At 32.4% G+C, this 72,089-nt stretch overlaps 4 protein-coding genes and 2 pseudogenes across 5 annotated transcripts in view; 3 read left to right on the forward strand and 3 right to left on the reverse strand.

Annotated features, from left to right (window-relative positions):
* The first annotated feature begins 3,855 nt into the window (after positions 1 to 3,855).
* Positions 3,856 to 5,251, forward strand: LOC131169195 (amino-acid permease BAT1 homolog; annotated as a pseudogene).
* A 19,234-nt stretch (positions 5,252 to 24,485) lies between these two features.
* On the reverse strand, positions 24,486 to 25,082 carry LOC110667367 (small nuclear ribonucleoprotein SmD3b-like; annotated as a pseudogene).
* A 4,098-nt stretch (positions 25,083 to 29,180) lies between these two features.
* On the reverse strand, positions 29,181 to 42,751 carry LOC110667380 (protein translocase subunit SECA2, chloroplastic). Its single transcript, XM_058138728.1, is given in 31 exon segments — positions 29,181 to 29,465; positions 29,542 to 29,616; positions 30,241 to 30,364; positions 30,463 to 30,652; positions 30,799 to 30,868; positions 30,947 to 31,001; positions 31,739 to 31,818; positions 32,291 to 32,371; positions 32,502 to 32,619; positions 33,949 to 34,004; positions 34,447 to 34,736; positions 34,848 to 34,911; positions 34,983 to 35,078; positions 35,271 to 35,384; positions 35,490 to 35,568; positions 37,638 to 37,723; positions 37,798 to 37,893; positions 37,986 to 38,078; positions 38,186 to 38,269; positions 38,383 to 38,473; positions 38,767 to 38,882; positions 39,000 to 39,065; positions 39,234 to 39,321; positions 39,410 to 39,474; positions 39,666 to 39,731; positions 39,836 to 39,927; positions 40,771 to 40,891; positions 41,788 to 41,852; positions 41,951 to 42,020; positions 42,121 to 42,255; positions 42,342 to 42,751. Coding segments are annotated over 31 exon segments (3,279 nt in total). The 5' UTR covers positions 42,630 to 42,751; the 3' UTR covers positions 29,181 to 29,300.
* A 1,987-nt stretch (positions 42,752 to 44,738) lies between these two features.
* Positions 44,739 to 48,534, forward strand: LOC110668665 (uncharacterized). The gene is made up of 5 exons (XM_021829980.2): positions 44,739 to 44,887; positions 45,411 to 45,569; positions 46,258 to 46,309; positions 47,360 to 47,426; positions 48,167 to 48,534. Exons 2-5 carry the CDS (start codon positions 45,414 to 45,416, stop codon positions 48,255 to 48,257), a joined length of 366 nt encoding a protein of 121 aa, XP_021685672.2. The 5' UTR covers positions 44,739 to 44,887; positions 45,411 to 45,413; the 3' UTR covers positions 48,258 to 48,534.
* Positions 48,535 to 49,649: 1,115 nt separating this feature from the next.
* Positions 49,650 to 52,112, reverse strand: LOC110668667 (probable receptor-like protein kinase At1g11050). Its single transcript, XM_021829983.2, has one exon. It carries the CDS (start codon positions 51,784 to 51,786, stop codon positions 49,924 to 49,926), a length of 1,863 nt encoding a protein of 620 aa, XP_021685675.2. The 5' UTR covers positions 51,787 to 52,112; the 3' UTR covers positions 49,650 to 49,923.
* An 18,358-nt stretch (positions 52,113 to 70,470) lies between these two features.
* The window catches only part of LOC110668668 (auxilin-related protein 1), a 6,752-nt gene continuing 5,133 nt past the window's right edge, over positions 70,471 to 72,089 (forward strand). Inside the window, exon 1 of one of the 2 annotated variants that reach the window (XM_021829986.2) lies at positions 70,471 to 71,524. In XM_021829986.2, the coding sequence (XP_021685678.2) occupies positions 70,923 to 71,524 (602 nt within the window). In that variant the 5' untranslated portion in view covers positions 70,471 to 70,922. The remainder of the gene's footprint in view (positions 71,525 to 72,089) is intronic. The other variant, XM_021829984.2, reaches the window with a different exon arrangement.

The raw sequence follows: 72,089 nt of genomic DNA on the forward strand, positions 1-72,089 counted from the left end.
TTAACCATTTTTTGCATATAAAAAACTGAAAATAAAAGGTTGTGAAGAGGAAAGAAAACTTTGAAATAAAAAAATCAATATCTTTTACTTGGACATGGATTTAAGTGAGAGAAAGAAAAGTGAAATTATAAAATTGGAAAAATGAAGAGAGAGAAATAGGATGAAAATGGAAGAAAATTACTTATTTGTTCATGCATAAAAATAATAAAATTTTCTTTTTAATTTTACATTAATAAAATAATATTTTATTCCTTCCATCTTCCATTTTCCTACAAAGAGGAGAAAAATTAGTGAAAGATAAATTTCATCTCCTTTCATTAGTTTCAGTAGGATAAAGGGGTCATGAATTGTAGTGTGATCTCATTATAGTAAATAATTTAGAAAAAAAATTTTCATCTCACTTTATTTGTTATTTTAAAAATTAAAAAAAATATTAATTATTTTTTCTAACCTTATTATTATCTTTTATTATTTTCAATATATTTATTTTCTTTCAACACCTTTCTATATTTCAATGATATTATCAATATATTTTTTTATAGAGTTGATACTATCAAATTATTTCTCTAATTATTATAAAAAATCTTAAAAAACTATTGAAATAAGATAAAAAAAATAAAGTTAAAAAGATAAAATTAAAAAAAAGTAGTATTATTAATTCCTTTTAAATGTGATAAATAATTTATAAAAAAAATAAAATATGATAAATAAAATGCACTGATTAAATGAAGGGATGTAGTAAATTTTAATAAAACATTATCCTTTATCTTCAAACAAGCTAAACCGTGAAATCAAGATTTTTCATTCATAATACGAGGTGGTTATCAGTACATAAGTCTAGTATTGACTTTATAATTTACAAGTACAAAGGAAATAAAAAATAAGTGAATTTATTTTCCATTAGGTTAAAATTATTATTAAATTTTAATTTAATTTTATTATTAATTAGCAAATAATAAAGGGATCAAAATGCATGATTAATTTTTTGTTATGCTTGCGTACTTTTTCCATTCTAGCTTACCTTTTGTCTGTTCATATATCCACGTATGCTGCTAATAAGTATTGCGTGTTTTTCATGTTATGTCTGCTTGAATGTTATGTGCGGGAGCAGTATGTGCATGCACAGTCTAGGGCTTTCGAAGGTGCATATTTTTGGCCAGATATTGTTCTTGCTGTTGAAATTCTCATAATTTCATTTGTTTGGTTATGAGATTTCTTCTCTAATTTTTTTTTTTTGTCATTCCTACTTTTTCCTTGTTTGTTTTTCTTTCTTTAAAAAAAAAAGGCAATACCGTAAATTCTCTTTCTTCCCTGTTTGGCTCAATCCTACATGGTTTTCTGTTTTCTTGAAACTTCAGTAGTGAGCTTGCTTTTAGGTCTTAAAAATGACATTATTTTGCTTCCTTGTTCAATTTATTTATTTTACTTTTTTTAATTTGGGAATGCATTTCTGATCAGACAAATGTTTGTCAATCCCAGCAAATATCAGTCGTGTTCTTATTTCAGTATTTTAGTACTCTATATTCTATGATACCCCATCACAAACCAACAAGTTGAGTTCGGCTTATGAATTGATCATTTGTAAATGTTACTTTCACAATAAAAATTGCACATGATTATACGTTTACCGGGTTACTTTTAGTAGTTCATTGGGAATCTCCAAGAAACATGTGGGATGAAGACTGGGTGGGGTACAGGTATGGCATTTTTTCTACATAATTTTTTCCTTACCTTCTTTTTTAGTTACCTGTTTTTGGTTAATGGAGTTGCTATTGATCAAGTACCACAGAATAATTTTAAAAGGTACCTTAAACAATGCGGAACACATTTCTACGTCTTTTGTGCAATCCAGAACACTTTTATGCAACTGGCGTTAGTCAAGTAATGATCTTTTGCCTGTATGCTTACCCGCAGATCCTGGATTATTAAATATTAACTAGCATCAGGAAGTTCACTATTTGATCCAATTATACCCATCTAACACTTGTACTGTGCATTTTATGGGCCATTGTCAGTAAAACTTGCTTGTATCTATGTCCCGAACCCAACCTCTTTCACCATGTTCACACTTAGGATTCTAATGCCAGGTCCTTGCCCGTCTAATTGTCATCAGTACCGTGCATTAGTTGACCTTTTTCCCCTTATTTGTCAAAGCCTTTGAACTCAACTTTGCTAAGCTTAAATCACAGGTAGCTATAAATTTCAAAGTAACACAATTAATGGAGCACAAAATTATCAGTTGGTAGTGCACAGATTTTGTTCAATTTTGACCTGACTCAAAGGAAAAGGAAAAGATGGCTAATCGGGGAAAAAATATTTTTTTGATACATGAGTAAAGGAGCTGGAAGTCCAATATTGTCAGCTACCTTTTCCATCTCGTTAGCAAACTAATCTCTATTCCTTAATGCATGGTGACATTCAAATATAATTATTTGGAGGGAACAAGGGTGGGGTTGGAAACCACAGGCCAGGTCATCAGTTGTTCCCTCCCCAACCCCCTTTCTATTTTCTTGGGGTATTTTTCATTGCCTTTTTTAATTTATTCAACATTAACTATGGGTAGCTGGCTGAAGAGAAGAATAAAATGGCATCAGATATCTAACTTTCTCTTAATTAGGGCTGTCATGCACAAGCATTATAGGGACACACCTGTTTTTAAGTTGCAGCATCTGTTGAACCACTTTTTTTTTTCTATATTTTCTTTACTTTTTCTCCTTTCCTTTTGCAGTTGTATTGGCAGAAGCTGTTGCTCTGATTGCAGCTGGCACTGTTCATCGAGTTTGCATCACAGCATGGTAATATTAAAATCTTATAAATTGTTTTATGTTTCACTGTATATTCTTGTCAATTGATGCTTGGCAGAAAATACTTAATCCCTTAGTCTTGGGTTTGGTGGTCTTGCTACCCATTGCAGTACAAGGGTGGTAGACATCCACCAAACTTGGAGGTTTACTGGACTCAAACCCTTAAATAGTGGAAAAAAAATTTTTTAAGTTTGCTAGTTAAACAATGTGTCCTAGCGTGTTCAACATTGAGCATTTATAGGAATAATCTGTTTTGATTCACTAAATAATTTTGCATCAAAAGATCAGTGTTGTGCATCTTGGTGTTGTGCATGGCTCAAGACCATTGGCGTAATTTCTGGAAATGGTGCTCAGGTATATATACATCGACTTGTCTATCAATCTATCTATCATGATGACGAGATGGACAAAAATGAAACAAAGAATAGATGCGAGTGGAAAATTTATGTTTATTCTTGCAGGCATATTCAGGATCACAGGCGTTACAGATTATAATTCTCCTTTCCACTGGAACAAACAAGGGGGGAGGCTATTTTGCTTCAAGGAGTTATTCTTGTGTGTGTGTAGGCAGTTCTGAACACTTTCGCTTTGGAAGTCATTGCATTCCTTGACATTATCTCCATATGGTGGCAGGTTTTCTCTATAATTTATATTTTTCTACTCAATTTTCTTCCTTTATTGACCTATCTCATGAAACATCCCAAACTTGTGAATTCTGGAGAGATTCGATTTGCAAAGTCTTATCCCTGCTTTGCATTGTCTAGCCTCCCCTATTGCTTGCCTTTATATACATTGAACCCAATTTGCTTATTAGCTATATTATGTTTTCCAAGGAACAAATCACAATAATTTGCCTCATATAGCAAAGCAGCTCTCCTTTATCTGGAATTTCAAAGCAGTGTCATTGATCTTGCGGGTGATTGGGGGTTTAGTTGTGATAATAATGCTTCCTTTGGTAGCAAGACCCACACAGCCAGCTTCTTATGTGTTCACTCATTTTGAAACATCACCCTAGTCAACTGGAATTAGCAGTAAACATTATGCAGTAATTATGTCTTTTCTCCTCAGCAACTACTGCCTGTACGGCTACGACGCTGCAGCTCATTTAACTGAGGAAACAAAAGGTGCTGACAGGACTGGACCTATTGCCATTCTTTCTAGCATTGGCATCATCTCAGTTTTTGGATGGACTTATAATTTAGCTCTTACTTTTAGTATCTATGCATGCTTTTCTTGCAGGACTCTGGAGTGTATAGAGATTGAAATTTTGCCCTGCCTTGACAGGGAACATGAATTTTGTTTTGAATTCAATTAGGAATCTTCCCATTGCCATGAAAATTTGATTTCATTTCAGGATCCTAGCTATTTATACAATGGGAACAATGAAACTGGTGGTGCACTGGTACCAGCACAGGTCATTGATGATGCATTTCTTGGGAGGTATCATAATTCTGCCGGAGCTGTAGTTTTCCTCAGTATCATCTGGGAATCTTTCTTCGTTTGTGGACTTTCAGTGACCAATAGTGCTGGCAGAGTTGTAAGAGAAATTAATCCATATAATTTGCTTCTTCTTCATTTAATCTCTCTCCAAGACCGGGTCTAAGACGTTCCTGGATATTTTTTTCATTGATAAAGTTGTCTTGCTTAAAAAAAAAAAAAAAAAGAAAGAAAAAAAAGAGCAATGACTTGCTTTTCCTTAATTTGAAGGTTTATGCTTTACCAAGAGACAATGGAATCCCATTTTCACCTGTGTGGAGAAAAATACACCCCAAATACAAGGTTCCCAGAAATGCGGTGTGGCTCTGTACAGCCATCGGCATTATTCTTGGACTACCATCTTGAAGCTTGATGTAATTTTCACAGCCATCATATCAATAAGTACAATTGGATGGGTTGGAGGGTATGCTGTACCAATACTGGCAAGGCTATTGATGGATGAGAAGAACTTCAAACCTGGACCCTTATATTTGGGTAGAGCTAGGAGGCCAATTTGCTTGGTAGCCTTCCTGTGGATATGCTATACCTTTTCAGCTTTCTTATTGCCAACAATCTACCCTATCCGATGGAAAACTTTCAACTATGCACCAGTTGCCCTTGGGGTATGTTTGAGCCTGATAATGCTTTGGTGGGTCTTGGATGCAAGGAAATGGTTCAAGGGTCTTGTAAGAAATATTGATGGGCAGCATGGAGATACTTGACCTTTTTGTTCACTGCTAAAAGAATTAACGAATTGGTGGCTAGGCTACTAAATGTTCAGCTAAAATTGGGATTAGGATTAATCCCAAATTTCAGTTTCAGCATCAACTGCAACACCTAGACTGGATACACCCAATACGTGTAGCCTTTTTGTGCATTTCTATTTTCAGTTTGAGAGAATTTGGTCTCTTTAGTATATCGCCCTAAATCTCTCCCTTCTTCTCTCTCCTTCCTCTCTCTCACAGCCTAAATCTCTCCATGTTCTCTCTCTCCCCCCCTTTCATCTTGCTGAAAATTCAAAATTTCAACCAAAATAACAAGAGCAATAGCTTTAACCCCTTACTTGGATGGTGGTTTATAATGATTTAGTAGCCATCATTTTACCATTGGTTTTTAAATCACTAAAGTGGTAGTTTGAGATTTGAGATGGTATTGAATTTTTATATTTTTATTTTATATAATAATTATTTATATATTTAAAATAATAATAAAGATATTTTAATAATTTTTATATTTATTTTATTATATTTAATCAAACAATAAAAAGTTATTGAAACATCTTATATCATCTTATACAATATCATTTTTTCAAACAATTAACAATAAAAATCATATTATACAATACAATATGATACAATATATTAATAAGACTTAATTTATTTTCGTATTTATCGAGAATTTTTAATTTAATTTATTTTTAATTTTTTATTTAATTTAGTCTAAATTTTTTAATTTATATCCAATTTAACCCATAATTAATGAATGTGTAACTGGTTCACCAAGGTGAGTTTTTTTTAATATATTTTTTAAATATTTTTAATGTTAATTATTTAATTAATTATTTTTAATATTAAATCAATAATTATGACTGGTTAATTTTTTTATATTTTACTTTTTATTATTAATTAATAATATGGAAATATAAAAATAATATTTTATATTTTTAATTTTATTTAATTATAATTCTCTAATTTTAATTAAAAATATGAAAAATAATATTTCTTTGATTTAAATAATGAAAATTAATTATAATCATGAATTTTATTTTTAATTAATTATATGAAAATATAAAATAATATTTTTATATTTTCATTTTAATTAATAATATTAAATAAAAAATAACATTTTTAAATTTTAATTTAATTAATTATAAAATATAAAAATAACATTTTAAAATTAAAAAAATAAAAAATAATTAATTAATATTTAGAAAATGACGTGTGTAATAGAAATGAGGGAGATTGAGTTAAATTAAATATAAATTAAAACTTTAAAATTAAATTGGACCAAAAATTAAAAATAAACTAAATTGAAATAAAAACAAGTCAAGCTTTATACGGAATAAAAAATCACAAGATATGACCCATAAATCATAAACCAAATCCACAATTACAAATTAAAAAGAAAAAAAAAAGGACACTACTTCAGATAAATTCACATACTTGCTTTGTATAAGACATTTAATATAATTTCATCGCAATCTCTCAGAAAGTATTTCGATGGAGTTAACAATTACTCATCATCGGTAAAATTAATTATATATTCACTTCACAAATAAAGAAAGTAATTCGCAATAAGTGAAATGCATGAAAATGAATATTGGAAGGTTTAGTTATCCAAATAAAAAATGTTACCAAGAAAAGGACTTTTACAAAATTGCCTTTTTTTTTTTTTTTCTGCTTCTCCTCTTTCTCCTTCATCATCTCTGCTGCCAAATGTGTGGGTTTCTCAAAGCTTATTCCTCGCAGCGATCTCAATGATTCATCAAAGGCATTCATACTTGATAATACTGTGATTGTTGAAGTCCAAATTCCTTTGATGACATTGGGATTTAATTAGATCGAAGACCCGAAGACCAGATACATGGATGGGGAAGGAGTAAGACAAGGGAGGAGGGTTGGAGATAGCAGAGAGAGGTAAAAAATTTCATTTAGGGTAAATTGGTCTTCTTGTAGTAAATTAACAGTAAAAATATTAAAATTTTGACAGAAAGACTTTTTAATAAACTAATTTTTACCACGTTGATTTACTTAGTTATACAAACTTTTGATTTAAATTTATTTGTATACTTTTTTTAATTTTTTTCATATGATATAATATTATTAGTATATTATTTTTAATAAATAATTAAATTTAATTATTCATTTTTACTTCTAATTAAAATTAATTTAAAAAATTATATGATAATAAAATTAATAAATTAAATTACTTTAATCAATTAAAATATTTTAATTTTATAAATTCAAATTTATTACTTATTAAAAGTTATTTTTAAAATATTTTTAATTTTTTCAATAAAATTATTATAGTCCATTAAGAATAGAGATTATAAGTTTGCTTGTTTAACTATATCCTAATGAAATAAGAATTTTAAAACTAATAATTTTTTATAATTACGTTTTAAATTGGTATTTTCATAAATAACAAAAATAATGAAAAATATTTTTTGAACTCCTAATTTTCCCCCTTCACACTTTTTAAATGTTTTTCCAACTATAGCTAACTCTTTAATTTTTAAAAATTTTAACTTAATTTTAAATATTTTTTATTTTTAGTGAGTAGTTAAAATTAAAATAAATTAATGGCCGAAATTATAATATGTTAATTGACTATAAAAGAAATCAACAATCAAAATTACATCACGTTTACTAATTTAAGTCAATTTTTGACTATACATTAAAAAACTTATAAAATCATGGTAAAATTATAAAAAAAATAGTTATAATTATAAAATTTTTTTAAAAAATTAGTATTAAGCTGTCAAACCACATATTATTAGTGTTATTATAAATCAAATTTCAAAAAATGCTTATTTATTGTAAATTAAAAATTATAAAAATAATTTAATCAGTTCATATATATATATATGGGGATAAATATATTGATGAAAATTTAAATTATATAATTTAAAAATATATTATTATAATTTTATATTATATATTAATTTTATTCTTTAATGCAGCTTTAAATATTCATATATTTACATAAAAATAAGGTTAAGTGGCATAAAAAAATTAAAATTTTTATGTCAATTATAAATTTTATTTGAAACTTTAATTTTATCAATTTGATGATAAACCTTTTCAATTGTTTTCAATTTTAGTAATAAATGAACTCATCAAATGACAAAAATTAATAAAAATTTTCATTTTTTATTAATTTTAGCTACTCCTTTTAATTTTATCAATCCATTCAATAATTTTAGTATTTTTATTAATTTTAAAAATTTTTTTGTTAAAAAATAATAAATGAATAATATATCTAATACTATTATCTTAAATTTTAATTTGTTTTCTCTATTTTTTTTTACTTATACTTTTAATTTATATCTTTTTATCACTTTATTTCAAATCTAAAGAAAAAAAAATCAAATATTTAAATATAAAATATGAATAAATAACATAATCAAATTAAAATAAATATAATTATAATTTTCAAAATGATAGATAAATTAATTAAAGAAATATTTTTATCTATTTGAGAGTAATTTTTAATATTGATATGAAAATAAAAAGATTAGCTAATATTAATAATATAAGCTAGTATTTGAATTATTTTTGTCAATTAAGTAATCCAATTAGGGTAGTTGCTAAAATTGAAATTATTATGAAAGTTTGAGATTAAATTGATAAAATTAAAAGGTTTAGTTAAAATTGAAAAATTGTATAAAGATTTTCATTTTTTTAGTTATTTAACTATTAAATAACAATATAAAAATTTTTTAAATATATAAAAATTTGAAATGAATGAGTATTTGAATTTGATATTATAATTTTTTATTATATTTTAATACAAAATCACAATTTATTTTTTATTTCAAATGATTAATTATCTAAATAAAGTATAAATAATTTTTATTAATAGAATTTTTTAAAAAATTTGTAATAAATTTATAAATTATAATGTTTTATTGTCATAAAACATAAAATTTATTTGAAATATGATTAATTAATAAAAAAAATCCATTTATTTAAAATTTTAATTAATTTTATTAAACTTGAAAAATTAGTGTTAGTTTTATAGTGAAAATTCAAATGCAATTATAATAATTTTATTAAAGTTTTCAATAAAAATTATTTTTTTATTTTTTATATTAAAAAATAATTTGAGAATATAAAAATATTTTATTTTTATTTTTATTTTTAATGAAAATAAAATAAAATAAATTTTATTTATGTATGAAAATAAATTCTAAATTTGGTTATAACTATATTTTTATCAATTTTAATTTTTTTTAAGAAAAAGCTATAAATTTGTGACTATTAAAGTGGTTATTCTACTTGAATTGGATTAAAAATTTAAATTTTTAATTTTAATGTTTAGTTAAAACTTATCCGTTACTAGTATTTATATTTATTGGTATAAATGTAAATTTGATTTAATTAATATTTAATATATATATATATATATATATATATAATTTTTTAGTATTAAATTTTGAATTAAAATAAAATTTAATACTATAAATTTGTAAATATTTTAAAATAAATAAAAAATAAATTAGTAAAAATAATATTCAGCGTTTATTTTTTTATTAATTTTATTAAAATAAATTAAATAATTTTTAATAAATTACTAGTACATATAGGATTAAAATTATAGAATTACTATATTAAGAATAATAATAATATATTTTTCTAGTATAAATAGAATTATTATTAAAATAATATTAAATTTTAATTTTTTTAATTATTATAATATTAGAAGTGAAAATTATTAGGTATTTAATGACATAAATCGCTAAAATGACAATATAGTATAGGTAAGAATTGTTATTATGAAGAATATGACGATACTAAAAATAATGAAGAGTATTTTAAAAATCTCAATGTCCCCCACACATATATGTTATTTGCATTTTTTATTATTCACTTATTAAGTTTTTATTTAAATTAATTACTTCTAATAAAATTTTATATTTAATTAAAGTTATAATATAAGTAGAATTAAAATTTTTAAATTAATTTAAATAATAAAAGTATAATTATAATTAATTGGAAAAATGAATGACATTTTTTATAAGCCAATATTTCTGTTCCCATATAAATATAATTAAAATTTAGTAACTTTTTAATTTAAATATCAAAATAAAGGGACGAATTGGAGAATAATGGCAAACCTTATTGCTCTCTCCCAATCCCTCTTTGGTTGATAGAGAGAGAAGTTTCTCTCTGGGTTAGGTTTAGTATCTGAGGCAGAAGGTATCTTTCTCTTTTAGTATTTGCGGTCGTCTCCTACCCATACTTGGGTTTTCCTTCTCCTCCTCCAGGTGGGGCTGTATATATATGGTTTGGGTTTTGTTGTTGCTTGTAGGTGGTGTTGCTTATGGTAAAGGAAATGTTGCAGCCTGCAAAAGCTCTCTTTTGGTGTTCAAGGGTGTTTCTCTTTTCTTCTGTGACTTCGAGCATCCAGCATCTTAGAGTCCTTTCCCACCTTATAATGGTCGAATCTAAACGGTCTGTATATGCATCGTCTCCTTTCTTTGCATGTCCTTGGCAGCCCTATGGCTTTGTTTGCATCTCTTTGGTTGGTTGGATCCTAGATCGACCCACCTATAGTTTCAGCTCTAAGGATGGTTATTCTTGGTGTTTGTGTGTTGGTCTTAACCTTGCATGACCCTTTCGATTCTCATTGTTGATGATACATTCTCTAGTTGATTGGCTTCTTAACTATAGTGGCAATGGTGCTCTCTTGCTTAGGGATAGCAATAGGTCGGGTTTGTATAGGTATCTAATTCGATCGAACCTTGATAGGACATGTTTGAATAATATATAATTGGGTTTGGGATAGGTCGAGATTTGAAACTTAATACACAGATTCAAGTTTTACATGTTAAGTATCAATTACCTGAACCTGTTTATATAAATATTTAATTAAATATAAAATATATATTTTTTATAATAATATTTATAAATTTTTATATATTTATTTTATATAAAATAAAATTAAAATATTTTATGGAATTATTAAAATTTTAAAATATAAATTATTAATAAAAATTAAATTTTTATATAGATTATTAATTTAAATATAAAATGTTTTTTATAATAATATTTATAAATTTTTATATATTTTATTTTATATAAAATAAAATTAAAATATTTTATAGAATTATTAAATTTTTAAAATATAAATTATTAATAAAAATTATTTTTTACATAGATTGTTAACTTAAATATATAAAATTAAATAAATTTTAATATTTATTAAATAATAATAATTGAGTTTAAAATAAATTTAAATTTTAAAAATATTAATCAAGTTGAAATTCATTGCTATGATTTTCGTAAATACCGATAAGTTACCATCCCTATTCTTGCTATTGTCTCTATAGCTGTGCCTAGTTAGGGTTGCTTTTGGGTGGGCCTTTCTAGGATGGGCAGTTAATTTCTTTGCATTGAACCCTGGATTGGGAAAGTATTGTGGACTTCCTTGTTTCCTTGGCTTGTTGGTCAACTATCATTGCAACCTATTATTTTTGGGCGTTGGCCCATGTACTGGTTCTTGCATATTAATGAATTAATATCTTTCGAAAGAAAAAAAATAATAATAACAAATCTTAAGGACCTTAAAATAATTCACCCAAACTAAAAATAGTGAGTAATTAGTGCAATCAAAAGACTTACTGAGAAGTGCTTACTTCATGACTTTCAAAAAACAAGAGAACAATAGCTCGACGCAAGAGGTTTAAATATTTGTAAATGCCTTTATAAACGCCAATAGAATTTGTCATTGGTTATTGATGTAAGAGCGTGATAAGGTGAATTGAATATATGAATCTCCCAAGCCCTTCTCTCTTATTTTTCACATTCGAGCATATTCAGTAATAAGTCTCATTTTGACTATTCTCTCATTCTATTTCTCATCTACCTTCCTTTTTTTAATTTTATTAATTTTGTCTTATCTCTTTTGTCAAGGGATCCTCATCATCTAATTCCTTTCGGGTGAATTAATGCTCCTCGTTGGATAGTCCAATTTATGGCCTACTTCTGCTCATTTATTTTCTTAAAATTAGGCTACCTTATTGGGCTTTATGAATGAATTAGAAATAATTAGACTTACTAAAAGTTTTGAAGGCTTTATACTGATCCAAGTCCTAATGTCAGTCTAGCCCAAAAATCAGGTCGTGACATAAGTAATAAATAATATCAAAATAATATATTTTGACACTAAGATAATCTATAAAGTAATAAATAATATATATAATATCAAATATAATAGCATTATGAATTAGTGTGAAAGTAATGTTAAAAATTTCAAGTTACGGAGTTTATGTACATCATTAGGTATTTGCTAATAATTCTTATTAATAATATATTTAAAATTTTTTAATAGCATATAAGGCATGGTCTTAAAATTTATATTTATTGTAGCGTATATATGAAATTTTATGATAATTTCAACATGATCTCAAGGCTACGTTTAGTAATTTTTGCTAGGATTTGTGATTTTGGGATAAACATATTGAAAAATATATATGAAGAAAATTAACAAGAGGAATGGCATTTAATTAATATTTAAGGTGATGGGCTCCTTTATGCTATGATTTTTGTTAATTTTGGGATAAGCTTTTTTGCAAGGAAGAAAATGAGAGGAATGAAGAAGCTTGGGAACGGTAATAGGGAGGGTGATATTGAGAATCTAAGCCCGGCTTATTTGTGAAAAATAGTTTTTTTTTTAATTAATTTTTTTTTTGAATAATAAGATAAAACATAAAAAAAAACGTGATAACATGTCAATAATAGAAAATGTAAATGAACTTTTTTTTTTTTAAATTACATTTGTAATAACTATTTAATCCAACAAAATACCGCTAATAATTGAATTATATTAAAATTTTCTAGCCAGCTCGCCGACTAGACTTTGTGGTAAGGCTAGAATAATCGAAAAAATATAGTTCAATGAATGAGATTAGGTGATGAGTGGGGTAAGAGAACATTATAAAGAGAAAGTATCTCATCTTTATTGAAAAAAAAGAAAAAAAAAAAGAAAAAAGAGAGAGAAAGTATCTCACCGTTTCAACCCTAATGAAAGGCAGCAGCAATATGGATGAATGAGCACGTGGAGGTCAACGTCAGGAATTTGCGAAACGCACGTGGAGGTCGACGTCAGGAATTTGCGAAACACACGAGTTAGGCAACGTCAGGGATGTGGTAAGCAAAAATTCCAACTATCATTGTGATTTTAGAAGCGACCCGTGACTAATAGAAGAAATAGCCAATTCAATATATAAAATTTATATATTTAATAAATAAATTTTATTATATATTTTATATATTTAAGGTACATAAAGAAAAATCCTCGACAATGAATCTATCAACATCTGAATCCCATCCCACAAGTGATTTTTAGATTGGATTTGGAGGAATCTTTTTGGTGATGCTGAAGTGATTCACTAATACTTCTTAGATCCTTTTTACCGTCTCTATTATTAAAATTCGTACTTAAAAAAGTATTATTTAAAAAATTATATTTTTTAATCCTAAATCTAAATGCTAAATGAATAAAAATATCAACGCTAAGGTTGCTAAATTGGAAAATGTCATTTGGCTAAGCCAAACGAAAAGTACGATTAACTCATTAATTAATTTCAAATTAATTTGCAATTGTGCCCGCAGCTCAAATCACAACGTTTCCTATGCGATCAATTGTGTCTGTATTGGAAGCAAGCATAACACATTATTTTAGGCCAGGAAAATCCAAAAAGACTGAATCCGTTTATCTTACAAATTTCTTTTTTAATATCCTAATTACAATTCCAAACAAAGTCAGATTGCCAAGATAATTTTTTTTTTTTTAAAGAAAAAAAACTCCAAAATCCATTTTTCCTGGCCACAATATTTTCCCCTAATTGGAGAAAATCAGCCCGAATTTTGACATGCTTATGTAGCAAAAGACTTCATATTACTTGATCTTGGTATCTCCATGGATACACCTCATATAGTTTACAGTGTTGGGATCTTGATTAGCAATTTTGTTTGTTTAATTAATAGAAGATGATGCTACTTCATATTCAATGTTTTCTTTATAAGATTTTTGTTTAATTGGTCATATCTGGAGGCTTTCAGGGGGTCGGTGATTAGGGACTTCTCTTTTTATTCAGGGATTTACCTTTGTTTTTTTAAGGTCTTTCTCTTATTTTCTTGTTTAATTTGACCCTTATATTAATATTTAATGCGGAAGTTAATTTTAGCCAATTTTTAATATTTTATCTAAATTAATTTAGAAATTTCAATTTACATTTTAGTTAGTTTAAAAATTAAAAAAATTAAAAAATTAAATTTCTTAATTTTTGAGTTATCAAAAAATCAAAAACTTTAACCTTAAATAGCAAGTTTTAAATTTCTTAATTTTTTTATTTAAATAAAAAAATAAAAAATTTAACTCATAAATTTTTATTTTTTTATTATGTTAACTAATAATATCCATATAATTACATAGTTGACTTACCATAATCAACCATTGTCTATATCCTATATAAAGTGATTAAATCATCATAATCAACCATTATCTATATCATATATAAAGAGATTAAATCATCTATGGATGCATGTTTTTTCTCTTTAATTAATTTAATATACTATTTTCTCATACTAGCTCTAACTTGAGTATTGAAGAGTTCTCATCGGGTCCACACCTAGTAATCTGTGACCCATTTATTTTTTATTTTACAGGACGATACTCATAAGAAATTTCTATGGACCACAATACTTTGTAATAAAAAAAATTATAATTCTAAATTTAATAAAATAGCACTCATAATATGCAACAATATCGTATCATATCTATAACAGCGTATCATATCTATCCATCTATATAAAATAGATAAGTTTTTTAAGTTGATGCCACATATTTATGAAGAGATTATAAGATTATGAATATATGCTAAGCATGTATTAAAATTCTTCTCCCTCTCTTTTATTTTAAATAAATTGCTACATAGAATTATTTTAATAATTACTCTCTTAATATTATTTTCTTTTCTCTCTCTTTTATTTTAAATAAATTGCTACATAGAATTATTTTGATAATTACTCTCTTAATATTATAATAGTTAGTCATTATTATTGAGTATGTTACAATATATTAACATTTATTTATTCTATATACATATAATTTTATATATTACATGCATATAATTTTTTTCCCTTTTGCATTACCCATTTGCTTTTTAGATTATTAATATTGTTTTTAGAACACTATTAAATAAATATGATATTTAAATATATTATATTTCTTATATATATTAAAAGAATGCAAAAAAAAATTTGATATTTAAAAATAATTAATTTAAATATGATTTAATCAATTTAAAATATCAATATTTCTGTTATATTGGTATTAATTTTTATTATTTTTATATGAAATCTTCATTAAAAAAGTGAAAAGAAAAATGTTTAATTTACATAAAAAGTAATAAAATAAAATATAGAGTAATAGACAATTATTAAATTTAAAACATTATTTTATTTACATATATTAAAATTATTATTGGCTCCGTGTACAGGTAATTCCATATATATATATATATATATATATATATATAGTCTAACTAATACACAAATACAATTGACTAAAGCTATTTTTATAGCGCGTTGATAAAATATAAATGAAAATATAATTAAAATAGATATGATTATCGAGATACAATTTAAGAATGCAATATAAATAGAAAATATGAATGAGGAAATAAACTTAAAGACACAATTAAATTAAATATAACAAAGGACATGTGAAAGAAAAAAATAGTCATAAATTTTATAATTTTAAGTATTTTTATAAATATAAAAAATTAATTATGTATTTTTTAGTTTTAAGATTAGAGAATTGTAAAATTGAGTTTTTAATATAATTTCACTATAAGAAATGTTAAATTTAACAGCACAAATTTTTATTGCTAAAAATATAAAATTTAGTACTATAAATTTATTACAGTAAAATTTGAATTGCTGCATTGTGAATATATGTATTTTATAATAAAATTATGATTGTCACAAAAAATAATTATTAATAATGATAATTATTATTTCTAAAAGTTTATCAATGGTAACAATAAATTATAATTTTTACAGTAATTTTTTTATATTATATTAACAGTAATTATTTATATTATGATTATAAGTAAGTTTTATAGTAATAAAATATGTAATTATAAAATTTTTATTACTAATTCTTGGTTGTAATGAAATAAAAATACTGTTAAAATATAATTAAAATTTTAATTTATTTTAGTTGTATTAATTAATTTTTTTATAAATAATATAAATATATAAAAATATTTTTATTTGTTTATAAATTCTTCTTTATTTATAATTTTATATATATTTATATTTTTGTGCCCAACCTGCCTGCCTGGTTTAAATGTAGTATTTCATTTTAACAAAAAGCACTCATTTGCAACCTGACAATAGAATCCTGTTATTGAGGTGATGTTCATCCCACAGTGGATGATGTGAGAATTTGTGCCATGAAAATTAAAGTCGACTCCAATATGTGCATTATTGGACAAATCTCTTGATTTCTGGAGCAATTTGTCATTCTTCTAATCAACACGTGGATAATCCACTTTAGTGAAATAATGAATTTTCAAAAGCAAGACATAAGACATAAGATTACGTTTGGTAAAACATAATATAAATGTAATTAATTATATAATAAAATTAATATAATAATAAATAATAATATAATATAATTATTATATTAAATTTTAAAATAAATAATATAATATAATAATAATTTTTATTTTTATATTTATTATTTATAATACTAATAATAAATGATAATAGTTATAATAATCGATAATTGAGTATTAGTGATAGTTAAGTGATAGTGATAGTAATAATAAATTAACTCACTGCACACCACAAATGAACTACACACAAAAATGAATAGTTAAAAAAATATAATGTCAATAAATTTAAAAATTTAAGGTTTTAAAATATACAATATAAAATATATGAGTTTAAAATAAATATGAAGTAAAATTCAGGAATAATTAAGATATTTAAAAGTATGAACCAATACAAATTGAGAATTTTTTTTTTAAGAATAGGAGAATATAATTAAGAGTTTAACAATGTAGGAGAGTTAAATTTAATAAGTTTAAAAAAAAGAATTCACAAAATATTTATAGATAATTTTAATTTTAATTTTAATTTTTTTAAAAAATATTAAAATATAATCATAAATCAATTTTGTAAATATGAAAAAGAAAATTAAAGCAACAACCGTCTTAAGATCATTGCTGCAAGTTGCGTAGGTTGTCCTCTCTTATATGGCCATGTGTCACTTTTTTTTTCTTTTTTTTTTCTAATTTGAATCAAATCAAATTAGATGGTGTCACGATCCAACCTATGGGCCAGACCTGCATTAGGACCTGTGCCAGCCTAAAGCCCCCGAGACCCTTAGTAAGCCTAATTATTCCTCAATCCAACTCTAAGGCCCATTTGGGCCTAATTTCAGGAATTCAATCGGACAAAGTCCGGCCATAAAGTGAACCTTTCAACGGGGAGTTTTTGACTCACCCGACCTGTAAACATGATATATAATCAATTTTGGAGCTCAGATCACCCTCCATATACTCATAACAACATAAAAATAAATGGGAGCTCAGCTCTCTCATCCAATTCAACATACATGCATATAATAAGTTTACAGGTCCAACATGGCAAATTATATTATAGACCAAAATCAAATAAATATTTATAACACATGCGAAAATTCTAGAAATTAACAGAATTATACAAACATGAATAGACGACCTATGAGGGAGAAAAGCAAGTTAACCACAACAATAATCCTCCTGTAGCCTGGAAAAATATTGAACAGGAGTGAGCGTTCGACTCAGAGAGTAAAATATCAATTTTAACCATAATCTCTATAACTATCTAAAGCTAATGTATCCTGTAGAGTGAAATGCAATATTGGCAACATTTTCACATCATAACAGTAAAAAAGTAATTTGGAGCACTCACACACCCGATAATGTCAAACAATACATATATGGGAGCTGATCCCCTATACAGCTCTTTTAATCCAACCCGTGCCAGCGAAGAACTCAGCTCGGACTTCCACTTAAATAACCAAATTGGGGTCCCACCAAAGAACTCAAGCCGTGTCTACCCCGAAGGACCGAGTCCCAGCGAATATCTCAAGCCGTGTCTACCCGTCCTATCCATAGTCAACACCACATCACACGCACGCTAACGCATGCACACAGCTCCAAATTACTACAACAACATCCATGGCACTTTAACAGTTATAAATACAACAAAAAACGTGCCTAGAGTTTAATTACATAGATATATACATATAAGTGATGCATGAGAATGCTTGAATATATAATAATATCGAAATTACAATTAAAATTAATATTTTACTCATGCACTTAATGAAGCAACATCCTTTCATTTGGCGGAGGAAGAAGGCTGTACCGGCTTACCTGATAATTTTATTACAATCATTTAATAAATTTGACTCAATACAAACTAAGAAAAAGACCAAAGATGTCCGAAGTCGTGCCGAAAATCTGGCAGAATCTTCCCTATACCTAGGACCTACCCAACCTGCAAAAAGGCTTAAAACACACTTCTATATCCACAAACCATACACCCACAACTCAATTATATCACACAGCCCCTCCTGGGTCCATCCAAACAGTCATCAATCACATATGTAAAATTACAGTTTAGTCCTTATAATTGACCCTTTTTGTAAAAACTACCCAAATAAACTCTAAAAATTCTAAAACTTTGCCCCGCAGTCCTTAACAATATTACTAGGTTAATGCAAAAAGAATCATAATTTTCTGAGCTACCACGAATATTTTATGGATTTTTAATCCCATTTAAGCACTAGAAAATTACGAAAAAGCAAGGTTCGGGTTTACCTATGCCGATTCCGACTCCATGGACGCACTCGGGATGTTCGACAATGGTGGGGTAGCCAAAATCTCGATCTAATTTAGAGACTTTTTCGGTAGCCGGTCTGTTTGGCCGGAAATTCACAGACCCGGACAACTGTCGAATTTCCGCGAATTGAAGGTACCTACACGAAGCCCACAATACGGGGGTTAGTACAAAATTTTTACAGAATTTTCTAAGCTCATTTAAAGCTCAGAAAAACACTATGAAGTTTTGTAGGACCTATCGAAAAACGGTGTCGAAAAATTTTGAAATTTATATAGTCGCGAAGCTCTCAACGAGTGTAGCGCTCTGGTACTCTCGGTTTTCTCGTGGAGTTTACGGTTTGCCAGAAATCTAGCCTAAAAGTCGAAATGGGCTAAAACTTACCAGACAAAAATTGGACAAATCGCTCGATGGATTTTGGTGTTCTTTGTGTCTATGGAAAGCTCTTGAGGTGTAGATGGTGTTTGACACAAGACCCGGCCCAATCGGTAGCCGGATCTACCGAATTTCGGCCGGGAAGCTGAAGCATTGCAAGCACGCAGGGGAGAAGTTCGCGCACGTTTTCCGACCGCCTGGGACGTCGGCCGGCCATAGGGAGGCGTTGGGGCGGTGCCCCGGCGAGGTGGGGAAGGCTGGGTGGTGGCGGCATGGCTTGGGGGTGAGGGAGGAGAGAGAAAACGGGAGAGAGAGAGAGAGAGAGAAGGAAAGAAGAAGAAAAGAAAAGCCGGTCCGATTCGATTTGATTTGATTCGGTTGGTCCGATTCAAGATACAAAATTTTAAATTTTTACTCTACCTTGAGACCGAAAACAAGGCCCAAAAATTTCGAAAAAATTCTAGAAAACTCAGAAAAATTCGTAGACTCCAAATATATTTTTAGTTTTACCACGTGATTTTTAAATTAATTTTTAAAAATCATCAAAGTTTTTGAAAAATCGAACCCGATTTCTAAAACCTGAAATTTTAAATAATTTTCTAAAATTTAAATAAAATAAAATATTAATATTTACTCAAAAATAATAAATTTAAAAATTAGGGGTGTTACAAATGGTTTGACCGAATCATTGGTTTCGATTCAATTTACACTTTAATTAAGGGGGAAACCAAGCTCGACCCGTCGAAAGGGCCGCAAGTTGGTTTACATTCGTGGAAGAGATTCAGAATCGGATCATAGGGGTTTAATTTTGATTTCAGTTTGGGAATAATTTTAATTTCTACTTATTTTCGGTTCGATTTGAATTAAATCGATCAATTGGTTTTTCTTTCTTAAAGAAAAGGAGATTCACGGACTATTGATTTAAAGTTACAGAAAAGAACTGAGATAGACTCTCCTCCAAAATGATTTTGGTAGGAGTTTGATTTTCATCAGATAGGATTTCAAATCAAGCCAATAGATTCTATTTCGATCTTTAGAAGTAAAAAATTTTTATATGTATTCAGATGTAAATATATTTAATTAATAAAAAATAAATCATAATTTTATAAAATATAAAATTTATAAATTAATCGAATGCACACATTTGACTGCAGTAATTCTTTCCCCTTTGCACTTCACTCTTCAGCGCTCTCTCTCTCTCTCTCTCTCTCTCTCTCTCTCTCTCTTTATAGATTCCTGCTCTTTTTGTGTCGGGGGATTCTTTTTCCTTTTCTGTCCTGAAATCTTGAAACCCTTTTGGAAAACAGCTCGATTGATTTTTTAAAGGCTCGCACGTATGGAAAAGAAAAGCAAAAGAAGATTTGTGTTACTGTTATCTTCATTGTCGGCCATATTCTTTATTGTATTGGCTGCTAATTTTCAGGGTTCTTGCTCAGCGGCTAGTCAAAAACCCACCAAGAAAAGGTAAACCAAGCCGGCGGTTGCTACTAGTTTTGTTTCCTCTCTTGTTCTTCCCGTCGCTGGAAATGTTTATCCTCTTGGGTATGTCTTTTATTACTGGAAATGCAGTTTTAATCTTTTTTCAATCTTGATTCAATTTGGTCTTTTGTCTATTGGTTCATGGTGAACCGGTCTTTAGTCTATTGTTTATCTATTTCTTATTATTATTGAATAAGTTACAATATATTAACATTTATTTATTATCTATACATATAATTTTATATATTACATACATATAATTTTTTTCCTTTTGCATTACCTATTTGCTTTTTAGATTATTAATATTGTTTTTAGAATATTATTAAATAAATATAATATTTAAATATATTATATTTCTTTAATATATTAAAAGGATGTAAAAAAATTTTGATATTTAAAAATAATTTAAATATGATTTAATCAATTTAAAATATCAATATTTCTATTATATTGGTACATTAATTTTTATTATTTTTATATGAAATCTTCATTAAAAAAAAATAAGAGAAAAATGTTTAATTTACATAAAAAGTAATAAAATAAAATATAGAGTAATAGACAATTATTAAATTTAAAACATTATTTTATTTACATATATTAAAATTATTATTAGCTCCGTATACAGGAAATTCCATATATATATATATATATATATATATATATATATATATATATATATATAGTCTAACTAATACACAAATACATGACAAATTATGAATAAATATAAATTAGGATTTATAAACCCCACGAAAAATTTTAAAGAAGTTTAAAGTGTAAATTAATTTGTTTAATTACATGTGTAATAAATATATTATCCGGCAGTGAACCATTAATAATTGAATTATTAAAATTTTGCAACTAACCACCTGTACTTTTTTGGCAAGGTTAGAATAATTGAATAATTGTATGCATAAATGCAGATCCACAATGTAAATCATTTTTTTTAAATAAAAATCATGTATTTTTAAGTATGAGATTATTAAGTGATCAGTGGGACCCAAAAGAAACTTGGGCATTTATTATGGGGATCATAAATGTGAATTATTTCTGTATTCGAACAAATACCTAACTGTTGCTTTTTTTTCTTTTTCTTCAAAGCAACAGACATGTTCTTTGGTATGCACAATGGCTAACGAATATTGAAAACGCGTGGAATCAGAAAAACATGACAATGAAGAAGAGACAAGTGGGTCGTCTAGCTAATTATATTGCCACTTAGCCATTTTATTTGCATACGTATGTCTTGCACCGGATATTCCAAGCCTAGAGATTATTCTATAGCTTATATTAAAATATTTTTGTAAAAAAAAATTAAATTTATTTATGTATTTATTTTTTGAATCAAAATTTCGATATGTGATGCATGAGTTAATTTGCTTAATTTTCACATAATAATTATGATATGTGCAGCTATAATTATTCTTCAAACTCGAATATATCTCAAATTCAATTAAATTTATTCTATTAGAATTCGATTAAATTAGATATCGATAAATACTTAATCCATTTCAATCTTATAAGTTGTTATTCTATAATTGATTTGTCAATATTCCATATATGGTTATCAATTTATATTATAATTTCCTGGAAGGCATCACTTGCTGAGGTGATTAGGGGTTGTCTAGTTTAAAAGAATGTTATAAAATTTTATAAAATTTGATTGAATTTAATATATTATACTTTTGGTTTGTAAAAATTTTAGAATTAAACCTCATGAGATTGATTATAATTAAAATAAATTCCTATCAAATTTAATGAAATCTGAAATGGATTCCACAAATTTAAGATAATAATTTTTTTTTGTTAAACTAAAACACCCATGCATTCTTACAAACACACCCCTTTTTCTAACCCTCTCTCTCCTACATTTCTCTCTCTCCTACATTTCTCTCTCTCTCACCTTTTTTTCATATCTTTCTCCTACCTTAAATTCCACAAATTTAAGACTAATTTTTATAAAAATAAAAAACTAAAACACTATTCTTATAAGCACACCCCTTTCTTTAATCCTCTCTGCCCCTCTCTCTCCTGCATCTCTCTCTCTCTCTCTCACTTTTCTTTTCATATCTTTCTCCTACGTCATACCTTTAACTCCACAAATTTAAGACTAATAAAATAAAACACCCATGTACTCTTACAAACACACCCCTTTCTTTAAAATTGATTTATACGTGAAATTATACTAAATATAAATTTTATAGAATTTAATAAAATTCTACACTTTAAATTTTATTATACAAAATAATGAAATTTTTTTAAAATGAATTCTAGCTAGAATTTATTTTCAATTAAGCACAGCTGTTGGGTGGTTTCATCCCTTGTACTTCTCATATTATATACGTCCCGTGAATTGATATATGGAAAAGCACTTATTCTGTAAGACCCAAATTCATATCATTTTTTATGTTATGATTAAGCCATGAGGATTTCATTAAGCACAAACCGAGATGTAAAATGCATTCCAAGAAGCAAAAGAAACAAAAGCAATAGGTTTATGTAATTGCTGTACAGATTTTTCTGCTCCACATACTGACGCCAAAGGGCTTGGCAGCGAACTGGTTTTGGATATGGACCAACTCGGCGTTTGGATAAGCGAAATCGACATGGCTGATAATCAACGTCTAGGGCCTCAAAGACTATGGAATGGACATCTTGAGGAAAATGAAATGCCCAAAGAGAACCACTAGCAAAGTTAACTGGACCATGGAGATTGTTTAAACTGAGTGAGAGGGTGAAGACATGGTGCGATTCTATTGGATCCATTTGCAAGTACTTGTTCGAGGTTGATGAAACAAAGGAGAGAGAGAGAGAGAGAGAGAGAGTAAGGCAGATAAAGGGAGAGAGTGTAGAGAAAAAGAAATAAGGGAGAAGAAGTGATTGGAGATGTCCATGAACGCAAGATTTTAAAATACAAGAAATAGAGAATACAACACTGGTGAAGAATGACGTCCTGCTTATGATTTTGGTCAATATATATGCAACTTTCCAACTACGATACAATGACCCTTCAAAAATAATAATTAAAAAAAAACCTTTAAAATCCTTTGATTTAAATCAATGTAATTGGAGATGTCCATGAACGTGACTAATATAAGAAATAGATAATTCAACACTGGTGAAGAATAACGTCCTGCTTATGAAATTGTTTATGAACGTGACTAATATAAGAAACAGGGGCACAATCCCTTATTTCTTTTTCTCTACACTCTCTCCCTTTGTATCCCTTTCTCTCTCTCTCTCTCTCTCTGTCTCCATGAACGTGACTAATATAAAAAACGAGGGAACAATCCCTTATTTCTTTTTCTCTGTACTCTCTCCCTTTATGTCCCTTTCTTTCTCTCTCTCTTTATCCCTTGTTTCATCAACTCCCTCGTTTCTTTTTCTATACACTTTCACCCTTTATATCCCTTTCTCTCTCTCTGTCTCTCCGTTGTTTCATCAACCTCGAGCAAGTACTTGCAAATGGATCCAATAGAATCGCACCATCTCTTCACCCTCTTATCCAGTTTATACATATTGACCAAAATCATAAGCAGGACGTTATTCTTCACCAGTGTTGAATTATCTATTTCTTATATTAGTCACAATCTTGCTTTCATGAATCATCCACTCATAGATATATGATGGGTTTATGTAAAAATTTTTCAAGAAAAGGGAAACGTCCAAGTATTTTTTTTTTTTGGAGCAGAAACTATCTGATATTCCAATTGAAATACATGCGTACAAGCAAAGAGCAGTCATCTACAGACCAAGCATTACGATTCCATTTCTCCTCATTACAAAAATTACACCAAATTCGAGGGATATTGAGAGCAGGGACCCTAATTTAAGTGGGCAGGCGAAATGAGAGAAAGAAGCTCTAGATCAAATCATAGTTAGGTATCACCTCCTAACAGGAAACACAGCACCTCTCCCAGGTACTGCAAGCCCAGCAGCTTGCGCTTTAGCTCGCATTGCAATGGATCTACCCCTGCCAACTCCTAGAGATGTGCTCTTAGCCTTGATTCTAGCATCCAGGAGCTTGAACATAGGAGCATTCTTCAGCATATCTGGTATTACCATAAACCTGACTTTGCTGCCTCTAATAAAACATGCTCAGGCTGTGACACCTTTCCATCCTTAGCAGTGTAAGTGATTCTCAAGTTGACAATTCCAATTTTCTTCGCACCCCACCATGCTCCCTCTGTAAAGCTCGCCGCTTTTCAGCTCCACCGTCACGATGTGGCCCGACGCCTCATGTAGCAGCTTCACTGTTATCCCTAAGCTCCTGCTCATGGCTTCCTCCTCTGTTTGTGTGTGTGCAAAACCCTAATTAACCCCCAAACCTCAGTGTTCTTCTCCTTCAAGTGAAACGTCCAAATCACGTTGCGTATTTGGCCAGTACGTAAAATATATAATTATTGCTTTCTCCCCCTCTCTCTCCTACACTTCTCTCTCTCTTCCCCACACCTTTCTTTTCATATCTTTCTCCCACCTTTAATTCCACAAATTCAAGACGATAATTATTTTTTTTTTTAACTAAAACATCCATGTATTCTTACAAACACACCCCTCTCTCTAACCCTCTCTCTCCTACATTTCTCTCTCTCCTACATTTCTCTCTCTCTCTCCTCTTTCTTCTCGTATCTTTGTCTTAAGACAATAATTTTTCTTTTATTAAAAAAAAAAAAAAAACTAAAACACCCATGTATTCTTAGGAACACACTCCTCTATCTCTATACGTTTCTCTCCCGCTCTCTCTCCTACATTTCTCTCTCTCACACCTTTTTTTTCATATCTTTCTTCTGCCTTTAACTCCACAAATTTAAGATAATAATTTTTTTTCTAAAACTAATACACTCATGTAGTCTTACAAACACATCCCTCTCTCTAACCCTTTTTCTCCCCTCTCTCTTTTACATTTCTCTCTCTCTCACCTTTCTTTTTATATCTTTCTACCTTTAATTCCATAAATTCAAGACGATAATTTTTTTTTTCAAAACAACTAAAACACCCATGTATTCTTACAAGCACACCCCTCTCTCTAACCCTTTCTCTCCCCCTCTCTCTCATACATTTCTCTCTCTCTCTCTCTCCTTTCTTTTCATATCTTTCTCCTACCTTTAATTCCACAAATTCAAGACAATATTTTCTCAAAAAAACAAAACTAAAACACCCACACCCCTCTCTCTGACCCTTTCTCTCCCCCTCTCTCTCCTACATTTCTCTCTCTCTCTCAGGTTTCTTTTCATATATTTCTCTAAGACAATAATTTAAAAAAAGAAAAAAACCTAAAATACCCATGTATTCTTTGGAACACACTCCTCTCTTTAAACATTTCTCTCCCCTTCTCTCTCCTACGCTTCTTTCTCTCTCTCACCTTTCTTTTCATATCTTTCTCCTACTTTTAATTCCACAAATTTAAGACAATAATTTTTTTAGGAAAAACTAAAGCACCCATCTTTTCTTACAAACTCTCCCCCCCTCTCTCCTGCATTTCTCTCTCTCTCTCTCACACCTTTCTTTTCATATCTTTCTCCTATCTTTTCTACCATTACGCATTTAAATGATGACATTGTTTATATTGTCAAGTAGACCTTCCATAAATATTGTTAATTGATTTATATTTGAAAGTATATCAAATATAAATTATATAGAATTTAATTGAATTCTGCATTTTAAATTGTGTTATACAAAATAATAATTTTTCTTTAAATGAATTCTGACTAGAATTTATTTTAAATTAAGCACAGCTGTTGGGTGGTTTCATCCCTTGTACTTCTCATCATATATATCCCGGGAATTGATATATGGAAAAGCACTTATTTTGTAAGACCCAAATTCATGCCATTTTTTCTTTTACGATTAAGCCATGAGGATTTCATTAAGCACAAACGAACATGTAAAATGCATTACAAGAAGCAAAAGAAACAAAAGAAATAGGTTTATGTAATTGTTGTACAGATTTTTCATCAACCTCTTTTTTTTAATAAGCGGACTATTTTATTAAAATTAAAGATATTAGACATACAAAAAGCAACAGAACAAAACCATCCAAAAGGGGCCCTAAGAACCAGAGCAACCTTGCTACAAACTGAAAAAACTGCAATAACTAAACAAACACAACCAGATCGAAGGACCACGTGCAAGAACTAAACATACAGATTTTGACCATTAACTATTATGGATACTCACCATATTCAATCATTATACGTATAATGATTGTATTTTAAAATTTCTCGTGACGCCAAATCAAACTACAACACGCCCAAAATAAAAGAAACATGAGCCAAAACACCCAAACTAACAGAATGTATGGTAGCTAATGAGGCTCCTGCAATTGTTCCACATTAACCCATATATCCTCACCAAATAAGGCAAAGATTTTCCTATGGGCAATAACTCTATACATCACGAGGCCAGTAACTGAGTTTATCTCCATGCTGAGACTAACTCTATCGTGCTCTCGGAGATTTTTTTGCATCACGTACTGACCCCAAAGGGCTTGGCAGATAACCGGTTTTGGGTATGGACCAACTCGACGTTTGGATAAGCGAAAATGAAATGGCTGATTGTGAACGTCTAGTGCTTCAAAAACTATGGAATGAACGCCTTGAGGAAAATGAAAAGCCCGAAGAGAACGATTAGGAAAGTTCAATGGACCATTGAGGTCCCTTAAACTGAGTGAGCGGGTGAAGAGATGGTACGATACGATTGGATCCATTTGCAAGAGTTAAGAGTGACTTGATTTGGAGGGCTAGAGTAGGAGAGACAAAGGGAGAGAGTGGAGATGTGAGATGAGACTAATATGTTTGATATTGTATATAATATCCACCAAGAATGTAGCTCTTTTTAACTTTGCAAAAGACATGACTTTTTTAATTGCCCTTGCCTGTTGGTTTCAAAGGGTGGATAGTTTGCTGTCTGCTATATTGTGAAATTGTCCACACGCGAGGGTACTTTTTTTTTTTTTAACTTGCAAAGACTAGCATTAAAAAGCCAAATTTGGCATCAGAGTAAAGTAAAGCAAAGAGGCTAAACTATGACCACGCACGAATTATGTTATTGTCCATATCAGCATTCCTTGACTACAAGTAAACATTAATTAAGAAGCATATACAATGACTCTACAAAATATTTAAACTAGGAAAATAATATTTGGCATGCGAATTTTTTCAATAAAATAATCTCTTTGCTTATAAAAAGAAATATACAATCGAGAACATGTGAACCTTCTCTTGATTGATCTAAGTATTGATGAATTAACAAGTCTCATTCTAATTAAAGTTGGATTTAATTAAATTATTGTCATCATCAAACTGGAGATTTGTTTATTTATTTGAACTATTCTCTTCAGGTATATAGCTTATCAGTCAGTTAATTAGGTAGGATATCTTAATTTTTAACCTTAAGAGGTAAACTGAGTATTTGTGTCATCTATTACGTCAGCAGCCCTCAATTTAAATACATGTTTCTCTTCCTCCAATCCTTAATTGTCTTTTAATAGAAAAGAAATATACTGAAGAAAATCTCTGTATGGGACAAGATTCTTCCGACACAACCAGAACGGATGGCTAGATTGTATTTGGAAGAATGTTGTGTGGTCAGTATGATTAACTTTGCTATTCAAAAAATATTTTTATTTTCTTCGAGCTCTTCCTTTTCTGGAAGAGCACGGAGGACTCTCACACCACACTGACTAGGGCCATGAGTATTTTGAGTAGCCATGCTATTCAAAAAATATTGTTTAGATATATTAATTTAAAATTAAATCTAATACTTTTAAGACCGCTTAGCAAATTAATTTAAAATTAGTAAATTAAATCTAATACGTTTAGCTAAGTCAACACGAAAGTCCCATTAACTCATTGGGCTTTACAATTTACAGGTCAAAATCACATCGTTTTCTTTTTTTCTTTTCAGATAATCACATTGTTTTCTATGCTTGAAACATTATAAAATCATATATATTACCTTAAAATTTTTATTTATTTTAATATATTTTAATTATAAAAATTTTAAAATAAAAAAATTCCGAACTTAAGTCAAAATTAAATGAAGAATTATAAGAAGCGGCCGACGGGAGACGGATTTGTAGAGAACGAAAAGAAAGATGAACAAATACACTACTCTTGAGTTTTTTGTTTTTAATTTACTTAATTGTATAAAAAATAAAAATGATATTTTTATTATTGAAAGTTTATCAAAAAAATAATAATAATAATATTATTATTATTATTATTATTATTTTCTTTTAAAAAAACAGACTTATTTGAATAGGAGTGACAACAGAACGAATATTTTTAGATATTCTATTCAATCAAATTTTATTAAGATCAATTTAGATAATATATAATTAAATTTTAGATAAATTCAAATTTTAAAAATAATATCTATTCGAATTTTTTGTATTAAGTACCCATTCTAATTGTGATTCCCATTATAGAAAATCCGCAAAAGCATAGAATTAACAAAATTCTAAATCATTTAGTTCTCAACAGGAGTAGACATCTATCGGAGAAGAATGATACAAACCTTCTACATGATGACCAAACTGCATTTATGATACAAAGAGTTCATGGGACTCTGTAGGGGATGACCAATACTGTAAGAGGGTTTCAACAGTTAGTCTTCGCGTTACACTCAACATTGAAATAAAAAATCGACACCCATCAATTTTGTATTCTTCGAGAGGATTCCTGTGCCCAAAACTTCTAACATTTACCTGCCATATATTCTGTGTGAGTTCACGCCAATTGGAAAACTAAAGAGAACCAAATCAACAAAGTCTTACTAAATACCGCTGAACTGAGCCTGTTCATATTTATGAGATGATCCCTCCAGAAACAGTCTAGAGTCTTCAGAAGAACTGCCCTCTGTATTCGAAAGGGTGAAAAAAAGATCAAGAAAACAAAAAACTAGCAATTCTTCCAAGAGAGCAAACAGCACTGCTGAAGATCCTAAAAAACTAAGTAAATAATCCTGAGTATCCACTTTATTCCCGTGATTCCAAACTTGCTAACTGAATTAAACACCTGTTCAGCATTGTTTTATTGCATAATTTGACATCTCTATCTACAGGGCTATCAACCAATGATCCTCTAAAAGTCAGATAATGCAGGCATGCAATATATACATAAGTAATCCCTGCGCCCTATATGTAACTCTGCTGGGTCTAGAGTGACTAGTTAATAATAAAAACTTTTTTGGTGCCCATTTTTAATTGGATATAAAGTATAAACAGCCACTCTGGTCAATATTTCTACTCATTTTCCCTGCAGATTTTTTTTCCCCAAAAATGAAAGAAGAAACTATTTTCATATTGTTTTTATCACAATTATTATCGCAGACAATATTTTAAAAACTTCTTGAAATTTCAGAAATTTCATTTTCCAATTTTCAGTAACAGGCTTGTTTTTAAGCTGTGGCATTAAATGTCCCCAGACACAGTTAACCAAATGGATTTTCTAATGAGAGAAGAGCTCAAGCGAGAAGCTCACCTCAATTTCCTTGACGTATGCATCATCATAACCGGATTCCTGTACAACATTCCAATATGAAGCGATTAGGAGATCTCCAAGGTACTTGCGAAGAAGATTAGTAGTTGTCCGCTATCCACCATTCCTACATTATACAAGTAAAATCATAAAACTCAAACTACTGACATGGAACATAAAGCAATAGAATGCTGAAGTTACACAGATCATTAGGATTGCACCCACTTAGTCAATTCATCAGAGCATATAACAAGCCAACGCTTTAACGAATGACATTTCCTACGGATTCCTCGAAAAACATTGGGAGGCTTTGGCAAGTTTGGAAGGTAAAAATTATTAATATCTACAGAGCTTGATTCATGCAGTTGTAGAAGAGACTTCAGCAAGGCCTCCTCAGTGACTCCTGCAAATGAGCCTGAAAAAGTTTCCATTTAGTCATCTTGAAAATATGAGGCCATCATTCAATATCAATAACAGGTAAAAAAAAAAATTAAGTACAATAACTAACAAAATAAGAGGAAATACATCACAGAACCAAGCAAGAATCTCAAATGAACTAACCATCCAACAGCTTTCCCCCAATAGCGATGAACTCCCTCAAGAGTTTGTCCAAGCTCCAGCTCCTTGGATGCTATTAGTGAGAATAAAAGCAATAAGTAATAGAAAATTATGATTGTAAGTGCACAATATTGTCCAGGGCATTTTCTACCTTAAGGGGATCAGCATTGCCAAAGACTATTTCATCTACTACTGCTTGCATGTACCTAAGAGGCAGCTTTCTTTCAATGCTAAATGCCAATAAAAAATTCCAAAACTAGAAAACAGCATTTTACACAAAATGAGGAAAATACACAAGAATATATAAACTTTATGCAGAATTTAACATCATATGATAACAGAAAACAGAAAGTGCATAACTGAAACAAAGACGCTTATTGATGTTTTCATACCATTTATCTATATTATTTAATTCAGGTAACATTACTCAATGTGGCATCAGACTTCCCAATCCCAAATCTAACATTACAAATGCTAGAACCCTTGACAATAAAATAACACAAAATGCATTGTTCTCATTATTTCTTCATTTCTGTAAAATTTTCCGTTGTTCACGGTCTTTCTACGCAAAATAATTAACTTGCTTACCTCAGTATAATGTAGTATTTGAAGAGGGGATATGACGGGAAATTACTCTCACATCCATTTCCTCTCATATTTCACCATGGAATACCGAGTCTACATGATTGCACTGGTATGCCAACAGTGTGAGCCACAGTAATCAAAGGCTAAATGTGCACTCGCCTAAGGAGCAAGGCGCAAAAAAAGTGCACACCCAAGTAAAGTGTATCTCAAATTTACAAAACTTTCAATTATTTCAATATCACTGGAAGTTTAATATATATATATATAAATGCATGTTTTATATCTATAAAATAAACTAAGAAGCTTTAACACATAATAAAAAGATAATAACCAAAGATAGTCACTGAAGTGTACTCACTGTGATGTGTGTTGGGAACAACTTTCATTGTCTCCTGTTAAAATCAATTGCCTAAGGTCATACACATGTTTCCTTTGTACCTGATACAAGCAAATCAAATATTTTGATCAACTCCAACAATAGGAGCTGTGTTGTGTTTTATTTCAATATGCAATATTTTCACTTTAAATTACATGATTTTTCTTAGTTTGCAATTATCACGTTCAGATTAAATCAAATATTTGTGCTTCACAGGATAAGAAATTCAAAATGGTTCGCATTTTTGCATTGATACAAATAGTTAAAAAAAATGTGTTGCATCCAACATCATATAAAACAGTTTTGCCAGGAAGAAAGTGGGAAAATAATGTACTAAACTTAAAAAAAAGGAAGTTGAAATATGAGCTATTAGGAAAATAATGTACTAAACTTAAAAAAAAGGAAGTTGAAATATGAGCTATTAGGAAGGCAAACAATTAAAAACAAGTGCAATCAATATCAATCAATCAAGTGATTGTGTCAGCAACAGACGCAGAAAATCGAAGGAAAACATTAGTTATCTCACATGCATACCTCTAATACTTCATCAAACTCAACCAGGCTTTTTCTTATGCCAAAGAAGTACTTCTCCGCATTTATTTGCAGTGCTAAAAGCTAAAAGTTATGACAGTTCAAGTTAATGATAAACTGTTCAAGTAGTAATTAGATACAAAGACAAAACAAATAATTGAAAAATAAAAATCGATGGATGGCTATGCACATGAGCCAGAAACCAGTGAATCACCTGTTTTACAATCGCATCACCTTCAATTGGTATATCTTCATCATTAGTAATCCTTGAGATAAGTTTCACTGCCCACTCAGTATCAAAATTGAACTTTTGAAACATTTCATCCTGTAAACTGTTTCATATTACAGGCATCATCTATAAAGCCTTTTAACATCCAAAACTATACTATGACAAAGATAGATGTTACTAAACTTGAACGTGAACAACTGAATATGCCATGTAATCTTGTTTGGAAAACATTACAACATATTTTCCTTGAACGAGAGTAAATAATTAACCAAAGAGGATAAGAGAATTGATGATTACATGTGCCATGGCTTCTTTTGACAAAGCCTTTCAGCCAACCAATCAATGATTAGAAGACAATTTTTCACTTGGTGATATCTTTATCTAAACCAATACCAGTAGACACAGCTTTGAAAACCATAATCTACTTGTCTTCCCAATACATGAGCACCAAACAAAAGGCTTGTGATTTTACATGTCTAGTTCTTGTAATTCACAATTCTTAGATTCTGGTTTTTGGCTTTGTTACCTTATTCATCAAAATGGTTTGAATTCTGAAATTTTACATTCTTCCATATCAACTTAGTTAAATGTGCTGCAATACGAGAGAAGTCTTGAACAAACCGTCTATAATACCCTGCTAAACCCAAGAAACTACGAATATCTGACACAGTTGTGGGTCTAGGCCAATGAAGCACTATCTCAACTTTCTTCTTATCAACACACACCCCATCCTTAGATACTGTATGGCCTAGGAAAGCCACACTATCTAACCAGAACTCACATTTTGAGAACTTGGCAAATAGCTTGTATTCCCGTAAGGTCTGAAGGACAAAAACACACTAACCAGTGTTCCAAGACCACCCAATTTAAGTTTAGGATCTCCCCGTGCTTTGTCGATGTGAGATTTGCCTAAGGGACCTTTCTCCCCCCTTTTTTTACTTTCACTTCAATAAGGTATGGGATGGAAAAAAAAATGCAAGATGGGCCTTTAATTACACAAGAATTGTAGTAAATTAGTTTCATCCAATTGAAAGAACCATGATGGGAGAGAACACCATGAGAGATGTGGGCCAATAAAGCAAGGCAAAAGCACTAAAAAATGAAGATTCAGTAGTAGAGGTCGGATACAGGTTTATATACTCCAGAATCCCTTTCATTTTGCAAAGATTTTCATTCTAAACTTATAATGTGATTTCATATTAATTTGGAGATCGCTTGGTTATCATGTCAAGGAAACAGTTCATGCAATAAAACCCGAATCAGTTGGATGGCTCCCTGTGCTACACTTAATTACCAAAGCACTTATAGATCATGTTACAAAGGCATTATTCCAGTATTAGATTAGTCAATTAAAAATAATTTGCCAGCAATAGTGCAAGACATTAGAAAATAATAAGAATAAAAGATCATATAACAGTACAGAATATACTACCTCACCATAAATCGAGTAGATCCAGGATCCCCCTGCCTTCCTGCTCTTCCACAGAGCTATTTTTTAGGGAAAAAGAGAGTTCCTTATACTTATAACCATGCTTTGAAATGGTAGGAATAAAATAGAAAAGAAACATATATATTATCCATAACAAAGAAGTTGTTTCTAGATTACTGAGATCAATTTTATTGACAAAATAATATTAGTAAGACCACCAAATGCAACCAAAATAGATTAATGTTTTAGTTTTTGCTAACAAAGATGAAATTGTTGATTCATGAACAAGGGCAGCATATTTTAAAAAATATATACAGCATTAAGACATATAGCAAAGTCAACATTGCTATCATGGAACTACATTTCATGCATTATTGGCCTCATTTCGAGCAATATTCTCCCAGAAGCCAGAAAGGTACCTCCAATATGCTAATAGGATTATGCCTTAAATTTGTATAGCAGTGCTTGATTTTACTGAAACTGTCATACTTGAAGACTCACCTGGTTATCTATTCTCCGAGACTCGTGTAAAGATGTGCCAATGACGTGGAGCCCCCCAAGCCTTTTGACTTCAGATCCTTCATGCAAACAATGCACTTCACAATCCTTCAAAACTGATAGATAAGTGAGTGCAATAGTTGGGCCAAGAGGGTACATTTCAGACTCCTCATTAGCAAGTTTCTCCAGCTCTTTAAGATTCATTGACTGGCTCATTTCCACAGACTCTGAAATCATTGATTTTGCATCCTGAAAAGTCCAGCTTTTACCCTCACTTTTACCAACATATTTAGCTGGGAAGTTCACATTCAAAAGATAAAGCCACAAGACTCAGCATACATCTCAAAAGAACATGTACCATCTAAAACAAAGAGTTTTAAAAGCTTTCAAGCAGAGTCACAAACCCATTAGTGCAGTCTTTGCTAGCAGAGCTAATGATGTTGACCCAACCTTTATCTTTGACATTACCTACATAAAAAGAGATTGATTAAATTTTGAAAATATTGATTCACTGCCCTATAGTAATCACAACCAATCACCTTTTGAAAGTTTTTTTGGCCATCAACTTCAACATCAGGAGCTTCTCGCGTTAAAAAAGAAAGCAAGCTGTCATCTACAATTTCTTTGGCGAGCATCTATCAGTTCAGATATGATAAATGAAGTTACTTCCTCCCCCATATCAAAGGAATACCCAATCAAAAACACACAATGTTAAGACATAATGACACAGTAAGGAACAAAATTTACCATCCTATAAGAAAGGGGCCAGGAAATATTTTAACTAAATAGCATTGAGCAAAAACTGAGGATCTATCAAGCACACATACTTTTGGGTTTCCTCCCAGAATTATATCGGTGCCTCTGCCAGCCATATTCGTAGAAATAGTAATGGCATATTTTCGCCCTGCTTGGGCAATAATTTCAGCTTCCCTTGCAGCATACTGACAGGAAAAAAAAAAGACTGCTAAATACCGAAAACAATTTATGTGAATAGCTAACTAGAAAAATGCACACTAACTGTAACATTGTTGGTAAATTTTGTCAACCTTGGGTCGTGCATTCAGGACATTGTGAGGGATTTCCCAATGCTTAAGCAGATCTGACAGATATTCAGAATTCTCAACACTACAACAAGATGAGAAGGATGTCATATATCTGCTTGTTTAACACTAACAAGAAGACGAAATTTAGTAACGTATAGTCGTTCTGCATTAGCAAAGCATATGAAAGTGAAAATATATCAAAATTCATAAAGAATGTATTTTCTAACAATAAGGATATGTAAAATGAAAATCCGGCAAACTGATAACATAAAATGACAGAATATTCCCCAAGCTTGCCAGATTTAAGAAAAAAAATCCATCATTTGCAAAAGAAAATTTCCTTTTTTTCTACAAGGAAACTATGGATTGGGAATGGGACATTGAATGCCATGTTTTTGTTCCCTCCATCTTGCCTTCTACTGCTTCAATTATGCTTCAAAGTATTGAAGTCCACAATGTGATGTGACCTTTTGGCTCATTTTAGCACCATTATCCCATGGTTAAGGAGTATGGACCTACCTTCCATACATTCACTTAAAGTGCAGAAAACAAAATTCCACTTTCAAAAAAAAGCTTATTTTAAGATAGTATTTATAGGTTAGTATATTCTGTCTATTCATCTCTTTGTGTGTAATGCATGCATTACTATAAAACATTCGAATTGATTTTGTATACCTGGGATCAAAACCAATGCACACTAATAATTAATCAAATCTCAGATGTTAAACAATAATAATTAAAGAACCATCAAACTGAAAGTTCAAACTTATAGTTGAGACCATGGTTTTAAAAAATGGCTATCATTTACAGGTATTTTAGCCCACTGTTACCATTACACCCTTGAAATAACAGCATTTTTGAATTTGATGCGTCACAGCCATTATATAACAGTAACGGCCATTACCAACTATTAACGGCCGTTATTCTCGTAAGGCAGCATCTGGATGCTTTTTTTGGGCAGTCTTCAGGTAAGGCAGCAGCTGGAGGTTTTTTTTGGGTAGAGACAGTGCTGACTTTATTCATTCAGTTTTCTAAACTTTCTCTAGCCACTCAATTTTCTCAGGTGAAACTTCCTTTCTTTAGGCATTCTTGAGTTCCTGAGCTTAGATCATAAAGTAGACAAGGTTTATTTGAAGTGAAGCAAAGCAAATCAACACTTAATTATGTATTTTAGTTTTAATTAAATCTTTAAATATCTATTCATTTCACGAACTTGAGCTCTTGAGCTTAGATCATCAAATGGATTTAATGTATTTATTTGACGTATTTATGCTTATTATTTAATTGTGTATCTTAGTTTTAATTATATTTTTAAATATCTATTCATTGCATGAACTTTGTAAATTTTCAGAAAAATTTCGCATAGCAACATGCTGTTAGCATTACTGTTACATCACGGCCATTACAAGCCTATTTCCGTTATCTACGACCGCAATTTTAAAACCATGGTTGAGAGCCATGTACACACACATGGGCGAAACTACATAGCGCATGGGTTTTGAAAATTAAAATTTTATCCCTAATTTTAATGTATTTTTTTTCGAAAAAATGCCATTTGCCCCCCTACCTATAAATTTTAGTGTATTTTTTGAATAATTACTATTTCCCCTTCAATATTTTTATCTTTGTGTAAATTTTATTCATATTTTTATATTATTTAATTTTGACCTCTTAATATTTTATATTTTTATTTTAGTCCCTATATTTTTAACAAAATTTCATTTATTTTCCTTTTAATATTTTTTTTTGGCCCCTCCAAATTTGAGTTTCTAGCTCTGCACCTGCACACACATATAGATATATAAGGAACCTAAGAGCTTAAAATTAAGGCTCAAAACCCAGTGATAGTACACACACACACACACACACACACATAGATATATATAAGGAACCTAAGAGCTTAAAATTAAGGCTAAAAACCCAGTGATAGGTTTTCTATCTCTAACATTAAGAACATAGCAGCATAATAAAAATAGTCTCACACTATTCTTGGACCAAAATTTCAAATAATAGTATAGCATGACTATAAACAATTGCCAATAATGACATAGCAGAATGATAGGGACAGCAACAGGAAATGTGGGGACTAAGGATCTTGGATTCAAAGCCTATAACCAGAAAAAAATAGAAAAGGAATTGCCAGAGATTTACCTGGTGGTTCCAACTAAAACAGGACGGCCCTGTCTAAACATGTATTCAATTTCTTGTCGGACATACTCCCATTTCCCCCGAGCAGTCTATAGATTCATAAAAATGAAATAAAAAATGAACAATTTATGTATCAGAAAAAAGGAACTTGTAAATGCCCTACCGCAAAAGCTTGTATAGGTAAATCTTCACGGATATTTGGTAAATTTGTAGGCACTTCAATAACTGGCATTTGGAACATTTTCAGAAACTCCTTTTCCTACAGTCATATATTAATAAAAAAATAATGTAGCCAACCATAATGTATGAGAAATAGTAAATGCAAAGAAAAACCCAAATGATCATCCTTACTTCGGTTTTTGCAGTCCCTGTCATTCCAGACAACTTTGGATAGAGCTTAAACAACGATTGGTATGTGATTTGTGCCACAACAACCGAATCAGCCTAGTGGACCAAAATCAACAATTTTAAATTGGATAAACAGAACTAATGTTTAGTTTCATTATTGCAAAATAAACTTCTGGAAACATTATTCAATCATCAAGTTATACCTGAATCTGCAGACCTTCTTTAGCCTCTACAGCCTGATGAATTCCCTCAGACCATCTTCTTTTCTCTTCAACTCTTCCTGTCAACTGCAAATAATATATATACTTTATCAACTTGCACTCACATGAACATTTGAAGCGCTAGTCCTGCCACATAGAAAAAACAAAAAAATAGAAGATATAGCTTGACACTGAAATACCTCATTTATTATGAGAGCCTTTCCATTTCTAACTATGTATTGAACATCTCGCCGATAGAACTCTTTAGCTTTCAAAGCATTCACAACAAATCTGCAATATTTCGATGACCAGTAAATTGATAGTGGAAAATAAATAGCATTGACCTGGGATGTCATTCCCAAGGTAAGAGCATAAATTAAATTAAAGCCTAGATGACATACACATTCACTGAACTTTTGATTAATGAAGTAAACAAGAAAGCAGCTTGGAATAGCTCAAACAAGTCTCTCTGAAAAGCTGCAGTATGGGTTTGTAAAATTGAGAAAACACCTCAAACGGGGACAGATACTTTTGGAGAGAAATAAAAATAGATAACAGAGTGCCTAGTGCAAAAAATAGTTCACCTTGCCCAGGGATCATTCTCATCCCACAGATCATTTGTTTCAAGGGCCATTTCAGCAAGTGCTATTCCTTCCTCAGTCAACTCCACTGAATTATCTTTCAACTCTACATTGTAATGCTGTTACAAGATTAATGTGTAAAGCATTAATATAACTAAAACTGACAGTTAACTTAAAAAATAACCGTGACATAACTATGTACAAGCTACATCAGCAAGGAAGCAGACTAGACTCACAAGGCCTCGAACAAGTAGTTCAGCTACTTTTGCAGCCACTGGATATCTTGCAGCATCTTTATTAGCCTAAGCAAGAAAGAGAATTGGCAATATCATATTAGCAAGTAATTTATACCATAGTAGAGATTTTCCCTCATTGATATTAACTTAAGCTATTTTCACTGCTGATTTAAGACTTATTAGGTATACTTACATTTAAAATTTGCAATTCTTAAAGATCGAAGTTTACATTACCTCACCACTTATCAACAATGGATTTCTCCCTTCGTCAATGAGAACTGAATCAACTTCATCAACTATTGCAAAATGAAATGGCTTTGGCCTATTTATTCATATCCAATATTAGTAACCAAAAAAAAAAACAAGACACAAAACGAGGGATGAACTTTTAATGACATGTTAAAATATACCATCTCATCACAAGTTGTTCACTGTTTCCAGCAAGATTATCTCGTAAATAATCAAAACCAAGTTCCTGAGGCATTCAGAATCAAAACACCATCAGAAAGGACTAAAGGAGAGAAAATTTAGATGAATCATTAGTCAATATTCAGCTCAACCAAGAAAATATCAAGAAAAAATTCAAGCAACCACCATTAATAAAAGAAAATAAATGCAATATGGGTAATATGTATCAAGGTATAGCCATAAATTATATGTACTTACTGAATTATTGGTGTATGTTATATCACATCGGTAATTGGATCGCCTCTCTTTAGCTGTCATGCCTTTCTGCACATCCAAGCAGTAAGTGCGTAAAGTTATAATAAATATTAGTCTATAAATTTTGGAACCAGTTTTAGGATACAAGTTTGTGCATACCCATGAATTTATACCTGAATAAGACCAACTGAAAGACCTAAACAGCGATGAACACGGCCCATCCACTCAGCATCACGCTGAGCTAGGTAATCATTCACAGTTACCACTGCCAAAGAAAGCATCACCTTCAAATCTAACTAAAATGAAGCAAATTGCATAGCACTACCACAAATATTTGGCAACCGTTATTTAAGAGGTCTAGACATTCCACAGGAAAGACATTTAAATATTATGGCTTGGCTCCCAAGAGTTATTCTTCGAAACTAAATTAATGAGGTTGTCATCCTTGCAATCAATATCATGCTAATAAAAGCATAACCAAATTTACACCAGCAAATTCCAAATTTCCTGGTACAAAGTGCTTCTCTTTAGGAGGAACCAAATCAATCTATCCTTTTTTTCAGGAAACTTAAGTCTGATTGATGGAATAATTAATAACAATTAGTTTCCAGAAAGCTCATCAATTTAAACTCGTCTCACTCCATAACTGTGCAAAGAAAGTTTTTCTTCTGAATCTTTATGGCAACTTGGTAATATGAGGACAAGTGCATGCATCATTATATTGCAGTTGTTAGAGCTACCAAAGCACTGCAACTAACTTCCACATAAATGATTTTTATGCAACAATGTCTAATGAAAGAAGCCTAAGATGCCATCCAGTGGACATAATCAGCTTCTCTTCATAGGCAACAAAACCTACAATGAGCTTCCTAGGAAACTTGAGAAGCCTAAGAAGAAAAAAGCTTAGAAAAGCACACATTCTAAACATCAGCATAAACATTTTTTTTATTTATATTTGGATTGCAGTTTAGCATTTAATCAAACTAAAATCTCAATCATATCTCCACTAGTTCACATCTACTATTGTATATGCAAGATTCGTAATCATATCTAGCCAATTTGCTTGAAAGAAATAACATATTTTGGAAGTTAAGGATAGGAAACATACCATGGACACCCTCACTGGTCAGTGCATTAAGATATGCAGCCAATGTTGAAACCAATGCTTTTCCCTCACCTGTTTTCATCTCAGCAATTGATCCATCATGGAGCACTGCACCACCAATAATCTAACAATTTGCAGCATAAATAAACATGATGACCTACTTCAAGTAAATATAATATTCTCTGTAAAATAACTCCATGGTATACATGAGTTTGAGTATAATGCACATGTAATAAACACTGTTATCACTCTCGGGACAGCTTAGGCTCACCACCTCGGAAGAAGAAGAAGAAGAAGAAGAAGAGAAGAAGAGAAGAGAGAGAGAAGAGAGATCAAAAACAACCTGGTACTTTTTTTCTTATTCTTCTTTTTGCTCTCTGCCAATGCCATACTTTCTCTTTCTCTCTCCCTTTTCTGTACTGGATATTCTTTTTCTGCTTCTCTTTTTTTTTTTTGGGACTGCCATGCTCTCTCTCTCTCTCTCTCTCTCTCTCTCTCTCTCTCTCTCCTGTAGTTTTTCTGCACTGCACATTATTTTCTGAATTTTTTTTTTTTTGCTGCCAATGCCATGCTCTCTGGTTTCTACACTGTTACAGCAGCTGCAATTTTTCATTTTCTTCTTTTCATGCTCTCTCCTTAGTCCTTTCTTTTCCTTTTCTTTTTAGTATAAATTTGTGATTTTGACATATTGTTTATTGTGAATATTTGAAAATATGTTGAGACTTGACCTTTATTGTTAATATGTGAAAATATGAGTATGAGGAGGATAACGAAGAAGATGAAGAGGATTTTGATATTTCTATTGATGTGGATTGAACATTTAGTAGTTTTTTAGTTTATTAAACTTTAATTTTTAATAGTTTATTTTTATCTCTTTTGGATTATAAACTAATTATTACTTGCATATTTGTTAGTTATTATTATATAGTTTTATGTTACTTGAGGTATGATAAATAATTATAATTTTTTTTATTTTTAATATATATTTTGATAACTATGTTAATAAATTGTGATAGAAACCTGCACATCAAAATGGCGCATTCCAAGTTTCCTTCTTGCAGCTTCACGAACAACAGCGAAGGCCTCTGAAAAGTAAATGGCAGAGGAAAAAATGGAACAAGTGGTAACTCCCATGTGATATTCTACAAAATTTATCAAGATAGAACAGTTATTAGCTGCAAACCAGCTTGAATATCCGCTAGTGTCTCTCCTTGTCTTAATCTTCTTCTGAACTCCACAGTTTTAGCGCTCAACTAAAGAAACAAACATAAAAGAATTATCCAACCCACCAAAGAACGCCCATTTGAATCCTTAACACTCCAACTTGAAGCAAACCAATTAAAACCCACAAACCTGCTCATCAGAGAGCTTCTGAATCTGCGGCTCAATGGCATTAACTGACTCCACTAGACGATAGTAGTCTCTTACAACCCAGTAGTTCAAGCTCGTAAAATCAGTCGCCCTCTTTCTCAAATTACCCAAATTCTCCTAAAAAGACAAAACAAACTCAAAAAGTGATTAAACCAACCTGAATACGCATATCATCAAACACGTGATGGGCAAAACAAAAGAACCTTCAAAGAAGCAGTAATAGCCGTGTTGACGCTAAAATAACATCGTTGGAACCGAGACAAAGAAAGCGGCGAATGAGCCAAAGATGTAGGGAAAATGAAGATGGGTTTGGTGTAGCAAATGGAGTGTCTATTAGGTGGTTTTGGAGCCAAAAAGGAGCGGTTTAAGAGAGCAGGAACTGTGGCCATTAGGTATTCGTTTATTTTTCTTCTGTTCTCTGTGTCTGCGCGCGTTCTTTGATAGGCTGAAGCTACGTTGCTCTGGTTCTTCGTCCTTGACTCCGTGTGCATGAAAATATCACATGTTTGGTTTACTGTGCTGCAGAGGAAGTTAAGGTGGAGACGACGACAGGTGACTCGCTCCTGAGTCTACGACAGTATCTTATTCTTAAAGCCTTTCGTATCCGTACTGCTAAATTATAGAGGTTATATTAGGTGCCGCCTGCATTTTGGTGGGCATATAATATATTAAAAATTAAAATATTATAATTTTTTTATTTTTATATTATTTTACTTTTTATATTAAATTATAAAAATATATTTAATAATTAAAGACGGATAATTATTGATAGACTCAGAATTTTTATTCTCTTTATTTCTACTGAAAAATAAAATTTTTATATATTTTATATTTATTCAATTATTTTTATTATATTTATTGTAAATTTTTTATTTATTTTTTAATTTATTTATTTATTAACTTACTTTTCTATCCATTTTTTCCATATAAAAAACTTAAAATAAAGAAAATTATCTAATAATCTCAGTATATCATATCACTGTTAATATAGGGCACTTAGCTAATAATAATATGACATATTATATATATTATTTAATAAAAAATTATTTTATTTTTATAATAAATTTTTAACTCACTTTTGATAATTGATATATTATTATTTATTTAGTCTAATATATCAAATTATGTTTTTAATTTAGTGTATTGAGACTATATAATAATTTCACCTGAAAATAAATGGTTGTGAAGAGGAAAGAAAACTTTGAAAAAAAAAAATCTTCTACTTGGACATAGATGTAAGTGAGAGAAAGAAAAGCGAGATTATAAAATTAGAAAAATAAAGAGGAAGAAATAGGGAAAAAATAGAAAAAATTACTTATTTGTTCATGCATAAAAATAATAGAATTTTCTTTTTAATTTTATATTAATAAAATAATATTTTATCATTTTTATTCCTTCCAGCTTCCATTTTCCCACAAAAAGGAGAAAAATAAGAGAGAGATAAATTTCACCTCCTTCATTAGTTTCATTAGGGAAAAGGGTTCATGAATTGGGACACAAAAAATTTTACTACTTCCTCTAATTTTATTTGTTGTATTTAAATAATTTTATTTTTATAAAAATATACTAAAAATTAATTAAATTACTCTTTATATTATTTAAAAAATTATATAAATATTTATTATATTTAATATTCCCTGTTGTAGTAGATGATTTAGAAAAAAAATTTCCGTCTCACTTTATTTGCAAGTTTAAAAATTTTAAAATATTAATTATTTTTCCTAACTTTATCATTGTCTTTTATTATTTTCATTATATTTATTTTTTCTCAACACCTTTCTATATTTTAATGATATTATTAATATATATTTTTTATAGAGTTGATACTATCAAATTATTTCTCTAATTATTACAAAAAATCTTAAAAAACTATTGAAATAAGATAAAAAAAATAAAGTTAAAAAGATAAAATTAAAAAAAAGTAGTATTATTAATTCTTTTTAAATGTGATAAATAATTTATAAAAAAATTAAATATGATAAATAAAATGCGAATATAGTAAATTTTAATAAAACATTATCCTTTGTCTCCAAACGAGCTAAACTGTGAAATCAAGATTTTTCATTCATGATACGAGGGGTTATAGGAAATAAAAAAAAGGGTGAATTTATTTCCCATTAGGTTAAAATTATTATTAAATTTTAATTTAATTTTATTATTAATTAATAAATAATAAAGGGATCAAAATGCATGATTAATTTTATAATTTTAAAATAATTTTAAAAAATATTAAAAATAAATACATTTTGGCAGAAATATTTTCAACACTTTTGATTTATTTTTTTAATTAAATAAATTTTTAACTAACATATATTTAGTATAGCATATTTAATGTAATATTTATTTAATTAAAATAAACAATTTTAATTTTCTATTTTTGTGTTATTTTCAGTATTAAATGTTCTTAAAAAATTTAAAATAAATAAATAATAATATTAGTTATGATTTGTAATGTAATTTAAAAGACATCTTAATTATTCATAATAAATAACGATAAAAATATATTTTTTAATAGAATGACTTGATTAATAAAAATAAAATATAAAATATTTTATAATAAGCCACTATTGGTATTTTCACCCATTGGGATTGGGTGAAAGTAATTAAGAAAAAGGAAAAAGAAAAAAAAAAAAAAAGGAAAGAAGGAACACATAGACGACAGCGTTTCTTAGTGGACAATCAGTTACCTAGTCCATATTTTAGTTGGTTTTAGCTCCGCGCATAAGCAGGGGAGGGTTTCGTGTCTAAGGTATGGCTTCGGCTTCCCTGTTCTCCGTTTTTCTTGATATAGCTATTAGTGTTTCCTATAGCAGATTTCCGTTTGGTTTCCGAGAAAATGTAGTAGAACTTAGAAGCAAAGTTGAAAACTTTATAATATTTCGATTTGCATTGTTGATCTGACTATTCTAATTTTCATTAGCGTTTATGATCTGTTGATTGTATGCGTGATTTATATATCATAGGTTCAATGGTGGGTTTCTCTATTTTAAGTTTCTGAGTCTGCTAGATCCGTTAGATTTCTCCTCGTCAACTTCAAAATAAGTGTATTTGCTAAAGATTTTGTAATTGAAGCCTGAAGAGCTTCTGGCTCTGTGTTTTAATTGTAATTTGGCCTTCTGATTTTCGTAGATGAGAATTCTCTAGTGTCTTATTCTTATCCTTTGGTTGAATTGGCTGAGCTATGCTTTAACCATTTCCTTGATAGTATTCTGATCATGATCATGTACCTTATACTTATTCCTTTTTTTCTCGTGATATTATGCAATATGAAGATAATGGCAGGACCTGGAAGTTCCATGCTTTATTCCTTCCTTTTGTTCACTGTCATTCTTTCCCTTCAAGAGATGTATCGGGGAAAGCTAGCGTCAACAGAGTTATTTACCATACTTGGAGGCTTCATTAGCTCTCTCCTATTTCTTGTGCTGCTAACAGTGAGTTTGGAGCTCCTAATTGATAGCCCTTTTTTTTGTTGTGCTTGTGTACTTTTTTCCATTCTAGCTTACCTTTTGTCTGTTCATATATCAATGTATGCTTGTAATAAATATTGTATGTTTTTCATGTTATGTCTGCTTGAATGTTATGTGTGGAAGCAGTATGTGCATGCACAGTCTAGGGCTTTTGAAGGTGCATATTTTTGGGCAGATATTCTTCTTGCAGTTGAAATTCTCGTAATTGAAATTCTCGTAGTTTCATTTGTTTGGTTATGAGATTTCTTCTCTAATTTTTTTTTGTTTCATTCCTACTTTTTCCTTGTATGTTTTTTCCCTAAAAAAAAAGTAATATCATAAATTCTCTTTCTTCTCAATTTGGCTCAATCCTACATGGTTTTCTGTTTCTTCAAACTGTACTAGTGAGCTTGCTTTCAGGTCTTAAAAATGACAGTATTTCGCTTCCTTTTTGTTCAATTTTTTTTATTTTTAATATGGGAATGCATTTCTGATCAGACAAATGTTTGTCAATCCCAACAAATATCAGTCATGCTTATTTCAATATTGTAATACTCTACCACAAACCAACAAGTCAGTTCTGCTTATGAATTGATCATTTGTAAATGTTACTTTCACAATAAAAATTGTATGTGATATTGTGATTGTGCGTTTACTGGGTTACTTTTTGTAGTTCATTGGGAATTTCCAAGAAACATGTGGCATGAAGACTGGGTGGGGTACAGGTATGGCATTTTGTCCACATAATTTTTTCCTCACCTTCTTTTTTTAGTTACCTGTTTTTGGTTAATGGAGTTGCTATTGATCAAGTACTACAGAATAAATTTAAAAGGTATCTTATACAATAAGAAACACATTTCTCCATCTTTTGTGCAATCAAGAACACTTTTATGCACCTGGCATTTGGTGAAGTAATGATCTTTTGCCTGTGTGCTTACCTGCAACTCCTGGATCATTAAATATTAGCTACCATCAAGAAGTTCACTATTTGATCCATTTATACCCACCTGACACTTGTACTGTGCATGTTATGGGCCACTGTCAATAAATCTACTTGTGTTATGCTTGCTTGCATCTCTGTCCCAAACCCAACCTCTTTCACCATTTTCACACTTAGGATTCTAATGCCAGGTTCTTGCCTGTGTAATTGTCATCAGTAACGTGCATTAGTTGTCCTTTTTACCCTTATTTTTCATAGACTTTCAACTCAACTTAGCTAAGCTTAAATCATAGGTAGCTATAAATTTCAAAGTGACACAATTATTGTAGCACAAAATTATTAGTTGGTAGTGCAGAGATTTTGTTCAATTTTGACCCGACTCAAAGGAAAAGGAAAAGATGACTATTCGGGGAAAAAAATGTTTATTAATACATGAGTAAAGGAGCTGGAAGTCCAATGTTGTCAGCTACCTTTTCCATCTCACTGGCAAACTAATCTCTTCTCCTTAGTGCTTAGTGACATTCAAATATAATTATTTGGAGGGAACAAGTGTGGGGTTGGAGACCACAGGCCAGGTCACCAGTTGTACCCTCCCCACCCCCCCCATTCTATTTTCTTGGGGTATTTTTCGTTGCCTTCTTTAATTTGTTCAACATTAACTTTGAGTAGCTGGCTGAAGAGAAGAATATAATGGCACATCGGATATCTAACTTTCTCTTAATTAGGACTGTCATGCACAAGCGTTATTGGGACACACCTGTTTTTGAGTTGCAGCATCTGTTGAACCACATTTTTTTTTTCTATATTTTCTTAACTTTCTCCTTTCCTGTTGCAGTTGTATTGGCAGAAGCTGTTGCTCTGATTGCAGCTGGCACTGTTCATCGAGTTTGCATCACAACATGGTAATATTAAGATCTTATAAATTGTTTTATGTCTCACTATATATTCTTGTTAATTGATGCTTGGCAGAAAATACTTAATCCCTTAGTCTTGGGTTTGGTGGTCTTACTACCCATTGCAGTACAAGGGTGGTGGACGTCCACTAAACTTGGAGGTTTACTGGACTCAAACCTAATAGAGAGAGAAAAAAAAAAAAAAAAAAAAGCAGTTAAGTTTGTTAGTTGAACAATGTGTCCTAGTGTGTTCAACATTGAGCATTTATAGGAATAATCTGTTTTGATTCACTAAAAAATTTTGCATCAAAAGATCAGTGTTGATGCAATTAATTGAGCCAGTGAGCTTGAAACCTTTTTCTCGGAGTTGAAATATTGAAAGAAAGCGTAACTTTTTTGTACTGCATAACCCATCAATGTTTCTGAATTGGCTTGGTTATCATATTCTTTTAGGTGTGTGTTTATGTTTGGACATGGTAATACCAAGTAGTTTTAACTTTAGGGATTCCAACTTGATGACACTAGTCTCAATTCCCTTTCATTTAGACTTTACTGCAGGTATCTATGGCATCATGATATTATCCCATAGAGATATTAGCCTATGGAGTATAACTATCATCATACTGGGGAAAAAAAAATCATAAGGGGCATCATCTAATCAATATGGTAAATGGCAAACTGAAATTTAAATGTCCTGCAAGTGCAAATATATGAAATTGACCATGTTCAACTTTTTATATTTGGTGCAGTTTCTTGTTCTCAGTGGGACTATTGTATGAGGTCAACAAGCTTTCTGGGATGATACTTTCTAAAAGTGAATCTAAAACAAGGCGACACTAGGGGGATTGGGGATGCCATAATTGCTTTCTAATGTGATGACCTGCTCATCTCAAGTATTATCCTCTTATCATGCTTTGTCAAGTGATTGTGAGATTTATTGGATCCAACTTTGAAACTAGTCACTTGTAGGGTACCCATAAGATAGATGAAACTTATTTTCCAAAAAAAGGTAATCTTTTGTTATAATGCTTTTGCTGCTGAAACAATTTCTGCTTCTGCTGTTCAGTTTGTGTGCAAGGGGGTTTTTTTATATGGTAACCTTATAGCATTGATTTAAGCAAGAGTTCTACAGAGAAATTTTATGAATTTTCAAATAACTCAACTTCTTGAATGAACAGGTGGATCTTTGGATTCATAGGGTGGAACATTTTACCATGTGAAGATTTCACCTTTCTAGATTTGCGTTTAATTTGTTTTACTTTTTATAAAATAAATAAATAAATATTTAATTTTTAACTAATGAAAAAAATTAACACGTGATGTAACTTTTTTTATTAACGAAATTGGGTGGAATCTAGCAGATTCCTCATATTATAATGCTTTCTATAATGCAAGCTTAGCTTTGTTAGAAAAATTAGGTTGGTTTTAATTGAAAACATATGTATAAATTAAGTGTTTTTTTTTAATATAATTTTCTCTTTTTAATTAAAAAAAATATATTTACGAGACTAATTTTGCATAATTTTTTTCCTTACCATTATTAGCATTTTTTTTTCCTTGGGAAGAACATTAGCCTCAATTTAATTAGGAAGTTCAAAAGTAAAAATCAAAGAAAAAGGAGAAAATGAATTCATAAAACTCGATTTCTGTTTGAATTGAATATGTTTAAAGCTGATCTTTGATCTTTGCCTTATCAGCAAAGCAGCCCATGAGACTTTGATAAAAGAAGTAAATCATGTATCTATGATTCACAAGACTCTTCTCCTTTTGTGGCTGGAAATTGAAATTAACAAGTCTTTTGAATTCTCTTTTGAAAATTGAAAAAGAAAAAAAATAAATTACTATTAAATCTTTACAATTTGTAGGAATTAACTACTTAGATTTTATTCCTTTAAAATTCAATTAAAATACTCTCATATATTAGAAAATCAAAATCTTTACCCTTTTATTAGATTGCCGTAAAAAAAATATTAGTTAACTTATTATCTCAGCCTTTGATGAGGGAACTAAATAATATGGATATAAATAATTAAAAATATATGGACTAAATATTATGAATAGTTAAAACTATATAAATTTTGATAAAAAAAATTAAAATAAAATTTTCTAAATATTATACTTAGAAGTCGATGTACAATTCAATTCTCATAAAAAAAAATTAATATTAAAATTTCATAATATTGATGCCAAAACCCGAAGGTGAAAATTAAGCTAATTACAAATAAAAGAACATTCATAGCAAGTATGATTATTTAATCTCTTCTCCAATAACATTATCTTCCATCTGTGTCTAATATCTACAGTATGAAAATAAACAAAAATAATAAGGTAAAAAAAAAAAAATTTGAAAGACGTAGACTAGCCCATCTTTGAATGTATGCTTTGAAAATTGAAACTTCAAATCAAAGGTTGGCTGGCAGAAGGGATTTTGAATTTTCTGACCAGACAATGATTGAACAAATCCAAGAAGTCTTATCATCTAATTAATATCATCTTTATCTATAATCTACACTAAGCTTATGCCGGAACCGCTGGTCGTTCTTGATCTTTGACTTGCTGTTGAACTGCTACTACACCAGAAAGAGGTAGAGGATCTAAACGCTTCATGGCCGAGTGGCATTGGCCTGTCAGGCAATTTTGGGATGTCAATATCACCCTCTAGCATTCTAAGAGCATCAGCAATGGTGGGTCTAAATGCCACCATTACATGTGCACAAAGAATCCCAACAAGAACAAATCTCTCCATTACCCCTTTTGGTCCTTCCTCCCTAATAGATTCATCAAAGATTTGCTCTATATTTCCAGATTTTGCTAGCGTCCATGCCCAATCAGTAATCAAAAGATACGAAGAATTTGATGTATCAAGCACCTTCCTTCCGCTCATGATTTCAAGAATCACAATTCCAAAGCTGTAGACATCGCTTTTCTCTGTTAATTGACCATAAAGAGCATACTCTGGTGCTAAATAGCCATGTGTGCCTGCTACCCTTGTTGTGAGGTGTGACTGACCTTCCAAGCTTTGCTTAGCCAACCCGAAATCTGCAACTTTTGCTTTCATTTCGAGGTCCAATAGTATGTTTGTTGTCTTGATGTCTCGGTGATAAATGGCAGGTTTGAGACCATAGTGCAAGTAAGCAAGTCCTTTGGCCACGTCCAGGACAATGTTCTTTCTATGAGGCCAAGTCAATTGCTTCCTGCTATGGTCGCTGAACAAATGGTCACTGAGGCTACCGTTAGACATGAAATCATAAACAAGATATCTCCTTTTACCTTTCAAGATATCGCTTGTAACGCAGCACCCTCGAAGAGAAAGAAGATTCCTGTGCCTAATTTTGCTTATGATCTCAACCTCATTGGAGAATTCGTCATCTCCCTGTGAATCCAAGTCATGCATTTGCTTCACTGCAACCGTAGTTCCATCTGCTAGAATCCCTTTGTACACAACTCCATAAGTGCCTTGTCCAATGAAATTCCTCTGCGAAAATCCATGAGTAGCTCGTTCAAGTTCTGATAAGTTGAACCATTTTGCACCTGAGTTAGGCAACACACTGGTCCTGAAACTGCTCACATATAGCTCATGTGAAGCATTAAGCTTCCTCTTCTTATGCCATCTCCTGTACCAAAGAATTAGTCCAATAGCAAGTAAAGCACCAATAACAGCACCTGTGAATCCGAAAACCAATTTCAAAGGCCTATCTTTGCTGGAACTTTTGGACGTCTTGTTAGTTGCTGAGCCTGTCAATGGCAAGCCTAGCATACAACCAGCTGTTCTGGGATCCATTGGACCAAACTCATTAACAATTGCAGCAGCATACAAACAAGTGAAATAAAAGCATTTTGAATTGGCATTTGGATCTAAACCAGTTAACTGGGAAGTCACTTTTTGGCCAGCATCAAGACAGGAGCTGCACTGGGTTAGTCCTGATACATCTCCTTTACAAGAAGTCTGCAAAGGGGTGATTGGACCTACCTTCTCTGTCCAATCTTGGGTAGTGAAAATTCCAACACAACTAGAAGCGTTAGCAACAAATTGATTAGAGTTGTTGAAGCAGAAAGGGACTAATGATGGGTCAATGGTCATAGCAGAAAGCTTGGCTTGAAAATCAGAGAGGCAAGAAGAGGAAGCATTAGCATTAGGCAGTTGAAACATGGAGGTCTCTCTAAGATGCTGGGCTATTCCCATGCCAAAGAGGCTGAGAAGAGTCACGCAGCAATGTCCCTCATCAGGCTTGCGACACCCAGATGAATCCCATGGGGTGGTTTGAACATAACTGAGATCTATGGGACAGGACGAAGAGGCTGAACTGGAATCAATGGAGGAAATGGTAAAGAAGAAGAAGAAGAAGGAAGAGAAAAGATTGTTGCCCATTTCAGTTCATTTGTCCTGGTGGCCAAGTAACGGAGCAGAAGCATAAAGTAGCGCATAAATTGGCTTGTTGATGAGCAGGAATTATCAACAATGGCAGGCTTCTTGTAGTCAAAAGGCACGTTTTGGATATGCGTTAGATACGTAATTGTTAAATTCGTTGGAGGTCATATATAAGGCAGGCCATTGTGATGGGAGAGAACCAAAACTAGGAAGTTTCCATGTGATTTCCTGGCGTCTTCTTGGACCGTGACTGGATTTCATTAACCTGGAATTGAAATTGACTACAGCCACCCAAGTGGTTTTTTAATTTTAAAAAATTCTAAATGTCTGCAAAAACTTTTGTGTTCATTATCAAATTATAAATTTGTTAATTTTATTTTTTTAATTTCAGCGACAAGTTTTTAAAAATTTTTAGAATAATTGGGATGTTAGTATTCATGGCCATTACTCTTATTGTAACACCCCAAATTTTAAATGTATTATTTTGTGAGTAATATTAATATTTTTATTTTATTTAAATTTTAGGAAATTATTTGAAATTTTTCGGATTTTCGAAATTGGGTTTGATTTCCCGAAAATATAAAACTTTGATGATTTTTAAAAATTAATTTAAAGACCACGTAGCAAAACTAAAAATATATTTGGAGTTTACGAATTTTTCTGAGTTTTTTAGAATTTTTTCAGAATTTTTGGGCCTCGTTTTTTGTCCTAATGCAGAGTAAAAATTTAAAATTTTGTATCTTGAATCGGACCGGCTGAATCGAATCGGACCGGATAGGACCGGCCTTCTCTTTCTTTTCTTCCCTTCCCTCCCGCGTCCCGTCCCTCCTCCTCTCTCTCCCTTTTTCTCTCTCCTCCCTCACCCCCAGGCTGCGCCGCCGCCTCCCCAGCCTCCCCACCTCGCCGACGCACAGCCCCGACTCCTCCCCATCGTCAGCTGGCCTTCCAAGCGGCCGAAAACGATGCGCGAAGACCCACCTCCGCACGCACGCCGTTTCGACTTCTCGATCAAAATCTGGCCGATCCGGCCATCGATTGGGCCGGGTCTTGTGTCAAACACTATCTACACCTCGAGAGCTTTCCATAAACACCAAGAACACCAAAATCCATAGAGCGGTTTGTCCAATTTTTGTCCGGGAAGTTTTAGCCCATTTTGAATTTTGGGCTAGATTTCTTGCAAACCGTGAACCCCACGAGAAAACCGAGAGTACCAGAGCACTCCACTCGTCGAGAGCTTCGCGGCAATATAAATTTCAAAATTTTCCGACACCGTTTTTCGGTGGGTCCCACGGAACTTCGTAGTGTTTTTCCGAGCATTAAATGAGCTTAGAAAATTTCGTAAAAATTTTATACTAACCCCCGTATTGTGGGCTTCGTGTAGGTACCTTCAATTCACGGAAATTCGACAGTTGTCCGGGTATGTGAATTTCTGGCCAGACAGACCAGCTACTGAAAAAGTCTTGGAATTGGATCAGGATTTTGGCTACCCCACCGTTGTCAAACGCCCCGAGCGTGTTCCCGAGATCGGAATCAGCATAGGTAAACCCGAACCTTGCTTTTTCGTAATTTTCTAGTGCTTAAATGGGATTAAAAATTCATAAAATATTTGTGGTAGCTCAGAAAATTTATGATTCTTTTTGCATTAGCCTAATAATATTGCTAAGGACCGCGGGGCAAAGTTTTAGAATTTTTAGAGTTTTAGAATTTTTAGAGTTTATTTGGGTAGTTTTTGCAAAAAGGGTCAATTATAAGGATTAAACTGTAAATTTACATATTGTGATTAATGACTGTTTGGATGGGCCCAGGTGGGGCTGTGTGATATGATTGAGTTGTGAGTGTATGATTTGTGAATATAGAAGTGCGTTTTGAGCCCTTTTGCAGGTTGGGTAGGTCCTAGGTATAGGGGAGACTCTACCAGATTTTTTACACGACTTAGGACGTATTTGGTCTTTTCTTGGTTTGTATTGAGTCAATTATATTAAATAATTGTAATAAAATTGTCAGGTGAGCCGGGACAGCCTTCTTCCTCCGCCCAGCCGCCACAGTGACTGCTGTCAAGTCTGTGAGTAAAATATTAATTTTAATTGTAATTTCGATATTATTATATGTTCAAGCATGCCCATGCATCACTTATATGTAAATATCTATGTAGTTAAACTCTAAGCATGTTTTATGTTGCATTCACAACTGTTAAAGTGCCATGGATGTTGTTGTGGTAATTTGGAGCAGTGTACGTGCGTTGGCGTGCATGTGATGTGGTGTTGGCTATGGATAGGACGGGTAGACACGGCTTGAGATCTTCGCTGGGACCCAGTCCTTTGGGGTAGACACGGCTTGAGTTCTTCGCTGGGATCCCGATTTGGTTTATTAAGTGGAAGTCCGAGCTGAGTTCTTCGCTGGCACAGGTTGGAATAAGAGAGCTGTATAGGGGATCAGCTCCCATATATGTATTATTTGACATTATCGGGTGTGTGAGTGCTCCAAATTACCTTTTGCTATTATGATGTGAAAATATTACCGATGTTGCATTTCACTCTACATAGTGCATTAGCTTTAGATAGTTATAGAGATTATGGTTAAAATTGATATTTTACTCTCTGAGTCGAACGCTCACTCCTGTTCATTATTTTTCAGGCTACAGGAGGATTTTTGTTATGGTTAACCTGCTTTTCTCCTTCGCAGGTTGTTTATTAATGTTTGTGTAATTTTATTAACTCCTAGAATTTCTGCATGTGTTAGAAGTATTTATTTGATTTGGGTCTGTAATATAATTATCATGTTGGACCTGTAAACGTATTATTATATGCATGTTTGATGGACCCATTTATTTTTATGGCATTGAGTATGTGGAGGGTGAGCTGAGCTCCCCAATTGATTATATGTTATGTTTACAGGTCGGATGAGTCAAAAACTCCCCGTTGAAAGGTCCATTTTATGGCCGGACTCTGTCCGGTTGAATTCTTGAAATTGGGCCCAAATGGGCCTTAGAGTTGGGTTGAGGAATCGTTAGGCTTACTATGGGCCTCGGGGGCTTTAGGCTAGCCCAGGTCCTAGTGCCGGTCCGGCCCATAGGTTGGGTCGTGACAAATGTGGTATCAGAGCTTAGGCTCCAGATTCATAGGGAATAATTGTCTAAAGTGTTGGGAAGAGTCTACTAGGAGTCACATGCGGAAAATAGGGTCCACATTCATCTTGCATTGTCATCTTTGCTTCTAGTTTCTGCTTCATATAATTATGTATAAATATGAGTCTATAGAGCTGTGTAACATGCTGTTTTGAATTTTGTGGGCTAATGCTGCTGAATTTCAGGAAAATGCGTAGAAGCAGGAGAGATGTGCCTGACGAGGTGTCGGCACAGGATGAGGCGCCTGCCCCGAGGAGGCGGGGTAGGAGGCCTAGAGCTGCTCAAGTAGAAGAGCAGCTGCCACCAGTTCAGGATCAGTCTTTTATGGCACAGGGTCCCATGGACCCAATGGCAGCTACTCTAGCTGGGTTGCAGAGAACCATCGATATGATGGCATAGTATATGGTCCACCCTCCACAGCAGCAGCAGTCCACCGCACCAAGAGGGGAACCTTACAAACAGATAATCAATTTTAAAAAGTTGGTGCCTAGTACTTATGATGTGTCAGACGATGCATATCAGTTTTTGGATTCCTGCAGACAGGCAAGAACAGAGTTGCAGTTGAATGATAGAAGACTTATAGAGTGTATGCAGCATGTCATGGGGCCTATGCCTAGACAATGGATGAATGACTACATATTACCTCGGATGGAGGGTTTGTCGTGGACTCAGTTTGTGGAACTGTTCATCAACCGATTTGTACCAGAAAGTTTCAGAGATCAAAAGCAGTGGGCCTTTGAGGCCTTAAGACAGAATGGCAGGTCTGTAGATGAATATGCTACAGAATTTCTGGAACTGAGCAGGTATGCCCCTACAGCAGTAGCTACATAAACTATGAAGGTGAAGAGATTCCTAAAGGGGCTTGACAGGAGGTATGCAAACCTGGCCATGATGTCTGATCAGTCTTTTGATGTGATAGTTGATCGAGCCAGACAGATTGAGATTAGCTATGCTGTGGATGATAGCGGAAGGGCAAAGAAAAATAGAGCAGAGGGTTCTTCAGGTGTTCCCTGAAGGAACGGAAGCATGAAAAACACAAGTTTATACCATTGAATTCAAAAATTTTCACCTAGGGTCACATGCATCATGCAAGATTTATTTTTTATCTATTTGATTTCAATGATAAACAACATATTAAAACTCTTTTAATATGCTTTTGGATCTGTATTTTCCATTTAAGATTTTAAAATTAATCAGATTAATTTTAGAACCCTAGATTAAATCAAGAACGATTACACTAACCTCTTGATGCATATGTCTGCGCTTTGAGATTCATCTTGGACACGGATGTTGTCCCTCTAGCTTGTCCACACCAAGAACACCTATGGCAGCCCTTGAAGAGCTTCTAAAGCTTTTTCTATTAATTAGAAAATCAAGTTCTGCCTTTTAAGAGATTAAACATGTAAACAAGACACTAGAAACAATTCCTAGTGTTCTTAATTCAAGAGATTGATGGCTAATCTCTTTGAATTGATAAGAGATGAAGAAGAAGAGATAAAAACCCTCAAAGTGGCGTGACAAAGGAGTGTGGCTGCTGGTTGTGTTTTATTTTCTCATAACAACACTTAAATAGCTAGGTTAACACATTAAACCCTTGCCACATATCACCCTTTGATTAGCTCTAGGTTTAAGTGACCCAATCACATTGTGCCAAGTGTCAAACCTATATTTAATCTTGATTTTAATCATCTTACATGATTAAAAAACATTTGACAAGCTTATGTGTTATGCCATGTGTCACCATCTCATGGTGCCACGTGTCACACTGCAAAATGACCAAAATGCCCCTGTGTCTTAATTTTGAGTTCTTAACCCAAAATAATTATTTTCTTCTTCTAATCAATTTATATCAAATATAAATTAATTAATTAATCTCTATTAATTAATTTCTCATTAATTAAATTCATATTTAAACACTTTAAATATAAATTTAACTTATATTATACATCCAATAATCTAGATTTGATTTCAAGTCATGCTAGGGACTTTGCAATCTAATTGCAAACCAAACCTATTTAATTAATCAATTTAAACTCTTTAATTAATTAATTAAATCATATTTAATTAGGTGATAACTTGTGTATGTGTGTGACTTACTAGGCTCATCACTAATTGGCAATGAGACATGATATCAACTCTTAATATCATCGGAACTCTTTCTTACCATAAATGATTTCTCTAAATCATTTTATGAACCTCATAGACCATGGTTAACACCTAGCATAGCATGCCATAGCCACCCAATTAGTAATAAGGTTTACCTTAAATGAACCTATAATCATATGTTACCATGCACTAGAATCTCTTTGTTACAAAATCCCAACTCAAGCCGAGTCATGGTTTATGTCAAACTCCATTTGCTATGAATATTATGTTCTCTTTTAATTCCAGTTCTTGATTAAAAGATTTTCTCATCGAAACTCTTTTGAATAAATCTATCTGTCTGGCCAGGAACTTGAAACATCAAGAACAATTAAATGAACATAGGATTTTATCTCTATTTACTTAGAGGAACAGATTCCATCTTGATCAACACCTACCTCCATATATAACTAGTAGGAGCCAACACATGCCCATATACCCATACACAGTACAAGTATGAAAGCAGTATCAAACTCAAACTACCTATATACAAAATAACTGTGCTATCTCAGTCTAAAGATTATATGCCTTGATATGATTTATGACAAAACATTGACAAGAATAAACTCCATGTGCTTGTCATAAGTGTCACTGGTTGACCTACTTATCATTTATAAGTGCCTATCATGTTTGTTATATGGCATGAGACTCACCATTCCATCTTATTTATATCTCATATAAATAACTTGGGAACAAACATATTATCTTTCTAGATAAGTCATGTCCTTATTATGAAGTATCCTCGATTGTGAACCTATTTATGATACTTCGTGCTAGAAATATTGTCACTCATATTCTTAACAACTTAAGAATAATATTTCTAACAAAATATCAATGGACCTTTTCTATTACACATAAATATATTATGTAAACGGAAAAGTGGAAATGCCTTTTATTAATAAAAATATGTACAAGATACATACTAAATGATATGCTCTAGGGCATACTACTAATAATCTCCCACTAGCACTAGAGCCATTCATTACAATATCTTAGACCTATCTTCTCAAGATGTCGGTCTAACTGAGTCTGTGACATAGGCTTAGTGAATGGATCAGCTGGATTTTCACCGATGCTATTTTCTGCATGGCTACATCGCCGCCCAACTATTTATCCGATAATGTGGTAGCGCTTTCTATGTGTTTGGATTTACGGTGAGACCTTGGTTCTTGCTTTGTATGATCGCTCCATTATTGTCACGGTGTAGTGGAACCGCTAACTCAATGGAAGGAACTACTGTAAGTTCATCACGAACTTCTTTATCCAAGCGACTTCCTTAAAGATCTCGATGCAAAGAATATACTCAGCTTCTATAGTGGAATCTGCAGTCGTGCTCTGTTTGGAACTCTTCCAACTGACTGCACCTCCATTACAAATGAACACATATCCAGAGGTAGACTTTCTATCATCGATATCTGATTGGAAATTAGAATTAGTATAACCATCCAATTGCAAGTCTCCACCTCCATAAATCAAGAATAAATCCTTAGTTCTTCTCAAGTACTTAAGGATATTCTTGTGACTATCGATGTTCCAAACCTGGATTGGATTGATATCTGCTAGTCAAACTAACAGCATATGCGATATCCGGCCTAGTACACAACATTGCATACATTAAACTTCCAATAGCCGAAGCATATGGAATCCTGGCCATCTTATTTCTTTCTTCAGGTGTCTTTGGAGACATCTCTTTAGAAAGATGGATACCATGTCTCACTGGTAACAATCCTCTTTTGGAATCAAGCATGTTAAACCTCTTTAACACCTTTTCCAAGTATAGACTTTGGGATAAACCAATTATTCTTTTCGCTCTATCTCTATAGATGCGAATCTCAAGAATATAGGTTGCCTCCCCTAAGTCTTTCATGGAGAATGTATTTGACAATCATACCTTTATAGTCGTCAACATACCTGTGTCATTACCCATCAACAGTATGTCATTCACATATAAGACAAGGAAAGTGATAGCACTGTCACTAACCTTCTTATATACACATGGCTCATCCTCATTTTTGATAAAACCAAAGGATTTAATGGTTTCATCAAAATGAATGTTCCAACTCCTCGAAGCTTGTTTCAACCCATAAATGGATCGCTTTAGCTTGCATACCTTGGAACCATCTTGGGATTCAAATCCCATGAAAATGTTTTCTTCAATGTATCCATTGAGAAAAGCTGTTTTGACATCCATCTGCCAAATCTCATAATCATAGTACGCAGCTATTGCTAATAAAATCCTAATTGATTTAAGCATGGCAACAGGTGAGAAAGTCTCCTCATAGTCGATTCCTTGCCTTTGGCGAAACCCTTTCGCTACTAGCCTTGCCTTATAGGTCTCTACCTTTCCATCAGAACCAATTTTCTTCTTGAAAACCCATTTGTTCCCTATAGGTATAATACCTTCAGGTGGGTCAACAAGATCCCAAACTTGATTCTTATACATGGAATCAATCTCGGATTTCATAGCATCAATCCATTTTGAAGAGTCTATATCTGATATAGCTTCTTCATAGGTAAGTGGATCATCTCCATGATCTACTTCTTCATGAGTAGACAACTCTTGTTCTTCTTCATGAAGAAAACCATATCTCAGGTGGGTGAGATACTGGTTGTTCTACGAGGAGCAGTGTAGATGTTTCATCAACGGGTATTGGTTGACTAGATGGATCTATATCCATCGATGCATTGGTTGGTCGAATTCTCCAATTCTAACTCTATTTGCCTTCCTTTGCCTCCTTCTTGAACAAAGCTGTTCAAGAAATGTGGCATCTCTACTTATCACAACCTTTTGTGAAGTAGGCAAATAAAATAATATCCAAAACTATCTTTTGGATATCTAACAAATTGACCTTTTTCTGATCTGGTCTCCAATTTATCAGTGTTCAGCTTTTTGATATAAGCTAGACAACCCTAAATCTTAACATGCTTAAGACTTGGTTTTCTTCCATGCCATATCTCATAAGGTGTGGAAGAAAGCGATTTTGATGGAATCCTATTCGAATATACAAAGTGATTCTAATGCAAATCCCCAAAGGAGATTGGCATATCGGTATAGCTCATCATACTACGTACCATATCCAATAAGTGCGATTTCTCCTTCAGATACACCATTGGTGTGGCGTTCTGGAGAGTCGGTGAGAAACAATGCCATGCTCTCTCAAGTATTCATCAAATTCAGTACTCAAATATTCACCTCCACGATCTGATCGAAGAGCTTTAATATTATTTCCTGTTTGATTTTCTACTTCAGATTTAAATTCTTTGAACTTTTCAAAGGATTCATGTTTGTATTTCATCAAATACAAATACCCAAACCTTGATTTATCATCAGTAAAGGTAATAATGAAAACCCCCTCTAGCCATTTCTTTAAATGGACCACATACATCACTATGTATTAGCTCCAAAATATTTTTAGCTCCTAACCCTTGTCCAACAAAGTGTGATCTAGTCATTTTGCCACAAGGCAAGATTCACAAGTTGGAGTAGGCTCAGAGCCCAATGAGGATAGAATACCCATTTTCTCCAATTTTGTAATCCTATCTTCTACAACATGACATAACCTTAAGTGCCAAATATATTTTGAACTTGAGTTGGTTTTCACCATGGCATTGCATTCATTTAGATTGCTATACTCTGGCCATTGGAAACACTTTCTTACTGGCAATGGAAACACTTTCCTGTTGGCAATGGAAACACTCTGTTGGCGGTGGAAACACTTTCCTTTGCCTTTGTCACTTTGGTTTTCTTTTCTGTTTAGCTATTTTCTTAGAAGGACCAGAATCGAGATTTCTTTTCTTATTGCCCTTCTTCTTGTTGGACTTTCCAGTGAAGAAGACGCAATCACAGCTACCTCTTTTCCTTTATTGCCCGGCATATTCTTTTGGGCAATAACCAGCATGTTGAGTAAACCAGCTAAGGTGCATTCCTGTTTAGTCATATGGAAATTTGTCACAAAATTCCCAAAAAGACTCAGGAAGGGACTGAAGGATCAAATCCGTCTGTAGTTGGAAATCCATGTTGAAGTCAAGATGTTCCAACTACTCAATCAGCCGAATCATTTTGTGGACATGATCCCCAACATTCTGTCCCTCAGACATCCTCATACGGAATAGATGTCTAGATATCTCATACCTAGCATTCCTGCTGTGCTCACCATACAACTCTTGTAGGTGAAGGAGGATCTCACTCGCACTCAACATATTCTCATGCTGCTTTTGTAACTCATTACTCATGGAAGCAAGCATGTAACACTTAGCTCTCATATCATGCTCCTTCCACTTATCCAAAGTTTCATGTTCCTCTTGTGTGGCCTTTGGAGGTAAGGGACCAGGAACATTTGAATCTAGAACATATCCTATATGTTCAAGGTTCAGGACAAGTTTCAAATTTCTTAGCCAATCAGACAAATTAGGTCATGTCAACCTATTGTGATCAAGTATGCTTGCAAGGATATTGGATGGTGGTGGTTGTTTTGTGCTCATTTTTATCAAAAAATTAACTGCAGAAAATAACCAGATTAATTAGTAAATGTATCATGTAATTAACCAAAATGATTATGGTCTTTTAATCAAATTGGTCCTCCCACTAACTTAGCGAATCCTACACTTCCAAAGGAGAAAACGGAAATCCTAGTTGGATGGATTTCTAGTGGGTGATTGAATTCTTATAATTCTATTGATCATCCTCAGGTACATCCATTATTGGAATTACAATAAACTATAAGTGAGCAACTCTTTGCCCATCACATCTCATGTGAGGTTCAATCCTTTACCTAGCCCCTAATGCTCAAAATCTCAGGTACATCCATTATTGACTTATCTTGCATTAGTTAAGTTGATCCCATTGAGCGATAATTATTCAAATAATTTTAATGTCCTCAGGTACATCCAATATTGGCCACTAAACCATTTACATATTTACAACATCTCATGCTTAACAATTATTCTTAAGAAAATCTCTTAAATAAATTGCATCTTATGCAACTATTTAAAATTTCTTAAAATAATTGTCCCAATGGAGGGCCTATGTTATAATTACTTTAATTATAGCATTTCCAACTTAATCATTTGTTTGGAAGATTTTATGGTCATTCTATTTACTATTAAGGTCTCACTTTGCACATTATCCATTTAGCATGCATATATCATATAATTGCATACATTCCCATACATCTCATGCATTAATGGATAAGCGATAAATATGGTATGATCATGGACTTTCTAAGGGATTCAATTCGAGCCACCAAGAATTGAATCGGGGCATTCCTAGATGCATTTCATTCATTCATTTTACAAGAGTTCTTTGAAGGAGTACATAATCAACACTTGATCTTGAATTCCTCCCACTGGTCCCACCAATGCTCTTGACCTCCTTGAACTTCTTGCAATCCAATATTACATAGTAATCCTTGGCATACCAAGGCGAATTTACAAGAACTTAAATAAATGAAATTACAACCCAAAAATTATTACAAATTTAATAATACATGCCCAAAATAAATTAAAATAAATTAATTAATTTACAATCCCAAAGAAACATAAAAGAAATAAATCCAATCACATTGGTCTTTTATAGTCCATGATCATCCATCATGCATATCACTATTTAACAATTAAATAAAACATACATACTTAAATTAAATTGAATATCTCATATTCAACTTAAAAATCCAGATTTGAATATGATTCAAATCAATTTAAAAATTCAGATTTGAATCTCATTCAAACAAATTTAAAAATTCAGATTTGAATCACATTCAAACAACTTCAAAAATTCAGATTTGAATCACATTCAAACATTTTTTAAAAAATCAGATTTGAATCACATTCAAACATTTTTTAAAAAATCAGATCTGAATTTTATTCAATCAATTTTAAAAATTCAGATTTAAATATGATTCAACTACAGGAGCTTTTAAATAACGGTTTTATACGTCCGAGCACTTCACCCTGGGGTACTCCTGTTCTATTTGTGAGAAAGAAAGATGGGTCATTGAGGTTGTTTATTGACTACAGAAAGCTGAACAAGGTGACTGTGAAGAACAAGTATCCACTTCCTCGGATCGATGATCTGTTTGATCAGCTCCAAGGGACTAGATTCTTTTCCAAGATAGACCTGCGATCAGGCTACCATCAGTTGAGAATCAGGAATGAAGATGTGTCCAAAACAGCATTCAGGACAAGATATGGTCATTATGAGTTTTTGGTGATGTCTTTTGGACTTACTAATGCACCAGCAGCCTTCATGGACCTAATGAACAGGGTGTTCAGGCCATTCCTGGACCGTTTTGTCTTCGTATTCATAGATGACATGGTATACTCTCGGACCGAGGAAGAACACGTGTGGCACTTGAGGATGGTGTTGCAGACTTTGAGGGAGCACTAGCTATATGCCAAATTTTCAAAATGTGAATTTTGGCTAGAAAGCATCTCATTCTTGGGACATGTGGTTTGTAGTGACGGTATTCAAGTGGATCCCAAGAAAATTAAAGCTGTAACTGATTGGCTTAGGCCTACAACAGTCACTGAGATGCGAAGTTTCCTGGGTCTAGCTGGCTACTATAGGCGTTTTGTGCAGGATTTTTTCAGGATAGCGGCTCCCCTAACTAAGTTAACTCTGAAGAATGTTCCATTCATTTGAACAGATGATTGTGAGGAGAGTTTCCAGAAGCTTAAGGAGTGTCTAACCACCGCCCCGGTGTTGACACTACCGATAAGTGGTGAAGGATATACCGTGTACTGTGACACCTCCAGAGTTGACTTAAGGTGTGTTTTAATGCAGAGTGAAAAAGTGGTGGCTTATGCTTCAAGGCAGCTGAAGAGGCATGAGCAGAACTACCCCACCCATGATTTAGAAATGGCGGCTGTAGTCTTTGCACTAAAGATCTGGAGACACTACCTGTATGGTGAAGTGTGCAAGATATACACCGACCACAAGAGTTTGAAGTACATCTTCTAATAAAGGGATTTAAACTTGAGACAGAGGAGATGGATGGAGCTTCTGAAGGACTATAATTGCACCATCCAATACCTCCCTGGGAAGGCCAATGTATTAGCAGATGCTTTGAGCAGAAAATCTTCTGACAGTTTGGCACACATATCAGCGAAGAAGAGACCGTTGATTCAGGAAGTACATGAGTTGATGGATCAAGACCTAATCCTAGATCTTTCAGATGAGGGGGTATTATTGGCTCATTTTTCAGTGAGACCAGACCTGCAAGACAGGGTTAGAGTTTCCCAGCATAGAGACCAACAATTGATGAAGATCATAGAAAGAGTACAGTAGGGCGAAGGTGGTGAGTTTGGATTTGCCAATGATGGCACTCTAGTGCAAGGTTCTAGGATATGTGTGCCCAATGTGGACAATCTCAGAAATGAAATCATGCAAGAGGCACACTATACACTGTACAATATCCACCCAGGCTCCACCAAGATGTACCATGATGTGAAAGATAGCTATTGGTGGAATGGCATGAAGAAAGACATAGCAGACTTCGTGTCCAAGTGCTTGACTTGTCAGAAGGTGAAGTTTGAACACCAGAGGCCGTCAGGGAAGCTGCAAGAGCTCCCTATCCCAGAATGGAAGTGGGAAATGATTACTATGGATTTTGTGACTGGGTTACCTCGTACCACGCGAGGATATGATTCGATATGGGTAATTATAGACCGCCTAATTAAATCAGCTCATTTCTTGCCTGTGAAGACTACATATTCTGTGGCACAGTACGCCCTACTCTATATTCGAGAAATTGTCAGATTGCATGGAGTTCCTGCTTCTATAATATCTGACAGAGGGCCCCAGTTCACTTTTCGATTTTGGAGAAAGTTGCAGGAGGCACTTGGCACGCAGTTGAACTTTAGTACCGCTTTTCACCCTCAGACAGACAGGCAGTCCAAAAGGATAATCCAAACACTAGAAGACATGCTCCGCATGTGTGTTTTGGATTTTGGAGGTCAATGGGATGATCAGCTACCTTTGATGGAGTTTGCCTACAACAACAGTTATCATTCTAGCATAGGGATGGCACCCTATGAGGCACTATATGGAAGAAAGTGTAGGTCTCCTCTGTGTTGGACGGAAATAGGAGAAGCGAAGGTGCATGATGTAGACCTAGTGCAATACACTTTAGATATAGTTCCTTTAATCAGGAAACGATTGAAAACAGCTTTCAGTAGGCAGAAGAGTTATGTAGACCCTAGACGGAGGGATGTAGAGTTTACAGTAGGCAACTATGTATTCTTGAAGGTTTCTCCGGTGAAGGGAGTCATGAAATTTGGAAAGAAGGGCAAGTTGGCACCTCGGTATATTGGACCTTTTAAGGTTACGGATAGAGTTGGAGTAGTTGCCTACCGGTTGGAGTTACCACCAAACCTTTCTCATGTTCATCCTGTATTTCATATCTCCATGCTTAGGAAATACATTCCTGATCCTTCTCATGTGCTACAGCCGAATGTAATAGAGCTGAAAGAAAACTTGACGTTTAAGGAGCAACCTGTAGCCATAATGGACTATCAAGTGAGGCAGTTAAGATCAAAACAGATCCCTATGGCTAAGGTCTTGTGGAGGAGCCAGTCAGTGGAAGAGTGCACTTGGGAGTCAGAGCGGGATATGTGTAGCAAGTACCTTTATCTATTCAATGTGTATTTTTGTACTTTATTCTGCCTTGTGTAAAAATTCGAGGACGTATTTTCTGTAAGGGGGGAAGAATGTAACACCCCAAATTTTCAATGTATTATTTTGTGAGTAATATTAATATTTTTATTTTATTTAAATTTTAGGAAATTATTTGAAATTTTCTGATTTTCGAAATCGGGTTTGATTTTCCGAAAATATAAAACTTTGATATTTTTAAAAATTAATTTAAAGACCACGTGGCAAAACTAAAAATATTTGGAGTTTACGAATTTTTCTGAGTTTTTTAGAATTTTTTCGGAATTTTGGGCCTCGTTTTCGGTCCCAAGGCAGAGTAAAAATTCAAAATTTTGTATCTTGAATCGGACCGACTGAATCAAACCGGATCGGATCGTACCGATCGAATCGAACCGGCCTTCTTCTTCTTTTCTTCCCTTCCCCCGCGCGTCCCGTCCCTCCTCCTCTCTCTCTCGTTTTCTCTCTCCTCCCTCACCCCCAGGCTGCGCCGCCGCCTCCCCAGCCTCCCCACCTCGCCGGCGCACTGCCTCGACGCCTCCCCATCGCCGGCCGGCCTTCCAAGCGACCGGAAACGACGCGCGAAGACCCACCTGCGCGAGCGTGCCGTTTCGGCTTCCCAGCCGAAATTCGGCCACCGATTGGGCCGGGTCTTGTGTCAAACACCATCTATACCTCGAGAGCTTTCCATAGACACCAAGAACACTAAAATCCATCGAGCGGTTTGTCCAATTTTTGTCCGGGAAGTTTTAGCCCATTTTGATTTTTGGGCTAGATTTCTTGCAAATCGTGAACCCCACGAGAAAACCGAGAGTACCAGAGCGCTCCACTCGTCGAGAGCTTCGCGACAATATAAATTTCAAAATTTTCTGACACCGTTTTTCGGTGGGTCCCACGGAACTTCGTAGTGTTTTTCCGAGCATTAAATGAGCTTAGAAAATTCTGTGAAAATTTTATACTAACCCCCGTATTGTGGGCTTCGTGTAGGTACCTTCAATTCGCGGAAATTCGACAGTTGTCAGGGTCTGTGAATTTCCGGCCAGATAGACCTGCTACTGAAAAAGTCTTAGAATTGGATCGAGATTTTGGCTACCCCACCGTTGTCAGACGCCCTGAGCGCATTCCAGAGATCGGAATCGGCATAGGTAAACCCGAACCTTGCTTTTTCATAATTTTCTAGTGCTTAAATGGGATTAAAAATCCATAAAATATTTGTGGTAGCTCAAAAAATTTATGATTCTTTTTGCATTAGCCTAATAATATTGCTAAGGATCGCGGGGCAAAGTTTTAGAATTTTTAGAGTTTATTTGGGTAGTTTTTGCAAAAAGAGTCAATTATAAGGACTAAACTGTAAATTTACATATTGTGATTCATGACTGTTTGGATGGCCCAGGAGGGGCTGTGTGATATGATTGAGTTGTGAGTGTATGATTTGTGAATATAGAAGTGTGTTTTGAGCCCTTTTGCAGGTTGTGTAGGTTCTAGGTATAGGGGAGACTCTGTCGGATTTTTGGCACGACTTAGGACGTTTTGGTCTTTTCTTAGTTTGTATTGAGTCAATTGTATTAAATAATTGTAATAAAATTGTCAGGTGAGCCGGGACAGCCTTCTTTCTCCGCCCAGCCGCCATAGTGACTGCTGTCAAGTCTGTGAGTAAAATATTAATTTTAATTGTAATTTCCATATTATTATATGTTTAAGCATGCCCATGCATCACTTATATGTAAATATCTATGTAGTTAAACTCTAGGCACGTTTTATGTTGCATTCACAACTGTTAAAGTGCCATGGATGTTGTTGTGGTAATTTAGAGCAGTATGCGTGCATTGGCGTGCGTGTGATGTGGTGTTGGCTATGGATAGGACGGGTAGACACGGCTTGAGATCTTCGCTGGGACCCGGTCCTTCGGGGTAGACACGGCTTGAGTTCTTCGCTGGGACCCCGATTTGGTTTATTAAGTGGAAGTCCGAGTTAAGTTCTTCGCTGACACAGGTTGGAATAAGAGAGCTGTATAGGGAATCAGCTCCCATATATGTATTATTTGACATTATCGGGTGTGTGAGTGCTCCAAATTACCTTTTGCTGTTATGATGTGAAAATATTGCCGATGTTGCATTTCACTCTACAGGGTGCATTAGCTTTAGATAGTTATAGAGATTATGGTTAAAATTGATATTTTACTCTCTTAGTCGAATGCTCACTCCTGTTCATTATTTTTCAGGCTACAGGAGGATTTTTGTTATGTTTAACCTACTTTTCTCCTTCACAGGTTGTTTATTAATGTTTGTGTAATTTTATTAACTCTTAAAATTTTCGCATGTGTTAGAATTATTTATTTGATTTGGGTTTGTAATATAATTATCATGTTGGACCTGTAAACGTATTATTATATGCATGTTTGATGGACTGGATGAGAGAGCTGAACTCCCATTTATTTTTATGGCATTGAGTATGTGGAGGGTGAGCTGAGCTCCCCAATTGATTATATATTATGTTTACAGGTCGAGTCAAAAATTCTCCGTTGAAAGGTCTATTTTATGGCCGAACTTTGTCCGATTGAATTTTTGAAATTGGGCCCAAATGGGCCTTAGAGTTGTGTTGAGGAATAGTTAGGCTTACTACGGGCCTCAGGGGCTTTAAGCTGACCTAGGTCCTAGTACCGGTCCGACCCATAGGTTGGGTTGTGACACTTATATTTTTTAATGTCTTTAATAAAAATTGAAATATGACTTAAGGATTAATTAAATTTAAATAATAAGTGAAATTAAATCAATAAAAAGAACAGGAGAAAAATCAACGATTATATGATTGCATTAAATTGAAAATATTGATATGATTACGAAAGAGTAGAAGGCAGATAGAGATGGGGCTTTGAAGAACATATTATCAGTGGCTTCATCTCGTCATCATCTGCAACACTATTCTTAATTAATTGATGGCGAGCGAAGTTAATAGTTAAATCTTTTTTCTGGCCCCTCTCTACCCTTATCTTGTCCGCGGAATCTCGCCTTTTATTATTATTATTATTAGTATTATTATTATTATTATTTTAGAAAATTATCTATAATACTGAAATTATTTTCAACGAAATCAAAATTAATTATATAAAAAAATTACTAATGTTTATTATTTTTCCCCTTAATTTTAATAAAAGATTAATTGTGTTTCAATTTTTTTTATATTAAAGCATTCTATATATTTGTCTTATAATTTACAAAAAAAAAATTAATATTTTCGAAATTTGTGACCCCCTTCTGAATAACGTCTTCTCTAGAATTTAAATATTAATATTTATTAATTATAAATTTTAATTTTATTTTAATTAAGCTCACTCTTTAATTGTCGTTATGTGAAATTAAAAAATAATAAAATATTTTTTTTATTTTTTATTTTTTAAAAAATAAATATATTTTTATTAAAAATTATGTGGGTCACAAAAGGAATCTTTACCCAGACGAGAATATAATTCGGTTTAAATTGAAAAAATAAATTGAATCAAGTTAATTTGGTTTAATTGGTTCAATTTATAATTTTTAATAATTTTAATTAATTAATTCGGTTCAGTTATTTTCATAAAAAATAAAAAAAATTGAACCGAATCGAAATTATTAATATATATATAAAGAAAAATCAGAGAAAATCGAACCGAACCCTAAGATTTTTAAGTTTTGATTTCTAATTTTTTTTATTTTTATGTTTTTGTTATTTAGATTTAATGTTAAAAATATAAAATTTTATAAAATTCGGTTTGATCGATTTAAAACTGAATTGAACCGATATTTATCGATTTGATTTTATTTGATTTTCTCTTATTAATCAATTTAGTTTGATTTTTAAAATTTTTTATTTTTTATTTTTGATTTGAATCGGATCAAACCGACCGTTTGCATACCTCTATCTTTACCCATCTACAAGAAAGCCTTTTTATCAATACCTTGCAAGACGTTCTCTTCTACTTAATCTTTCACGCGAACCGCCGTCTACTTCGCCATCGACGCATGCAAACCAATTTAAAAAGGAGCATGAGTTGTTCCAAAACAAAGACTCAAATTCCCATCAAACGCTATAGCCACCTGGTCCAACTCAATCAACCATGAGCATTTCTTCCACTGATTCCATGGAAGAAGAACGACCTCAACCTTCTCCCCCATCAAAAATTACCAAAGACAAACAACCCATGTCCCCATCAAATTTACCTTAGTAGCCAATGGTTTTCCACCTATAATAGTGTAGCAGTGAACTTTTCTACTAACGAAGAGCTTCTTTTTATTCTGACTCTAATAAGGAGATAGCAAACATTACGAATTTGCTAATGGTTACTTCTGCTAGCTCCAGTGAAAATATATATGATGAAGGCGATTATATTTCTCATACTACATCATATAATGTCCATCGTGAAGAAAATTCTCCAGCCAAACCACCACCAGGCTTTTGGTTTACTTTGATAGTGTTCTTCCTTCAAAATGGAGGGATAGACTTCGTGGATTCGATGCTTCGTCTTCATGATCTTCCAAGACGATTTACTTGCTTTTCTTGTGTTGGACGCAAGTATGAAATTTGATTCTCAAATAATTCATCTAAGTAAAATTCAGGTATTTTTATAATATAAATTAAAAATTAAAAAATAATATTGATAAAATATTAAATCTTTTTTTTTTTTACCAAAAGCTCTCTTTTTTAATAAATAATTTATAATTATTGGAAAAAAAATTATAACTTTGTTGCAATATATTATTACTTTAATTTGCGTACAGCAAATGTTAGAGGTGAAGACTTATGGTCCACCACTAAAAAGGCTTTGCTTCCGCAATCACCCACCATCGCTTCCCTCTCTCTCACGCACAAACAGAGAGAGAGAGCGAGAGACATAGAGAGGAACAGAGTCTCCGTTGAAATCAAAATTTTCTCTTACACGATCCCGGAAAATTCTCTCTTCATTTTTCTTTATCATCCAATTCCCGCCATTTACTTTCCTTCTCATTTTCATTTCAAACAAACAAAACTATTTGGAGAAAAAAGAAGTCAACAACTCTCTGTTTCAGATCTCCTTTTCTTTGCTTCAATTCATTCAAGTTTCATTAGATTCTGTACATTGTTATGTTCTGTTTGTAGATCAAACGCAGGCTTTTTTTTTTCTGAAAATTATCTTGTAAGCACTTCTTTCATTTTAAAGTCTTCGGCTTGTAGCTCAAATATATAGCTTCTTTTGTTTGGTTTCTTAATATGGATGAGTTTGGTGTCTTGACGGAGAGTTTTGGGTTAAAACCGCAAGGCAAATCGGCTCCGATGGCCTCTTCGAAACGACCCGATAACACTTCCAGTGCTCAAACCCGAAGTTTCGCTTCGAATTCAGCTTCAAACCAAAATTCATCATCATATGCTTCGAAATCTCCCCATAATTCCAATTCCCTTAATGGGTCTTTTTTCGATGATCATGAAGCTCTTTTTAGCAGTCAAAAACCCCAGAGTTTTGGTGGTTTAGATTATGGTTTTGACATTTTTGGTGGTTTCCAAAAGAACTCAAGGCAAACAACTGATAATGGTACTGGGTCTTCTTTCGATTACGATTCCATCTTCTCAAATTCTAATTACTTGAATGCTAAATCGTCATTGGATGGCGATATATTGAGTGGGTTAAACAGTTTGAACTCCATTAGCACGGATGATATTTTTGGGTCCTTTGGTTCAAAGCCAAAGCAAACTGCACCGATTGATGACTTGTTTGGTACCTTTGGTGGAAAAACGAAGACCCCTAGCCAGAATGGATCTGTAGGTTTTGATGATTTGATACCTGGGTTTGGTTCAAGCAGCTCATCGAAGAAGGGGTATGTGAATGTGTTGTGTTTTCTATGAAAGTTTTATTTCACTGATTAGTTGCTTGATCAATTTGTTTTATTTTTTAAAATGCCAATGCTCGAGTTTATTTATTTGTTTTTTCCCTAGAGAAGGATTAGCTGTTGTATTATCTAGGAATTTAATTACTTGAAGAGAGAGTTTTGGATCAAATTTAATTACATACGAGAAATGTGATGCTGTGCATTGTTCTGTAGATTGTATCTAAGCAAATGTATGCCATTTTATTCTAACCAAATTTCTTATTTATGAATCTGCTGTGTATCAAGTTCCTTTTATTTCATGGATAAAGATGTTAAGGTTGATAGCTTTCTGCGAAAGTTCTCTTGACTGAGTAGCTGGCCTATTATGTCATCATTATATAATATTATGGAGTATATATTGTGGTCTTCTCCATGCCTTGTTGTAGTAGTATCATCCTTATTTCTATGACATTACATCCATTTGCTGAAGGCAGCCACTCTTTGCATTTTGCATTGGAGTGAGTTTATATATGATAGCGTGAGAGATAAAATGTTTAAGTCTAAAGCAGAACAT

This window comes from Hevea brasiliensis, chromosome 16 (assembly GCF_030052815.1).
Source record: "Hevea brasiliensis isolate MT/VB/25A 57/8 chromosome 16, ASM3005281v1, whole genome shotgun sequence".
NCBI classification, from domain to species: domain Eukaryota; kingdom Viridiplantae; phylum Streptophyta; class Magnoliopsida; order Malpighiales; family Euphorbiaceae; genus Hevea; species Hevea brasiliensis.

Coding starts and splice junctions, on each gene's coding strand:
- LOC110668665 (XM_021829980.2), top strand. CDS start 45,414: ATGGCAGGACCTGGAAGTTCCATGCTTTATTCCTTCCTTTTGTTCACT. Junction 45,570..46,257: donor TATTTCTTGTGCTGCTAACA/GTGAGTTTGGAG, acceptor TACTTTTTGTAG/TTCATTGGGAATTTCCAAGA. Junction 47,427..48,166: donor CGAGTTTGCATCACAACATG/GTAATATTAAGA, acceptor TATTTGGTGCAG/TTTCTTGTTCTCAGTGGGAC.
- LOC110668667 (XM_021829983.2), bottom strand. CDS start 51,786: ATGGGCAACAATCTTTTCTCTTCCTTCTTCTTCTTCTTCTTTACCATT.